Source organism: Homalodisca vitripennis, chromosome 8, assembly GCF_021130785.1.
Source record: "Homalodisca vitripennis isolate AUS2020 chromosome 8, UT_GWSS_2.1, whole genome shotgun sequence".
NCBI classification, from domain to species: Eukaryota; Metazoa; Arthropoda; class Insecta; order Hemiptera; family Cicadellidae; genus Homalodisca; species Homalodisca vitripennis.
Window position 1 is genome coordinate 2211682 of NC_060214.1, and position 72089 is coordinate 2283770.

The following is a 72089-nucleotide window of genomic DNA, read 5'->3' on the forward strand; positions in this document are numbered from 1 at the left end:
GTAGTCTCAAATGAGAAAAGTGTAAAGATAATACACTCCTAGTTAATGGTTAACCAGGTGGTTAAAGCAAAACAATGTAAAATGTTTTACACAATTGCAGCACATTACATGTTTATTGACAACTAAAACTGTGTTTTTTCACAAGAAAATATAGACACACATATCCCAGTCGTTCTGCAAACTGACTTCTCATATGAAAGCTATTGGTGAAGTTTGAAGATTAACATTCATGTTAAACATTTTTGTAATATACTACTACTACTATACACTTTAAATAAATGGTTAAACTTAATTTGTATTCTGATGATTATAGCTAGAAATAATAAATAACTCAGTATAATAAAAATGTGAACTTTAATGATGATAAATTAATTGACATACAGGTTTGAAGATGGAGGATACAATAATGGTAAATTTTTAAATACAGTTCTTAAATTTTAGGGCAGGGTGGTCGTGCTGGCTTAATGAAATAGAAATATTAGGTATTGTTTTTAATAAAAGATATTGTAGTTTTGAAAAATTTTGTTAAATTTTAATTATATTAATTTTGAATTGTTAACCAAATTGAATGTTCCGGGGTTTTATGTTCTTCCAATGGATCACTGTTAAATTTAAAAAGGAATTTTCTCACCCAATGTCTGTCTTCTGCTTCTCTGTACTTCAGTGATAATATGAATTTAATAAATTAACCTTTCTTTTGAACCAAATACTGCTGAATAAAATGTAACCAGTTTCTTTATTTAAAATAATAATCTTGCTTCACTTCTTCTATATCCCTCTCTCCTCTAAACTTTTAAACCTCTGCTCTCTTCACTCAATAATCATCCCTGCACACTGTATCACTGACTTTAGTTTATAACTTTTGAGTTTTATATGTAATAAGGTGAATTTTGATTAATTTTGATATATTTAATTTTTTTATTTATTATTGTTTGTATTAAAATTTGAGACAATTTATAATTAATTATTCCTTAATTATTTAATTATTATTACTAATAAATTTCAAAATTAAATTAAATATTGAAATGAATATGAGACGGGTGTATGAAATGAGTCATTACAACATCAACGTTTTGCTTATAAAATGAAAGGATTAATCCAAACAACAAAAATATGATATTCAAAATAACACCTAGGATGAAAATCTAAAAGCTTTGATTAAATGACAAACAAATAAAATTTTCTGTGAAATTATTAATTCTTTGTTTGAAGTTTGTTTATTCCTAACTTATGCGGGTCAAATGCCCTGTTAGGTTAGTTATCCACTTGAGGAAGAGATCAGACTACAGATCTCAAAAGTGTTTCTGATTTTTTTGTATCACTGAACGATGGCAATGTTCGGAAAAATTCTGTTTCCTTGAACGTAATTTATGTTAACAACAAAAATTCACAGAACTCATTAAAGGTTTAATGTTATAAGGAGTAAAATGCAATAATGACACGGTTCACTTATAAAAGTAATTTGTGAAAACAGAAAAATCAGGAGGAGCCACGCAGCAAGGGCTTATGAAACACGTGCCAAAGCCTGTCTCGGAGAAATCACTTAAGCTGGTTTATTCATTGTATTTTGAAATAAAGTAATTTTCCTTCTCTTATATTAGTGTCTGTGTTATCCTAGTATGGTTTTATGGGAGTACAGTTCTATCAAAAGCAGAAATCATACAGCTCTCAAACTTTATAATATTTTACATATCTGTTGATTTTTGAAAAACCAATGTTCCCTCAAAGTTAAAACTCTGGCATCGAAAAAAAAGTCAGATAAGTCTCTGAATTATTTTTTTTTTCCATTCTTGTAGTTAAGTAGGATGGAAAAGCATACAAAACATTAACTTTGACACCATTTACATGTTGTTAGAAACAAAAAATTCATTTTTATTTAAAATCAATAAAGAAGAACAGTTTTTTCTCTTTTTTCTTGTTAAGAGAGATATTTTCTTTGAAGAAGTGATAAGGTGATCACCTTTTAGCTTAATTTGCTCGTCCTCATGAGTCATTGGTATAATATAACGTAATGTAAACAAAATAATTTTCTTTTTTGTCTGGTTCTAGGTGTAACATTTTTTTAATAAAACTGTATATTTTAAGAAACACTTAGTTGTCAGAATTACAAAAATTGTTGTAAAATAAATGATTTTTAATTTTCTAACTTTTTTTCTTGCAGATAAACAAGAAATAAGATTATTTTAAGCTGATGTGCTCTCCTTTATAAAATTATTTTTGTTTGAAGTTTGTTTTTTGACGATGGAAGGATTGTGAATAAAACCGGATTTTTCAAAGACATTTACCATTGTTCAGTGATACAAAAAGTCAGTAACACTATGTTTCCAGATCTGCAATCTGATCTCTTCTTCTAGATTGTAACTATGTATTAGATTAGTTATTTATCTAAAGAAGAGATCAGATTGCATATCTCAAAACGTAGTGTTACTGATTTCTTGTATCATTGAACGATGGCAAATGTCGAGAAAAATCCTGTTTCCTTCATCAAAATATTACCATTTCAAGCTTTAAAACATTATTGCTGTATTGCATCATTGTATTGAGAAGTTCCCAAAAGACTGCTTTAAATCATCCAAAGGCATTTTCTAGGGTAAGTGTGTAAAAATACAAATAATTTTTCGTATAAAACGTATAATAGATAACTAATAAATTAAACAGGTAACAATAAATAACAAATATATTGTGAAGAGTAGTGACAGATAATATCTTTGGTTAACCTGGAACTTCAGGTTTATAGCACTCATTACAATGACTTGGAGAGGCCAAACAGTCTACGTGGAATATGTGCCCACATCTGTAACAATAACAAATAGATTGTGTCAAGTAGTGACGAGATAATATCATTGGTTAACCTGGAACTTCAGGTTTATAGCACTCATTACAATGACTCGGAGAGGCCAAACAGTCTACGTGGAATATGTGCCCACATCTGTAACAATAACAAATAGATTGTGTCAAGTAGTGACGAGATAATATCATTGGTTAACCTGGAACTTCAGGTTTATAGCACTCATTATAATGACTCGGAGAGGCCAAACAGTCTACGTGGAATATGTGCCCACATCTGTAACAATAACAAATAGATTGTGTCAAGTAGTGACGAGATAATATCATTGGTTAACCTGGAAATTCAGTTTTATAGCACTCATTACAATGACTCGGAGAGACCAAACAGTCTACGTGGAATATGTGACCACATCTGTAACAATAACAAATAGATTGTGTCAAGTAGTGACGAGATAATATCATTGGTTAACCTGGAACTTCAGGTTTATAGCACAAACTACAATGACTCGGAGAGGCCAAACAGTCTACGTGGAATGTGTTCCCACATCTGTAACAATAAACAACAACTAGATGAGTAGAGTAGTGACGAGATAATATCTTTGGTTAACCTGGAACTTCATGTTTATAGCACAAACTACAATGACTCGGAGAGGCCAAACAGTCTACGTGTAATATGTGCCCACATCTGTAACAATAAACAACAACTAGATGTGTGGAGTAGTGACGTGATATTATCTTTGTTTAATTCTGTTTAATCATATCAAATAAAAATTTGATTAAATAATGCAATACAGAGAGCAAATAATGTTTGTACAATTGAAATACATTTTATAAATATTAAAAATATTTCTTATAAAATTTAATTATGATAATTTTATATCTACTATGTCAATGCTATACAACTTTGATGTCTTGTACCATTAATTTTGCCTCTCATCACTAAATTTAAAAAAATATTAATATATAATTTTAACTATAGAGAGTAGCATTAAAAGTACTACCATTCACCATGATAAAGCTGAATTGGTGAAAAATCTGTTCTAAATAATTTATTGAATCTACTATAGTGGAGGTACTGTAAAATCCACGAGAAATCTAACCTGTTTCATTAATACATGATAGATATTTTAATAATAATAATACAGTGATTATAAAGTAACAAGTGGACAAGTTGTATAAAATTATACTTAATTTAAAATTACTGCAAATCTAATAAATTTCTTGTGTAAATTAATATAAGGTCTTTATTTAGCAAGCGTCCATCAGTACAAAAACTGTTTTTCATGAAAACTCTTGTCAGTCATATAGAATACATGGAGAACAATAACGTAAACCATAAAATAAACGTAAAACACTAAACTATAAAAACTAAACTAACCTGATGCATATGCATGGGTCAGGCAAACACCACCTTCACACTCCCCTTAAATTTCTTACAGCTATAACTTTTTAAAGTGGGTGGCAAAGCATTGTATTTCTTTGGTCCAAAGTAACTAAAACCCTTTTTCCCCGTTTCCAGCTTTGTCTTTGGTAGGTGCAATAGGCTGTTCTGACGGGTACTACGCACATTAATTTCTTGCCTGAATACCAGCTTGTGTAGTGACATGTATGGTACTTGTTATTAAGGATCCGGCAAGTTCTTTTTAAAATTGTGCCACTATTTGTCTGTCTGTCTATACGATAACTCTTGATAAAATGTCCTAGACTATTGGAACCTTGTACGTAGGTTACTCATGATCAAAGAAAGAACCATATTGATTTTGGAGGAAAATGTCAAAGAGTGGCAAAGTTAGTCTAGAAAATGTCACTAATGCGGAAGAAAGTTAGTCAATTCAGTAAAGAATTTCTTTATATTCTGTCGGGTCGTTTGGTACTATAATGCATCGGTTTATTACAAAATTCTGATATTGGGCGGTTTTTCAAATCAGAAAAATACAAAAGTCACTCATGGCCTTCAAACTGCACACAAAATGTCCGACTGTGGTGTAGAGGTTACCTGAAGAGATGCAGGGTGGAATGCAGCGTGTACTGGCATGTCGAACAGCTAGATGGTACCAGCTGACCCCTCCGCGAGTCTTGCAGGACTTTCTGCAGCTGACTGTGCAAGTCCTGGTACTGCAGCTGGACCGTCGTCCGCAACATCGCCTTCTCGTGTACGCACTTTTCGAACAGTCCTGCACAACAATAGCACTCTTCAGCGGATGCTAATTTTAAGAGTACATAGACACACCCCTTTGAAGTAATTGATGGCATTCAGTGAAGTTACACATATACAACTTTTTATTGATGGAAGAGCTCTTTTTATTGGAAAAAACTACTGCAGTAAAAAAATCCACAATTGCGCTATCATTTTTAAATGACTTCTAAAGCCGATAAGAGCCCATTGATCAAATTAAGTTAGAAAGTGATATAATAGACTTGTTTAGAAATAAGAATAACACACAAATATTAAAATCAATTTATGATCATATTTTCTAACCAATGATGAAAAGCCATAGTATAACACTAGCTATACATAAAATGCTGACCAGTTTTACTGAAAAGTGTAAGTATATAGGAAAAGAGATTTGAATTTCAAATCACTCAATTACCCGATTGAGTCAAACTTTCGAGTCGAACAGCAGCTTTCAAACAGAAACATTTTGTTATATCAAAGGCATTTTATTCGACTGATGAGTTCTTGATGGGCCGCTGGTATGAAAATATTTGAAATTAACAACAACCACGAAACCCCTGGTTCTGATACATACAAGAATTGTATTGTATTGTATGTATTTACCTTGACAAACATCATTTATCTGATGTAGTTATGTATTTTATATAGTTATGTTGGCGCATGCCATGCAATATTGTAATTGTTTAACGCAATAAAGAATATTATTATTATTAAAAATATTGTTAGCCTGTAGAAAGGGTATGAAGTCAAATTGTTAAATTAGTTATCTTGAAGATATCAGTCTGATACTGCTTGAACAGCACAAATTTAGTTCTTTTATCACTGATTCTGTAAATAGTTTAAATCGTTGAGTATCATACATTTAAACAGCGAAACACGTCTTCTTTTATAATGTCTGTGATCATCTTACATAGTAATAATCACTAACAGTATGAAAAAATGCACAATCTTTAACTGAGTACACTGAAACACAGAGGGACAGCTGAATCTGCTGTCTATCTAGACGAACCAGCTTCATTATGCAGAGTATCTACTCCTTTGCTCAAACTTGGTTTCCCAAAAAAGCCATGGTCATAGCACAGGGATGGTATCTTTATACCTTAGCTGCTAATACAAATGGTTTTAACTTCACCTGATGAAATAAAATAATTATCTATTCACTGAAAACCTACCATTAAAAAAGTGATACATCCATTTTTAGGGATTTTTTTAGGAATTTTATCAATGCCAATGACATTTTTAAATGTTTATTCTAACAATTTTCAAGGGAAACAGTTCACAGCATTTATAAATTTTGGGTCACCTCCTTGGGAATTGAGCCCGAGGTTGGAGACCAGCAACGTTACTTCTAGGTTTTGTTGGTCTACTTTAAGTTCCCACCGGTTTTTTTTTTTTTTACTAGTCTGTAGCCAGTATCAAGAGACCTTGTGAGTACTTGTTTAAAATGAAAGAAAGAATAACTGGATTTCGGACATTAGCAATAGTTATATTTTTCTAACATACGATGGTAGCAGGTAACTGGTGAGTATTTACCCATGATGAGAGGCCGCAACTGGCCCAGAGTGCCGTTGGTGTGCTCCAGCAGCAGGTGTAACTCTGAGGCCAGGTTCAGATCCGTGTTACTCAGCACCTGCCTCAGCATCTCTATCAGCAACATCAAAATACAAGGAATGCATAGATAAGTAACGCACTGACAAAACACTTTTTCAATTCACTTAACTCTTACAAACAAATGAGATGAGACTAACTAAAACAAGCCACTAAGTCAAGTTAACAAACTAAATAAAGTTAAACTGGTCAAAAATACATGGAATGACATCATTCTACTATTGAGAATATAAAAAAAGCTAACAACTCATGAGTAGGGGTGTATGACCAATTTTGTAACTCTTTTGTACCGTACCCTATTTATTAATGTATAGGCAATTCAAAATTGAGATTAATACATTGAAAACTGTACTGTGTTAACTCATGGTGAGAGTTAAGTTTGAGTAAGCACTGAAGATGGGAGAGCCATGATTTACGAGGGTGTAGTTTTCTTGGCTTGCTTAATTGTTGCTCACGTGTGAAACGGACTTTACGACATTGTCACGACAACGATGCTTATTGATTCATTTAACCGCAATTTGTAGAAATTTTCACGGTTTTCACATTAAATTCACGGTGAACGAGATTCACGGCTAAATTTTGCGGAGCCAGAATTTATGAGGGTCCATGACATTGTTCCAACCCGACCAACTTTTGCATCTGAGATTCTAGCGGTTCTCCCTAGACCCTATGATATAATTTCACTGTACTGCATAACTCACCGTGAGAGTTGAGCTTGAGCAAACACTGCAGAAGAGGGAGCCAGGATTTACGAGGGTCCATGACGTTGTTCCCTCGGTGTGCCAACCCAACCAACTCTTGCATCTGAGATTCTAGCGGTTCTCCCTGAAAAGTGAAGGCAAGTTTCTCACTATTACAACTAATTACGCAACTATCCATTATCATCGTATATCCTTAAAGTTTATATTTAACTGTAGTTACAATTACAATTTTAATAATTAATTATCCATTTCAAACAATTGACACTATTCAATTTACAAAATGTGCAAACATAAATAAAAATTACTGTCTAGTATAAAAGTGGATGCATTTAACATTTTCACTGTCAAAAACCTCATTTGACGTTGCGCATGGAATTCTATAGACTGCCGCCGACTTTTACAGTAATAAAAATGCATTTAAACGTATTAGGACTTCATCATTGATAGTCATTCGCTATTTTCCTGTTTATATTCTTACTCTATGGATTTATGATCTATGAAATGTTGTTGGCAGTCATCTGGAATATTGGGAAAAAGTGGTTTGTTTACAAACTCATCGTTGTGTCGGTTGTTTGTTGTCATTCTGCTATTGTTCTGCTAATTCCTTGTCTGCATTGCTATTGTTTTGCTTGCTATTTACTTTAGTTTAGATTGTTTTGTAACTAAATAGTCATGATAGTATTAAAGACAATAAAGTGCTAGAAGAATACTCAAAATTTCACGTAACAGTGAAAGTGATGTTTTTTTCCAAGATAACACAGATAATGATCCTAATTTTACTACTGATGGACTTTTTGACATTGTTTTTTTTTTTTTTTTTACTCAAATAACAAATATAAGCAAAAGAGTAATAAAAATGTTATTCTTGTGTTTTATAAGTAATTGATTTATTACAGAATTTTACAGTTTATTGTTTATTTTCAGCTTCAGATGAAGATTTTGATGATGGCCCTGAAAAAAGTGGGTTAGGCCTCCACACAATAAAAATTTTTAATATAAGTGGATTTCAATTATAAGTATGTGTCGCTGTAGGGACAGTAATGACAATGCTGACTACAGCAAATAATAATGAGAAACATGTTATAGACTAGTGACATGGTGATGTTTTATTTTGTACAAAAAAACATTATGTTTCAAAATTTTAAAAAAAGACATTAAGTTTGAAAATATTTATGCATGCGCATTTGTGTAGAAAGAGAAAGAACTCAGCTTTAAAAAAATGTAAGTCCCATGAGTTTCTTATAATTGGTTAAAAAATTATATATATTTTAAAATCATTAAAAAATGGGTGGCAGTGTAGAAAGTTGTCAAAATTAGGAGGTGGCAGTGAAAGTGTTAAAATTTATTTAGTCTAATGATATCTTGTGAAAAATTAATAAATTTACAGCTTTAACTTTCTTCTATTTCTTCCGCATAAGACATGATACCCTTAAGAGTAATTCCATACTTCAACAAAGCATTCAAGGCCTCTTCAGTAAGAGTATTTCTGTTGAAAGCTAAATCCTTTTAGTTTTTATTTTTAACATGAAAAAATATGTAAAAAATTTGTATTTTCATATATGAAAACAAATTAAATTTAAAGTATATGAAATTGGAAAATTCATGTTTGAAAAAATGTATGTGTATTAACCCTTTGAGTGCCACAGCTCTAAACATTTTTCACATTGTAAGAGTGCCAGGTGAAATTATGGGGTATATGCAAGAAGTGCCGGGAATTTTTCAGCAAAAACGTGAGACTTTGGTAAAAACACTGTAAAAAATTGGTTTATCAACATATTTTCATGATTTTTTATTCAATTTGTTGGTAAAAGACTGTTTCTAATTTACCTATTATAAAAGAGTACACAAAGAACAGTACAAATTTTAAATTTTATAAAAAATCGATAGGCTTTAAAAAATTTTTAAACACTTTTTTAAGTTTGAGATAAAAAAAACATAAACTAATTTTTGTTTTATCTAGCTAGAAATATTTTTATGTTATACAGCATTAAAAAACAATCAAAATTCATATGTATAACATAATTCTGAATTAAAACCTTCTTGAAATAAAATACAATGACAAATTGTTGGTTTTGCCATATTTGGTTACAATGCTGTAAAAAAATGGTTTACCAACATATTTTGATGATTTTTTTGTGAAAGAACAGAACTTATATAATATATAACATTATATTTGAACTAAAACTACCTGGAAATAATATCTAACAATTACAAATTTTTTGTAAGGATTAATTAGATTTTCTTCTCTAAGCAATAATGTTTCTAACAATATATTACATTTTTTACATCAAATGATAATATATCCTGTAAGAAGTGTAAAACAAGTAGCTTCCAAAAATGTTCTAATATCACTATCTTTCCATTTTTCGGGTTGAAACTACAAATGCAGCACTAAAAACTCGAAAACTCTCAAGCAAGATAAATAACAACGAAACACAACACACAACGGCCACTGCGATCGTCGTTGCATCAAAACAACTGAACATAAACAAAAACGGTACTTTGGGATTATACCGACCACACCAGTACGAAGAACACAAAAATATAAATTTTATAGAAACAAACATGATACGAAAAAAACAACTTTAATTACAAAATTACAAACTTACAAGCATTTCCAGGTATTGTGATCGGTATTGTTGTTGCTGTCATCTTATCTTTCTCGAGAATCCCGATTACGGCAGGCCGCGCGGCATCACATGACTATTTAAGTTTTTTGCACGGTACATAATTGCCTTTCAATTACAATTCAATTTATATTTCTGATCAGCCCCTCTAGAATTTGATATTTTACTGATAGGTACTATCTCGAGGGATGTTTTTCTTTCGTTGACATCAGCGCGAGCTTCGGCAGCACCTTCGGAGGCACTCGCATTTTGAATGGCGGAGTGTGATCAAGAATGAAAACAACTTTTGAGTGTTTTTTCAATAAAGAGTTTAGTTTTTGTTTGGTAATGTTTGTTTTTGTTGAATTTTTGTGTTTGGAGAAATGTAGGGGTAAAACAAGGAAGTACAACAAAGCGACGCACCAGCTGAACGGGCGACGAGACTCTGCAATCACCTTATCTACTAGACCGCTCGACTTTGACCTCTGTCTGAGGATGGGGAGGGGTTTGCGATAAGAGAATTCCTGTTTTATATTGACGAAATATTGTTCTACGCTAATCTAGTAATCAGTAGAAGCAAAATGTCAAATAACGATTCATGTCTGGGTGTGGTCGGTATAATATAATCCCAAAGTACCACAAAAAACAAGCACGTCGTCTGCCCGCAGTACAAAGGAAAATATTTCTTTTGTATGCTTTGGATATACATGAAGCTTTTGGGTGTAGTGTAAACCAGTAAATATATGACACTATTGTATAATAAATAAAATACGAAGTCTCCCGTTACGGGAGACCCTGGCACTATAAGGGTTAATTAAAATACCAAAATACTTAAAATTATCTACAAAAACGTACAACTGTGAACTGCACACTACATATTTTTAACCAACTTACATCCCAAGTTTACATAGGGGGTTTAGCTTTATAATGTAGGTCAATTAAAAATATTTTTTCTGCTTACAATGATAAAACAAATAAAGAACAAAACCCTCCAGTCTATTGTACTTTTAACGATCTTCTACTAGAAGTGTCCCTCAGATATGTTTGTTTGCCATTTGAACTACAAAGGGTTAAAAATATTTATTAAGAGAAAATTTGAAAAACCTTATTAAAACTAAAATATTTTTGAATGGAACATTGGATTTTTAAAATTGATCGGAAAATTTTTCTTAAGAAAGAAATCAAATGCCAACCGCGCTAGTTTTGATGGAAGTCAAAATGAGGGGGTATCAATGGGGATACAAAATTAAATAACGATGTTTTTCTCAGATTATATTTTTGCTAGATTGAAACACTTAAATCCGACCACCAGACACATTACTGTTATAATAAAAGGAGCTGTTTGTAATAAAATGACCTTGAGTTTTTTCTCTATAAGAACAATGTTAAACTCATGCAGTTTTACACCCTTATTTTTTATGAAAGCGTTATGGGAGATGTCTCATTCTGAAGATATTATTACACATATAAAAGCTTTTTAGTTATTTTGTAAATTTTACGCTTTTTTAATAATTGAATGACTAAATACAAAAAAAGTTTGAGATATTTTTTTCTGAAAACCAATAAAAATATTGAAAAGAACTAAAAGAGTATTTGGATGCATATTAAAGAGTATTTGGAAGATATCTTTAAAACGAGACACCACCCAAAATCTCTAACTAAAAATGTGTGTGTGATTAACTGATGCTGATTTAACATTTATTTGCATTCCGTTATAATTTTTTTTTAAAATATAATCCGAAAAAGTCATAATTTTATATTTGTAGGTCTTTAGATAACAGCCTTCACCAAAACAACAATGTCTGACAGTCAATTTCTAGTTTAGGGGGTCAATTTATCAATCAATTTCAAGAAACGTCAGTTTGTGTGCTTATACAACACACATTGGCTCTTGGGCACTAGACTCCATCGCTAATTTCCTACCTTGTCCATGGAAGAGTGAAGCCTGTTGAGCAGGAGGTCGAAGGCCCCCTGGAGGTCTCCGGAACGCTCCAATAATACTGCTGTTACTTCGTCCAGCCCTTGCTCGGTTGAGGCCTGTAATCATAGTCATCGTTTGGATCTTTCTACCTGCTTTATTTTCAGTTATCTAAGAACGTAACCTGTTTTTCATTGTTGAAAGTAACTTAACCAGAGAAACAGTAAAACTACTTGCTGTTAAGAGGCCAGCAGATATGAATTAGTAAAACTCAAATATTACTCTAGTTTTTAATTATATTTTCCTTGGTTTTTACTGTGGTGGTTAATACTATATATAAAACAATAAATATATCATATATTGTTAAAAATGTTTTTGATTGAATCGAAAGTTGTACTGTAGTTCGCTGTAGCCTAGTATTTGGTAGTATACTGATAGCAGGGTACTAGTGAAATATTCTTTTCATTTTTATTTTATTTAAATAATTCAAACACGTTTTCAAAAGTCCAATATATAGAATTATATGGATGCCCAATACGAATTATTGATATTAACCCCTTCAAGGTTTTTGACGTAATACTAGGTTCATAGCGATTGCATAAAATAGTGCAATTTACATAATATTACGCATCATTATATTGTTTCTGTTTTATTTTTTAGTGGTAAAGCTGTACCAAATGCCGCTTGACCTCCCTCTCAAAAAAGGACTTGTTTTTGTTTTCAAAGAGTCTGAGAGAGCATTATATAGTTTAATTCCGCTGACTAATAAATGTCTTTCAAAAAACTTGTTCTATGGTCGGGAATGGTAATTACATTGAAGTGACGTAGACTGTGGCGATGTTGGGTATTACGTGACTTGAAAAGGTGGAGATTTTTGTGATCAAATGTCACGCAGTTCAAGATATAAATCGATGGGAATGTTGAAACTTTCACCTCCCTAAAAAGTGACCTACATGAAGTTCTACACGTTCCCAAAAACCGCTCTCAACAACCTTTTCTGGAGTTTGAAAACAAATTTTGTGCGTACACTTTCACATCCCCAAACAACTACCGCAAGTGACAAAGGGGTAGGTCAGCCAAGGTCACTCTGGTATCAGCAAACTTTGATAGGTTTCTTATAACGGAAATCACAGAGCTTAGTTTCTTACAGACGAGCTCAATATGATCGTGGAATCTTAATATATTGTTAATCTGACCGCCAAGAAACTTTTAACGAGTTACTAGTCGAAATCTCTCTTCATGTCCCAAACGAAATGTAATATGCTCCAAATCCTGAGAACTCCTGATAGTAAAGTTAATTATTTGAGTTTACTTATTATTTACTACAACCTAGTTATGCTGAAACAACTGAGATATTTGGTGTGTTTCTTCAGAAGCCAAACAAATACGGCCTAAACTCTATATAGGTACCCGAAAATATTTGTAGAGCATTTTTTAGTCCACATTGAATTACCTGGATAGCCTGGTCAAGTTGGATGTTCTTGTTAGCCTGCACCAGAGGTAAGGCCAGCTCTGGATCTAGATGGCAAGTCAGCACAAAGTACCTGGTCATCAGAGGTGGTTCCAGCTCCCCCTCCAACCTTGGACAGAGAACTGACTATGAGCGTTACAGCCGACACACTGCCACATTGTAACTACTGAGAACTCAATAGTTCAAGTAATCAGTTTTTAACCCTCCGACTGATAACAAGAAACTCACAGAATGATACACTGGTTTTTGTCTTTGCGCAGCATATTTTTCAGATATTTTTTTAAATATGTGCTAAATGCTAAGTAATAAGTGTTTTCTATCAATTTTTTAGAAACCAGAGACAATTTTAAAATTATAAAAATATGCACTTACTAGAGTATAGTTTTTTTTATTTCTACATAAATTCAAAAACGTGTATTGTAAACTTTTTGTTTTCCAAGTTTCACTCCATGTCACTTTCACATGACTTGAGATAGTAAAATACAATAAATGTAAAAAATATACACAGTTTTCTAGTGAACAAAAGGATTATAACATACTAGCTGTTCCCTGCAGCTTCGCACGCTTTTTTTAGCTTTGCCCGTGTATGAGCACTTTTGGTTCAAGTGAATTATATTGTCAACGTCGATGTAGAGTTTACCTTGTTGACACTATCAAGAAAATCTGCCAAAAGTGTATGTTTATAGCCATTGTACACGTACATGTACTTAATAATAAAGTGGTCTAACATTCAAGCTATAAGGCCCAACAGAAATTCATTTCAAAGACAAATAATATCCATAAAAACTTAGCGCCTTCACATAGTGTGTGGTTATTATACACAACTATCTCGTAATAATTGTAGTTTACAATGTGCAGGCGCTTTGATAACTTATATATTTTGCAGTGCCTCCTGGTGGTGAGTTACATCAATGAGCATAGCATAGACAATAGACAATAGACAATAGACAAATCTCTTTATTTCATGAACTTTGAGTACAGAAATGTCGTCAAAAGTTTGCAAGAGTTGGAAATTGATGAATCCATGTACGAAAATTAGTTTTGATTTTGAAAAGTCGGGTCTTCCCTCCACCGAATGTACTCGTCGATTGAGTAAAGGGGTCGAACTAGGAGCCAGTTGATAAGCCGCTGTCTCATATTCTTGATTGGCCCTGGAGTTTTCAGCTCATCAGGCAGGTAGTTGGCAAGTTTGGCACCGATGTATGAGGGCTTCTTCTCATAGAGTGCCAGTCTGTGATTGGGAAGAACATAGTCGCTACCGTTTCTTGTGAAGTGGTTATGTAAGTTGTTTCTTCTGGGGAGATCTTGACGTGCAGCATGGAGGATTACCTCAAGAATGTAGAGAGCTACCACTGTGAGGATTTTTAAATTTATAAAAGCTCCTCGGCAGGACTCCTGAGGACCTAGACCCAGCATGGCTCTGATGATTTTCTTCTGGTGTATCAGTACTCTTTGGAGGTTTGTTTTGGAAGAGTTTCCCCATAGTACAAGGCCATATCGAAGATGTGACTCAGCAAGAGCAAAGTATGCTGTTCGGAGTATGCTCTGATCTTCTGTGATCGATTTGAGTCTTTTTATAACGAATACACCAGAACTGAGTTTAGAGCATACCGTATCCACATGGAGACTCCATGACAGGTCTGAGTCAATGGTGAGGCCTAGGTGTTTAGCATATTCGGTTTGGTTTAGTCCAGGTATTTCAGTTACTTGGTGTTTTTTTGATCCAAAGAAGAGCTGTGTGCTTTTACTCTCATTAACAGCCAAATCATTGCTATGGCAGTACTCAAGTGCCATGTTAAATGCTATGTATGCTTTAATTTCAAGTTCTTCAGGGGTTTTTGTACTATTTATAAGAACTGTGTCGTCTGCATACATAAGCAATGAGCAGTGCCGCTCAAGGAAATTTGGCATGTCGCTGGTGAAAATGATGTACAGGACAGGGCCCAGGACTGATCCTTGCGGGACACCTCTATCTAGCTTTTGGCTTTCCGACCGAATTGTTTGCATTGTCCCTTTGTGATCTGTATGACTTATTTCAACCACTTGGGTTCTGCCTTCCAAGTAACTCTTAAACCAACTTGCAGCAACACCGGTCACTCCGATTCCCTCTAATTTCTTTAAAAGCATTTCATGGTTAAGGCAATCAAATGCCTTGCTGTAATCTAGGAGTATGGTTGTCACAGTGTTTCCTGCCTCTATATTGTCTATAAGTCCTTCTATTAGGCTGATTAATGCTGTTACTGTTGACCTACCCGCAGTGAAGCCATGTTGATGAACTGTAAGCATATTAAAGGTTTTGATATGTTGTAGGAGTCTGTTCAGTACTATTTTTTCTATAATTTTAGAGAAAGCTGACAGAAGTGAAATCGGCCGATAGTTTGATGGTTGCTTTTTATCACCTTTCTTATGTTTTGGTAGCACTTTAGCGATTTTTAGCTGAGAAGGAAATGTGCCCTGTAAGAGAGACTTGTTGACAATATTTACTAGTGGTTGTGCAAGTTCGTCTTTACATCGCTTCAATGTTTTTGGTGACAGTTCATCTATTCCTGAGGAGGTTTTTGATTTCATTGACTGGATGACTTGTTTTACCTCTATTGAAGTGGTTGGGTGAAGTACCAAGCAGGGACAGTTAGTAATCCTGCTCGTCATTGTGTTCTGTCTGGGCTTAGGTTGTTGTGCTAAGGTTGTTTTAGCAACACTAGTTAGGTAGATATTCAGTTGGTTTGCTATATCCATAGGGTTTATAGATTATTTTTCCGTTCACTTCCAGCTCGGACAGTGTGTTATGGTCTTGCTTACTTTTCCTTTCACTATTAATAATTTTCCAGATAGCCTGACTTTTGTTTTCAGCTTCATCGATGATCTTTGCAGTTGCTTCTTTCCTTCTCCTTTTAAGTAGTTGATCATATTCTTTCTTTTTTCTCGCGCCGCTTGTTGTTTGTCCTCTAGCTTTCCATACAGAATGTATTGCTCTTGTGCTAGGAGGAATTCATTTCTTAATTTTTTAGTGTCAGAGTCCTGAGGTGTGGGTTTCTTCATTTTCTTAGTTCGAGTAATTTTGACAGGACAAGTTTTGTTGATTGTGCTTATAATTATCTTGTGCAGGGTCATGTATGCTTCTTCAGCATTTTCCTTTGAGTATACTTCTTCCCAGGATTGTTGGCTCAAGAGTTCTTTTAGTTCCTGTATGTTTCTCCTGGTAAAGCTCCTTTTTTGTATTGTCATGTTGTCCTTTCCAGGTTTTTGGACATTTATTGTGCACATTTGTCCGGTATGATCAGAGATGAAGGTATTTATTACTTCGGATTCAATTTCAGATGAGGCTAAATTAGTACATATAAAATCTATGGAGGTCTGGCTATGTGGTGTGATCCTGGTTGGAGGGAGATACAGTCTTATGATGTTGTAGGTGTTCAGGAAAGCTTCAAGTATTTTGTTACTCGTTGAACTCTCGTCCAAGCAGTTTACATTTATGTCCCCCATTAGGATTACTGTACTCTTCCATGTTGGAATTGTGTCCAGGAAGGTTCCTAGGATTTCTAAGGCATTTTCAAGATTATGACTTGGCCTGTACACTCCAATAATATAAGTGTCTCTGGGTTTGGTTTGTAGCTTTACTGCCGCTATCTCACAGAGCAGTTCTTCGCTGTATTGGGACGCATTCAAGCTTGTTGAATGATTTCTGAAGTTCTCTCTAACATATACTGCAACCCCCCCTTTAATATGTTGTGTTCTGCTAAAAGAATCTATTAGATTGTATCCATTGAGTCTAACATGACTGATAGAATTTTCTTGGTAGCCATGTTCCGTGATGATAATGATGTCAGGGGTCTCTTGGGCTAGCTGGTCGTTTAGGATATCTATTTTATTGGAGAGGCGGTCTACATTTTGATGGAAAAGCTTTATTTTTTCTTTTGTTTGTGTACTTTGCTGGGGATACTGTTTTAAGGTGTACCCTCTCTTTTGCTGGAGTGATTTTTGGCCACAGTTGTATGGAGTTGAGCCAATTTCAAGTATTTTGTGTTGAGTATATGTTTGTTCGCAGGGTGGAGAGAATTCACAAATGTTCTGGTATTGTAATTTTGTTTGAATTTGATTTTTATGAATGGACTTTCGGCTAAAAAATGTCTTTGATTAGGTATTTTGATATTGGTTGTAGGTTTTGGCTGTGGGCAATTATCCTGTCTATGTACTTGTGCTTCCACAACCATTGTGTGTCCGGCCTGGATTGGCGAATCCAGGACCTTGTTTGTCGTCAGCCCTGTTAGCCTTGATCCTGGTGTATCCATAGGGTATTGTGTCAGAAATTCCCTGCATTTTGCCATTTGTAATGAGACACTGAAACAGTTCTTCTTTTTTCCCTTAGATGGTGTATTACTCAGTTTAGCTGGTGTATGTTTTCTTACTGTTTTTTGTTTTGGTACTTTGGTTATGCTTTGAATTTCTGAGTTAGGAGGTTCCTTAGATTGGTTATTTTGGATCTGTACCGCCAAGTCTCTAACTGTACATTCCAAACTATCTTGCCTTACTTTCAGCTGTACAAGTTCCATCTGCATGTTTGAGGAGCAATTTATAGGTTGAGAGATGCAGTGAGAGCCTGTTTCAGTTTGAGTTTCATTATTTGTAAACGTAGGCAACTCTAATATTTTAATATCTTGAGAACTTACTTTCTTTTCAAGCTTATTAATTGTATTCTGTAGATGATTTATCATTTTAGCATAATCGTCTACCAGTTGTCCTTGTTTGTAGTCATGCTCTTCAAAAATAATTTGAGTATCTAAACGAAGTTTCTTTTCTTTTCCCAGTTGGACTTGTGTTTCAGATAAATTCTGTAGAAGGTCTTCAATTTTGCTGAGATACTTGTTTTCTTCAATTTTCATTCTATCCAACTGTTCTTCCAAAATTTCTAATTTAGCTTCTAATTCAATATTTTTTCCTTTCAAGAGGTTATTTTCCTCGAGGAGTGCTGCCCCTACTTTTCCAGCTATTTTTAATTTTTCGTCATTATTTTCTAAGTTATCTAGAAAATTATTTTCACTCAGACTATTTTCCAACTCTTTTATTGAGGTGTACAGACAATCTGGACTCTTGGAGAAGCTAACTTCAATGTTTTCTGGGTTAGGTTCTATTATACTTAGTTCAGGTTCTTGAAAAGACGAGTTGGGGGTATTTATTTCTAACTGTGCCAGAGTTCTAGGTCCACATAGCTGTGTATTAGTGCATCTTCTACATATCCAGTTTGTAGAGTCCTTTTTAGATAGATCTTTTAGTTCCTTACTCGCTATGTTTACACAGTCTGCATGGTACCATTTTTTGCAAGTCCCATTGCAAAATATTCCCTTATATCTAACACCCACTGTACAAACTCCGCATGGATAACTAGGCATGTTTAATTCTTAATTTTATTTCTTAATTTCGGCAAGTTTAATTTTTGTTTTTGTTTGTTTTTTTTTTTTGTCAGGCTCTTCTGAGTTAACAGGCTCCTCTTGTATATTGAAAATTTTAATTACAGCTTTGTATGTGTACTTTAAAATATAATTAATTCATTAGAGTTGTCCTCTATTAGTGTTCAAAATGCCAGTGCAAATGGACAGACAGTTTGAAAAATGTATGTCCAAGTTCAATAATTTATGTGACAATGGAGATAAAAATATTTACAGATATCCAGGTAGTCCCATTTATAAAAATATGTACAGAAATCCAGTTTGTCCTACAAATAAAAATGTTAAAATTGTATTGTCAAATAGATAGTATTTATTTTGTCAGTTCAATAAAATAAAATAAAAATCACTAAGTAATATTAGCTCAATTAGATTTATCAAGCAAAAAGATTAGCTTGAGGTCAGATTTGAACCCAGTACCTCTAGGTTGCCAAGCGGAGACTCTTTCCACTAAGCTATTATACTTGATGGTTAAGATAGCTTATCAGTGCTAGATAAGGTATTCAATTAACAGGCAAACTTGGTTATACCATGTCACAGCAAACCGGCCATATGACTCAGCTTCACTTTCCAACCATAAATAATAAACCATTCAAAATTAAAAACTATTGGTCTGGAAGGTTGTTTCTTATTATCTGATTTAGAGCATATAAACCTTCTACGTGGAAAAATACAAATACATACAAATTTTCATAATGATCGGTCAAATAGTTTCTGAGTCTATAAAGGACAAACACACAAACATTCATTTTTATATATATATATTGTATATATATATATACAATATAGTATAAGTAAATTAAAGTAAATTTAAGTAAATTACGCTTAGTTTTGAAAGCGCCTGCAAGTTATAATATATATATATATATATATAATATATATATATATATATATATATATATATATTATGCTTATTTACAACACAAAAAGGTTTTTTGATAAAAATTTAAAGTATGTACTACTTTATTGGCAGTACGCATCTATTGGTGTTTGATGAATTCTTTGGGCAAGAGGAATATCAGATAATGATGAATTGTTGTCACTGCCATTATATCAATTTAATTTGTTCACAACCCAACTCACATTCCACCGGTTTATAATCATCCAGACTACCTGACAACAAATCTGATAAAGAAATACCATCATGCACTTCATTTGCCGATATGTCACTTCCATCATCAGAACTAATATTTTCACTATCCAATAGTTCACGTATATTATTTGAACGAGGATCGCCTATTTCACAACACAACAATAAATTATAAACAAGTAGCCTACATAATAACCTAACAACAGTAGCAACAAAGAGAATAATGAACTGTACAATCATAAAGAAATAAAAATCATGTCGTTTTCTACAGCTATAGGTGTTATACATAATGAAAAACTTTCATATTTTTATCTCATACTGTTTATAAAAGGACCTGATCACAAAATTGACTAAATTTCTTTAAACGCCTGCAATTTCTCAATTGCAAAATTTAACAATAGTGGAGTTTACAAATTAAATTGCAATGATTGTCAAAACCACTATATTGGACAAACCAGCCGATCCTTCAAAATTAGATTTAATGAAACATATAAAATCGTTGAAGACATCATCAAATTCAAAATATGCTGACCATTTAAATGAAACCGTCCATACATACACAAAGATTAAAAACAATCTTGAAATTTTATATACATGCAAAAATATCACCTATTGTCAACTTTAGAACATTTTGAAATTTACAAAAGTGCCAAAATCAATCCTAATGTACTATTAAATGACAAAGATTTTCTAACAAAAAATGTATTATTGAGTAGACTTTGAACAATATAAATTAATCACACATAAAATTAAGTACAAATATTTAGCCACCAAGGTAATTAAACACATATTAAAGTTTGGTTTCAATTATTTATTTACTCCATTTACCTTAACCTACATGTACCTGATGACAAATTTGTTGAATTTGAAATGTACATTGTACAAATAAAATATATAAAAAGTGTTAAAATGTTTATTATTATATATTCATTCTTATTACACTATTTTCCTTCTGTGTGACAATCAAGTTGAACAATAAACCAAGAACGAAATAAAATAGTTTTTTGAAGTAACTGTTGCTCTGCTTCATCCTATTTTGCTCATTTTGACAAGTCTTATAGAGAGGGTTTGATGGGAAACAAATGTACTGAAATTCAAAAGGAAACCAGAAGAAGGAGCTATACACTGTCAGATCAAGCCTTATAAAAACAATCTACACTATTCCTGATGATTAATTGTTTAGACCCTTGCTACATGTAACGAGATATTACTGCTCATACTTACAGAACACCCTTGAGGAACAGGTAGAGCTGCTTGTCCGACAGAAGAGGGACAATGTCAGGAATGATCTGGGAGAAATGTCTCTGCACCATGTGGCCTGTCTCTGTCGCGTCTATGTCCAACAGACCCTGCGGGAGAGTATACAACACGGATAGTTGGACAATTTGGAAACACAATGCTACATTATACAAAACCTCTGAAACAATGGCTTTTGTTCACTATTTACTAACTGCTATAGTTACACACAAAGAGATTTATCCAATTGTGAAATTGTTTATACGATATTTTTTTTTTTATTTATTTATTCTTTGAAATGACAGCAATTACAAATCATTTTATTCTTAAATGCAAAAACCCTATTGGGTTTGTCTCCATTTCACTAGATATACTAATTACTTATTTTATGCTTTAAATTAATTTGTGGTCAAGTCCATGCAGTTTTATTACAAGAGTAAACACCTCACCAATAATGCAGTTACAATATAAAAAATAATAAATACAAATTTCAAATTAACATACCAAAATTTCTCAAGAAAAACAATAGCAATAATTAATTAACATTTATAAAAAATAACTTAATCCTAACAACAATAAATAAATATTCAAGGATAACAATAACAACAACAAAAACAACTATTCAAACAGAAGAAACAAATATAAAATATTACTGAGTAAGGATATGGATACATTCATCCACTGCATACGATGTCTCTATATCCATAAACTTTGTTTGGTTGCAAATACTTAGAAATTATGTTTTAAACATATTCACTTGTAATGATTAGATGTTAATGTGCAATCTTGTATTTCAGCCATATTACTGAATTTTTCTCAACATTTTTATACCCACTATCTTAATGAAACCGTATTTTTATCCCGAGGGAAAGAGACGATTGTCTCCGCAGTTAGTCCTAAAACGACCTTTGCGCCTCCCTAACTTGTATTTATATCCTCAGAATCTGAGACTTTTCAAGAAGCTGATCTGATTTGAGGGCTCCTGTTCTCTGATGTCCATAGGGCTGAGGAGATATGCCCCTAGGAATTTTTTCTGAATTTTTGATAAGGCACGATAGTTTAGCCAAATATGCTCTGCTGATTCCTCCTCTTCTCAGCAGAGTCTGCATTCATCAGTCTGGCTAAGGCTCACCTTCGTAAGATGTTTTCTTAGGGGGTCATGCCCTGTCAACATCCCTAATATCATTCTTATATCCTCCTTACTCTGAACTAGAAAAGATTCCCACCCTTTAGCATTAGGAGAGATAAACTTTTTAGATTGTCTTAATCCTGAGGCCCTACTCCAATTATAGTTTCTTACCCTCTTTTCCCAATAATTTAAAAGAGCTATGCTGTTGGAGAAAGCTATCCCTGGCTCAGGCCCCACCATAATGGGCTCCGCTCCCTTTTTGGAGAGGATATTTGCTTTTTCATTTCCATGAATGCCTTATGAAACCTTACAAGATGTATAAAAACGTTTAAAAACAAACATTGCTGTAAACCGCTTTTCCGTTTTACTCCATGATATCTATTCATTTTCTTTTCTAAACTTTAAACAGCTACCATCGCAAGACCTTAAAACATATCAACAAATGTGTAAGTGTAAAAGTTGGTTAAATTTGCTTAATATTTTCAAAAACCTTGCTTTTTTTGATACGTAGGGAAAAATAGTCTGGATAAAACTGTTGCATAAATGCAAACAGCCACAATCATTAAACTTCTTATTGGTTGATAATAGTCAATGAAATCTACTTAAATTATTTAACTGTAATAGCACATTTAACTAATATTTGGAAATTAAGCATACCATTTTTTTGATACTTTGTAGTAAGTAAATAAAGTAAGTAAACACATATATTTGTTAATAATTATTTTTGTCAAAAATTATTATTTTTATCAAAAATTATTTTATTACTTTGTTTTGATTCCAAAGTTTGTATCAAAAATTTGATTTATAATCTGAATTCAAATATATTTTCTGCGAACCCTCCCATTCAAAAAATTAATTTATAAATATTAATATGCTGTTCAAGAGTCTAAGTTATACAGTATCGACTCCTAGTTGGGTTATAATTAATAAGGCTGAAAGCTATGGATGTTACTAGTTGATTTGCAGACATGTTGAAAACTATCTTCTAGGGTCCACTGATTAAAAGTACACATAATTAGAAATTTTCAATTGCACTGCAGTCTTTTACAACTAGTATAATAGCATTCTTGTTCACCAAAATTAACTAGAATGCTCTCTACTGGTTGAGAAAGATTTCAGTACGATCAAAACTATCTAATTATGTGTACTTTAACGTGTTCTTCCAATCAGTGGACCCTAAAAGTTAGTTTTCAAGGTTTTCGTTTTCTCTCGTAGTTATTTGTAACAAACTAACGTAAGATAGCGTATTTATGTATATTAAAACATACTGTCTATTTTAAAAGTACAGGAGGTGTTCAAAAGTACACAGGTCCCTTGACAGTTTGTTTTTTTTAGGTTCGTTTTGATTAACCCTTGCTCGGCCACACGCCTCGAGACACCGCGACGAGAAGCCTGGTCTTAAAGTACAACGGCTGTGTCTCTACGCTCTATGTTGAAATGCTTTGTGCTGCTATAATCTATCGGCAGTAGTATTGTCTTTTTAACAATTATATACATGTTTTTATCAATATTCCTTCCAACCTTTGCCCTTTTTATCCCATAACTATTGTAATCAGCTAGAGAAGTATTATAAACAAAAATAGATTTCAACTATAAGTTTCGTAGTTACCAATAGGTTTTTATCAAACACATTTTCTTATAAATTTTATAAGGCCTATTATTTAAATAAATGCAAATTAGTAAATCACCTGCATAAACCTCGTAAGCCTAACGAGTTTTATAATACCACAGTATTGTAGAACAATAAATAAACTTTACAAAAATGGAAAATATCACAGTTTTATTCAAATTTTAGAACCAAACAAATGTTAATAGGTGTGTTCTTGTGGCAGAGTAACAGAATTGATTCACCAGGACCACTGGGTTTGATTATGGAACTTATGTACATTTCAAAGTCATGACCACCTTAATTTTTGTCCATAGTCAACGTGTTAATCTCAAACCAATTTATTCCATTATATCGTGTCACAGAATTTTAGTCATCCACTTATTTTTTTATGGTTTAATTATATGCATCCAAATTTATTTTTGGAATAAAAATTTTTGTTTAAAATAATTAATCATAATCCATAAGTGGATGAGAATGAATACTGACGTCAATGTTGTCGAGAAACCGCGGACTGCAGGTCGGACTTGTGCGAAGACTGCTCTATGTAGTTGAACACCCTGTGTTTCCTGCCGTTGTCCAGCAGATAGCACTTGAGTACCTGCCGGTGTTCGCCCCTACGCTCGTGTAGAGTGGCGCACACCTGATAGCTGTAACACCACACTAGAAGGTAGTACCGAGTACAGGATGTTGACTACATGGAGTACATGGAGATTGACTCTCATGAAGGGATCGAAAACTGGAGGGATGGGGGAATAAATAAACAGACAGAAGAAAAAGATAATCATTAAAATGTATCATATGTTTACTTGGATTAACCTCTTCAATTCAATTTAAGGTCGGGACACACATACCCGCACCGCGCCCAACACGTGAAACGGCCGAGTGTCGGTGTGGGCTCGGCTCAGTTACTGTGAGGCTACACATGTCCGTATGATGTACAAGTGCAAAAATCTTGCTGCTTGTACTAGAGCATATTTCTTTTGGATTTTAAAGTGACAGATACTTAAAAAATGTTCAGCAGGTAAAAAAGTAGTTACTTAGTCATTTTGTAAGTTTTTTTTTTATTATAACTAGTAAAACATACTAAATATTTGTAAAATATATACTAGAGTATAATGTTTTTATTCTATTTTTCTATTTCGGCCTTTATTCTATTCCAGCAAGCACTGCCAGATCGTACCAGAACATATTTTGCATGTGAGTAAAATTGTCAATCATGAGGCAATCTTAATTTAACCCTTTCGATCCCAACGTCCGCATGCGCGGACGTCACAAATTAATCGTGTTAAAATAAAACTGACACTTGCACTACGGCAACATGTTCACAAAGATTTTATCTTTGTAACAAAGTTGTAAAGTAAAATTTATACAGTATTTTACAAATGCTATAGAACATTATAACCAGTGATGTTGCAACTTGCTATATTTTTATTTGTAAATCAGCTGTAAATGACAACTAACTACGCAGTTTTATTGTTGAGTGAGCATTGCATTGTCATTTGGCTTTATTACTTAGTTATTTCAGTATTTTACTTTATATGTTTATATTTCTTTAATTTCAGTGTTTTATTCAATGTCAAACCAATGTAGTTTGACTTTTACTAATAATCTTAAATAATTTTTCAATTCTTCAAATACGTATAAATTTTAAAACGTTCTATATTTTATTTATTCACTGAGACAAATTAATCATATACAGAGGGGTTGCTCATTTTTAACTGTACAATTGTATAAAATAAACATGTACTTACTATTTTTTAATATGTAAAAAAAACTAATAAAATGTAAAAATGTTAGAAAAAAATGTATAAAAAGTTATTTTAGCACAAAAAATTGCATGAGTGAGTATATTTAACACAGTAATTATTGCCTAATTTAATATATTTCGTACTGAATAAATTAAATGTTTAATTATAATTTTTTACGAAAAACTAATCTTTTACAGAAATGAGCAAAATAATAGTAGTAATTTAAGCAAATACATTTCAGTAATTTAAATTAAAAGGAGTTTTTGAGGATATTTTGCAAAAAATGGCCGGGATTGATAGAGTTAAATATATTGGTACCATAAACAGTTGCACCAACTATGAATGGCGATAGGTTAATGAAACGCAATCACCGTCTGAAACCGCCGATAGCTACTTACAACTCTGCCGAGCGTGCGAGCGCGAGCAGGTCCTGGTGAGTGTAATGTGCCAGCCCTCCGGCCGCCATCAGCTGACTGAACGCAGCTTGGCGCTCGCTGTGAGTGCTGTCCTGGCCTGGCGCAGTGAGATGTGCCACCACGCGCTCAAACAGCTTGGTGTCCACGCGGAGCACACAGTGCGAGCGCGACAGCTGACTGGCAAGAAACGTGAAGAGCCACCCCACCTGCGTTGACTGACGACAGAGGAAATAAACCATGTTATTAAATATATAATAGTTGGCAACACTGATGTGTATCAATTACTCTCAAACATTATCACTGGTGCAGAATTAGATGTGTCAGAATGTAAGTTCTAGATACTTCAGGACTCTCATTCTGCCTGCTTAGGAAAATAAAAACTTGAGTTCTTCGAGGCATACATGTGAACTTTAACCCTTTTGCTCCCAGTAAATATGTGACAACACGGTATTTCCCAGAATCCTAAGACCAAATTAATAAATTTGTAGTGTTTCAGTTAAAAATTTATATAGATTATATAGATATTTTAGTTATGCTTTTAATAAAATGTTCTATTCATTAATTTGCTTAATATTATATTTACTTATTCTTAAAATACTTTTAAAAAAACAACTTATTTTATTTTGAAATTATAATGAAATAACAATAGCAAAAATAATTGTAGAGCATTTATACTGATTTGTCTTAAAACGTTTAATAATGAACACATAGACAGAAGTTAATACACAAAAATACTTGTGATATAAAATTTGTTTAAACATTGCGTTTTTATACTTTAAATACTGTTAAAAGGTTTTGTATGCTACTAAAAATTATATACTCTACTATTGACTGCATAAAATTTATTTAACTAGCCCATTAGATAAAATGAACATCGCAATATAAATAAAATTACAATTTAAGTACACAGAGATGAGGTTTTTTTTAGTGTTTTAAAGAAGGAAAAAAGGAAAAATTTCACCGAAAATGTTTTGAATCAACAATGTAACCGTTTGTTGGGTTCCTGGTCATGAGGGGATTTCTGGGAACGAAAGAGCTGATGCCCTGGCCAACCAGGGCTCAGCAACAATTATGACGGGCCCTCAACCATTCTGCGGTGTTCCAAGGTGTGAATCCTCTAGGGTTGTCTCGAAATGGATTCGTGCGGAGCATGGGAGAAGGTGGAGGTTGCATCCGGGTTTGAGAGTGAGTAGAATGGTATTACAGTCACCTTCCTCCAAGGTGGCCTCGGACCTTCTCTCATTAAACAGATCAATGTCTTCCAAGGTCATTGGTCTCATTACGGGGCATGGTCACCTGAAGAAGCATCTACACAGAGTTGGTATCCTTCAGGAGGATCCGCTCTGTGGAAGGTGTAATGAGCAGGAGGAGACTGCTGAGCACCTGCTCTTTGATTGCCCAGCAATAGCAAGAGAGCGGTATGCCATCTTTGGTAGCTTGAACAGGGGTGGCGAGTTTGCCCAGGAGGACTTGATAGGTTGTTTTCGGCGGTTTGTTGAACTGCTGAAGTTGTAGACTGGTAGTCCTCATGGTGTTTTCGGGGTGCGCAAAAGGCCCTTGAGGCTTAAGTGCATGGCAGTAGGCCGCCCCAAGGAAAAAAAAAAAAAAAAAACAATTTTGTTAGAAAATCATTCTTGACAATAACAAACGAAAAACAGACCCTGTATTTCAGCAAAATGTATTTAGCAAATTGGTACTAGATCGGAAATACCAAATTAATAAAAAGTCAAATGTTCACCAATCCTTGTATATGCCTTGGCCATTCAACACTCTTAACTCAGTTTCTTATCACATCTGTTGATTTTTACAGATTTGTAATAAGAACATATTTTCAATTGTAATCACTTGGGTATTTACTCACAGCAAAACCCTCCCCCTCCACCATAACTTGAATCAGGATGTTGACCAATCTCTGACGCAGTTGTGATGAAAATTGAGGATCTTCGAACGCAATCGCCAAAGCATTCAGGAACTCGCGAGTATCAAACTGCAGCAGAATTCTAGAATCAGACAGACAAGTGTTACACTATATAAAATCGATTTCCGCAATCTTAACCCTTCCCACGCGGAATTTATCTTTCAATTTTGACTCATAACGCGTAATTAACTTTTTAAAAAATATATTTCTACATTTTACCAACTCTGATTTTTTTTTAGTTAGTGGTGGCTATTAGGAATAAAAAATAATACAGTATCACAAAATAATCAGACCCCTATATTTTTTAACAAATTTTACAAAAAATTGAAAAAACAACTTCTTTACTTGAATTTCTAACAATATTTTCAATAAGGTAAAATTAATATTTTTTACAAAAAACTAATGCTAAATAAATAATGCTAAATACAACAGTAACACGGACAGTAAATAAGGAAATATGGCAAAACAGCGTTAAACACTAAAATATGCCGTGCCGGGATATATCCGTTTACCGCGTAATGGTTCGCCACAGACTGAGGCTAAATCATGCCACGAGGGACAAAGCCACGCCCTCCACACCACTGCGACGCGCCAATGAGGTCCAAACTGTAACATCTGCTTTTCGGAACAAGTATTCAAACTCCCTTGAACTCTAGCAGATTCCACGGCAACTACAATTTATTAAATAACACAAAATAGACTTTGAAGGATATATCCGTTTACTGCGTTTCAGTCAAAATCACGCATAACGGACATATCCGTTTGCCGCGAGGGAAGGGTAAAATATGTCATAAAAGTCACATGGAAGATATAATTTTTAATCGAATATTTTCAATTTAGCCAATGATTTACTTACCTCACTTTCTGTATTAAAATTGATAAATAAAACATTATAACCTTATTTTGAATATGTTCAAAACCCGCAATAAAGTTTGGACAGTAACTTATAACTGAGGGAAACTGACTTGATTATTCCAAATGAGTTTGAACCCTCAAATTGTTAAACAATTAAGTCCATTTCAAACCACTCATATTGATATAATTTACATTTATACACCCTCTTTCTGTAGATTCACTTCTATTAATTAAGATTATATTTTTGTCTTCATATTTCTTTTTAAAGTAACTAATATTTAAAAATGTATATAGATTATATAGATATTTTAATTATGCTTTTAATAAAACGTTCTATTCATTCATTTGCTAAAAATTATATGATTATAATATAATTATAATTCTAATAATTATAATTATTAGTTATAATTAGTTAGTTATATTAGTTATATATTATATTATATTAGTAGTTAGTTATATTAGTTATAAATATTATAATTATAATTATAATATATATTATAATCAGTATCAGAATATATTATTATTCAGTTGTTACACATGGTGTACATGAAGGTGTCACATGACTGGGAAAGTAAACGGTTAAGTTTACTAAATAGGCTTTACATTAGTATCTAAATAAATCTAATACAACATAATTTTAACTGTAGTAAAAGCTATTATGGACTGTATAAAATGCAGAAAAGGAGTACAACGGCAGGTCAGTCAGGTAGCTTTTAAGTGAATTTTTAAATAATTTATTATTTTCTATTAATTTTATTTGCTTGGCAGTAAATTAAAAAATTTAACTCCAAGGTATATTGGTTTTTTTGCACAAAAAAATGTAAGTTATATTGAACTACTGCCTTATTATTTCTAGTATTATAACTATGGTTCTCAACACTTTTGCCTAAGCTATGAGCACGATTCATCACTGACATTATAGTTTCATATATATATATATGCACTGCCTTAAGTAAAATTGGGATTGCCATGTACAAAATGTTTGTAAAAAGTTAGCTAGAGTTGTATTTTTACTTCGTAAGCTTAAGTTCTGTGTTAGTAACGAAATGCTCATTATACCTTACTACGCTTTTTTTCACACACATTTGATATACGGTGTCAATTTATGGGGTAACAGCAGAGTATCTAATAAAGCTTTTATATGGCAGAAGAAAACTCTTAGAATAATTAAAGGGGTACCAGACAGAGAGACGTGTTTGCCTATTTTTAAAGAATTTCACATTATGACATTGCCTTGTATATATATTTTTTATTGTCTCATGAAAGTTAAAGAAAATTTAAATGAATATCAAATTAGAGGAAATATTCACAATTATAATACAAGAAACTTATATAAGCTTGACTTACCACCAATTAGACTAGAAAAAAACTAAGAAAAGTCACATTTATATGGAAATAAAACTTTTTAATAAATTGCCAGAAGGAGCTTGGTTAGTAAGTATTGATAGGTTTAAGTCTGTAATTAATGGCTAGTTAAAAGAAAAAGCATTTTATTGTGTCAATGAATACTTTTCCTGTGATACTAGTGATATGTATTATATACTATATTTTTATTAACTGTGCTAGACATCAGTTAGAGTTTTGTAACTTTTTTGATTTTCCATACTCGGATCATGTTGGTTTGTTACTTTGTATTAATTGTATAGATTTAAGTTTTAATAATTTAACTTGTATGCAAACAGATTATCTTAAGTTTGTATTACCTAACTCTGCTGTGTTAGATTTAATAGACAGCCTTGTCTCATTTGACTGGAATAGTCTTTATCTCAAGTTTACATATAAAGATGCAAACCAGATTTTTGAAATGATATTAGAAGTAATTTTGAGGTTCTTACAATTTTTTATAGTCCTAAAATGAGCTGGAACCAGTTCTTCCAGACAAGTAAATAACAAGTGGTATACCACTGACCTTGAAAAAATGAAGGAAAAGTTATTGTTTTTAGGTAAACTGAGAACACATAACTCTGTAGCACAGTTGACAGTGTTGAAAAAAGCAATATAAATATGCAATTAGTGAAGCCAAGCTTAAGTACAATGCAAATACAATTGAAAAAAGTAATAATAAATGCAAGGCCGCATAGAAAATAATAAATAATAATAGTAATAGCTCCAGACATCACAAAATTAAATTACCACCAGATACTTTTAATGATTATTTTATCAATTGTGTTAAGGAAGTTAAACAAAGCATAAGTAAACCAAGCATAAGTATTAATGAATTAGTAAATAAGGTTAATATTGATCATAGACATTTTGAATGGAAATTAATTTCAGCGGATGATGTTATACATGCAACAAAAAGGCTTAACAATACAGATAGTAAAGATATATACAACATCTCTAATAATTTGTTAAAAAATATAATACACACTATTGCTGAACCTCTGTCGTTTAGTTTCAACCAGTGTTTAATGGAAGGTGTCTTTCCAAACAAATTAAAAAAATCAAAAATATGTCCGATTTTTAAAAAAGGGGAGCGGGATGAACCCGAGAGTTATCGTCCAGTATCATTAATCCCTATATTAGCCAAGCTGTTTGAACTGATAGTATATGATCAGGTTAGCTTCTTCTTTGAAAATAATAACTACCTACAATTTTCTCAGTTTGGATTTAGAAAGGGAAGATCGATACTCAATGATACTCATTTATTACCGGTAAAGATTACATACATTGTCACATTGAAAAACACAATATTGTACATTTCAGTTTTAAAAGCAATGTAATCCTCCAGTTCGTCCAGATCTTTAAAAGAAGTGATATATTAAATAACTATATCAATTAAAACAAATCAATTAATTAAAACTAATTACAATACAGATAAAAGAATTTTCCCAAAATCAACAACAATTATCTAATTTATAACTAATCCCAAAAAACTCATCCACTTCATAAAGTGGGTGTTCCAAAAGGAAAAATCCAATTTGTCTTTTGAAAATACCAAATGGCAGTGATCTTAACCCATTTGGCAGTGTGTTCCATAATTTTGGTCCAAGAGATAATGTTGCTAATGAATATTATTTGGAAATTAGTTTTTTGGTTACAATATTGTTTGCACCCCTTGTGTTATATTGGTGGATGTTTTTATATGTTAGGTTGTTTGACGTAGCCATATAAAGCAAAAGTTTATACACAACTAAACAAGGGACTGTCATAATATGAAGTTCTTGAAATTTTTGTTTACATGAATCCTTATAGCCAATACCAGAAATATAACGTACTGCTTTTTTTTGTATTAATAAAATTTTATTAATGTTCTTCTTAAATGTATTTCCCCATATTTGAATACCATAAACCAACTGAGAGTAAAAAAATGCATAATATACCATTTTAAGAGCTTTTTCGTTGCAAAATCCAGACAGTTTTCTCATCATAAATATTGCTTTAGATAACTTTAAACAAAGAGTAGTTATATGGTCATTCCAATTTAAATTTTTGTCGATAATCAATCCGAGAAATTTTGTAGAATCATACTCTGGTATTACTAAATTGTCAACTGCTATTTGAATTTCAAAGGAAGATTTTTTATTTGAAGTAAAATTGAGAGCTGTTGATTTATTTGCATTTACTGTTAAAAAGTTTTCATTAAAGTATTGCACTATATTATTAATTTGTATATTTGCTATGATTTCTAAATCCTCCAAATTTTTGTGTTTATATAGTATAGATGTGTCATCTGCATATAAAATTGTCTGGTTAGGATTACTTACATTTCCAATGTCATTAATATATATTAAAAATAGTAATGGACCAAGAACGGAACCCTGAGGCACACCCCACTTAATGTCTGATCTTTTAGATGTGACTTCACCCTGATCATTTTTTATGGTGACAAACTGTTTCCGACAGACCAAGTAAGATTTCAGTAAATCATGAGGTGTCCCTCTTATTCCGTAGTTTTCTAATTTTATCAAGCAAAATATTTATATTTACACAGTCAAAAGCTTTTTGCAAATCCAGAAACACACCACAAATAAAATCACCATTTATCATTCCTTCCATTATTTCATTAAGAAAATTTGATTATGGCTGACAAAGTGGATTTCCCCCTCATGAATCCATGCTGATTTACAAAAAGTATGCTCTTAGCTTCTAAAAAATTAATTAACCTATTACAAATAGCTTTCTCAAAAACTTTAGAAATAACAGGCAGAAGTGCAACTGGTCTATAGTTAATAATTTCTGAGCAGTTTCCCTTGTTTTTAAAAATAGGCACAGTTTTAGAAATTTTTAAACTGTCTGGGAAAATTCCTGTTTCAAAACTTGTATTAATTATAGATGATAAAGGTCCTGCTATAACATCTGAAATATTCTTTAATAAATTAGTACTTATGCAGTCCCAACCAACTGCAAAACTATTCTTCAAGTTCTTTATTATTTTAAGAATCTCTTTTTCAGAGGTTGAGTGAAGAAACATGCTGCTTTCAATTCTTTTACCCTTAAAAGAGTAATTCAGATTATTAAAATTAATGGCCAATTGTTCAGGGATGCCCTTAAAATATTCATTAAACTGACTGGCAATAACATTGGGATCAGTTATCAAATTAGCATTGCTTCTTAGTGAAATGTTAGCTCTATTTTTTGTATTTCTTCCTAAATCTATGTTTATGATTTTCCATGTATCAGCATTTATGTTTTTTGAATTCAAAATTTTATTTGTCATATATTCTTGTTTTGTTTTTCTTAGCAGACTTTCATATTTTTGCTTTTGCATTTTTAAAAGATTCTTAATTCCAAATTTATTACGATTTTGAACCCAGAATGATTCAAGGAAAATTAAAACATTTTTTGTCTCCGTAATTTCTTTAGTTATCCATTGAGTTTTATCTTTAATCTGTTTCTTAATATTTTTATTTTTTATTGGGCAACAAATATCAAGATTATAATTTAATATTTCAACAAAATTAGAATATTGCTTATTGACATCACAACTTGATGTCAATATATCCCAGTTTTCTTTTTGAAGAAAATAATTTAGTATGCGTACATTTTCTGCATTGAAAGACCTTGCTTTTGTTGGTATTCGCTTTAAGAAATATTCTGTTACATCGTTAATAGGAATATTAAGTGTGATACCAAAGTGATCTGATAATCCTGTAATTATGACTTTTGAAGTTACTTTTTTTAAGCCCAACTTTTTATTGATTACTATATTATCCAAAGCTGACTGTGTATTCTGAGTTACTCTGGTTGGTTGGTTTATCAGATATCTAAAATTGAATTCATTAAGAAAAGTCATTAGTTTAAATTTATTGTTAGAGTGCACTAAAATATCAATATTAAAATCTCCCATCAGAATACAGTTAGAACTAGAATCAAGTGAGTCAACTATTTTGGATAATTTACATATAAAACTATCAATATCAGAATTGGGCGGCCTTTAGATACAAATAATTATGTAATTCTCATTGTTTATTTTAGTTTTAATTCCTGTAGCTTCCAGTAATCCTTCACATGAAGTTATATCAAGTTTTTTCAAATGAAACAGAACGTTTTGTGAAAATTGCAGCTCCACCACCTTTAATTGAGGTTCTAGAAAAAGAATTAGCCAATGTATACATCCCATTATTAAATTTGATGCATTCAAGAATGTTATCGCTCGTCCAATGTTCAGTTATCAGTAAAATATCAGGATTTAGCTGGTCAATTAAAATTTCAAAATGGTTCAATTTTGGTTGTAAGCTCCTTGCATTCTGATGGAAAATCTTAAAGTCTGTTATACATTTGTCTCTGCCTGTAATACTTGCAAGTTTTTTGTCTGATCTAATTCAAAATTTATTCTATTATTATAGGTTACATAACTATTTAAATTGTCACTTGAACAAGATACTGAATGCTCCCTAGTAGAAAGAAAATCACTGAAAAGATTTTTCTTCTTAATTGCACTGTGAGGAGTAGACCATCCTGAAAAGTTAGTGGCCACCGATTCATTGTTGAGGCACTTGGTGTCCGTAGACTTTGTTGTGTTCAACACTTCACAGGAGTCACCATTGACAAATGATGTAGATGTCTCTAATACTATATTTGGGTTTGACACATCAGGATTTTCTTGATTCTGCAGCAGCGCAGAGATGGTATGTCGCAGATGTTGAACAAACTCGGCATGTGTTAAAACCATTCCTTAACACTCTTCTGGCCTTTTCGTCATACGTTACAATAGTTACAGAGGTTCCGGTGACACGCTGAAAATCAACTATTTGAGCACAAAAATGTTCTGGATTGATACCATCTCGCACACATCCCATGGGCGAACAAATCAGCTGACTGAAATTTCTTTTCTTGACGTCCTCTTTGAGTTGTTGAAATGCATAATCATATATTTCACAAGAGGAAATTCTGGAACAAGAGGAAGAATCTCAAATAAGGAAGTCTACATTCCCAATGGAAATGAAAATACCAGACTCCCGGTAGAACTCAATCAACCTGCAGGCTCACTCCATGCAATAAGGAACTCTTTTTTAGGAATGATTCAGAGGAAGAGGGTCAAAGAGAGGCCAGCACAAGGAAGCAGAATCTTCATAAACTCAGCTCTGAAAAAAATTATAATTTTCCACCAAAATGTCGACCGCCTCGGAAATAAGATCGATCGGCTTAGTCACTGTCTGAATCAGTTACTTCCTAACATAGTAGTCATAAACCGAGCATGGCCTCGATCAGTCTAAGATTATCACCACACATCTGGTAAACTACAACCTCGTCGCATTCTATTGTAGGGAACATCACCAAAAAGGGGGGGTCGCTATTTACATACACAAATCCTTTGGCAATAAAGTTGAGGAGATTGAAAATGAAGAGGCATTGCTTGGAACTCGTTTGTGAGATGGCCAGTATAAAAATAGCTCTTAATGGAGGGAAACATCTTTACCTGCTTGGCATCTATAGACCTCCTGGAAGTGTTCTGGAAGAAGCCTTGACTCGAATCTCAACTGCCTTGGATATGTTCCCGAGCAACAACACCCCTACATGCATGGTTGGCGATCTGAATGTTGACAGTCTCAACACGTCTAAAGAAAAGGAAAATCGAGCCCTTAATAACATTCTTGCCTCCTTCGACATGCATAGAGCCAACCTGCCACCCACAAGAGTCACCAGTACCTCTGAATCATCCATTGATGTCGTCTGCAGCAATTTAAATCCAAGAAACTTCAGTATCAAGGTTATTCATGAGCACATATCCGACCACAGTGACCAGCTATGCACTCTCGACATACCTGCTAAAACTAAAACTGAACCAATCCTCACTCGCAGACAAGTAAGTGACCAAAACCTGTCACAATTAAAGGCACTTCTAGCTGAGGAATCCTGGGTTAATGTCTACCAGACAGCTGATGTCAGTGAATCTCTTTCAAACCTTGTCCGAACTCTCACATTGGCACTAGACGCATCATGTCCCTACAAAAAATCACGATCCAAACGCCCAAGACTAAGGTCATTTCAGTATGATCCAGATGTGGATGTACTAAAGGCCAGTTTCCTCCAAGCCCAGAACAGATTTCTGCTTACTGGAAGAGAGTGTGACAAGCTGGAAGCTAATCGGAGGAAGAAATCCTACGATTTAAAACTTAAATCCTCTAGGAGAGCTGCAAGTGAAAAGGTGATCTCAGAATCTTCCAATAAAACCAAGGCTATCTGGAGCATTGTAAATTCTGAAAGAAGAGCATGTGCTGAACCGAGAGAAATCACCTGGAAGCTGAATGTTTCGAATAGAGTCGTTGAAGACCCCAAAATGGTTGCGGACTGTTTCAATGAATATTTCACGTCAATAGCTGGAGAAACGCTTAAAGCAAACACTTCACAGAGAACTACCCTACCTATTCAGCTCCTCCAACCAGCTATGGATTATGGATTGGTCTCGTTTCATCCAACAACTACTGATGAGGTTCGATGCATTATAAGAAGTTTAAAGCCAACTCCATCAACTGGCGTGGATGACATATCCTCCAGGCTCCTGAAGTTTTGTGAAGGGGAACTCTGTCCCACCATTAGCTGATATTATTAACAAATCCTTGGCTCAGGCAATCTTCCCTGGCAGCATGAAGATCGCTAAGGTTTATCCTCTTCATAAAAAAGGAAAAACTGATGTGATGGGGAATTATAGACCAATATCATTGGTCCCCACTTTTTCCAAGGTACTAGAAAAAGTGATTTTGGCTCGCCTCCTGAAGTATCTACACCAGAACAACCTTCTGCCAAGGGGACAACACGGCTTTATACCTGGTAGATCCACCATCACCGCAGTTGCAGATATAGTAGAGCACATCCTTGACAGCTTAGAAGCAGGAAACACGGTCTGCGCAGCCTTCCTGGATCTCAGCAAGGCATTTGATTGCCTTGACCATCAGCTTATCTTAGAAAAACTTCGAACTTTTGGTATAGTTGAATCAGCACTCGCCTGGTTTGGATCCTACCTCTCTGACAGGCAGCAGCTAGTTGAGATCAAACATACTGTTAAGGGAACCACTAGTGTAGTGAGATCGGAGTTGTTGGGTGTATCTAGAGGAGTGCCCCAGGGGTCTGTGTTGGGCCCTGTCCTATTTGCACTTTTTTCAGCAGACCTCCCCAAATACATGGACACCTACAGCCACACCGTCATGTTTGCAGATGACTCGGTGCTCTTGACCAGCAACAGAGAACTGGAGCCTCTGGAGATCAGCAACTTTATCTCTATTAGTAAAGCCATGGAATACTGCGCCAACAATGACCTGGTTTTCAATGAAAACAAAACTCAACAGGTATTCTTTGGCAAATTTAAAAATGACATCACCTGTCCTCCAGACATTCAGGTTACTGAGTCAACCAAACACCTCGGAATAATCCTGGATCAAGAACTATGTTGGGACGCCCACATCGACTACCTCTGCCAAAGGCTCAGCTCTTCCATCTTTGCCCTGAGAAGAATCAACAGTGTTGGAACAGTTGATGCAACACGGGCAGCATATCATGCACTTGTTGAATCCCAACTGAGGTACGGGATAATTTTCTGGGGAAATTGTTCAAAGGAAAACACCCAGCGAGTTTTTGTTCTTCAAAAGCGTGCTGTTAGAGTTCTTGGGGGCCTTCAGAGGGAAGATAGTTGCAGGGATGTCTTCAGAACTCTCCAAATCCTTCCATTAGCTGCCATTTACATCTGCGAGGTTGTTGCCTTTTCGACTACCCTCAACTTACCAAGAAATTCAAATGTGCATCAACACAACACCCGAAAACCGTGAGAATTTCAATCTCCCTGTACACCGAACCTCCAGATTTTCTTAGAAGCCGTCATATGCTGGATCCAGACTTTTTAACCTCCTTCCAGTGGACTTAAAATGCGGGAACCCGAAGACACTCAAGAGAAGACTTCAGAAGTGGATGCTTGAGGACCCTGTGTATAGCATTGAGGAGTTTGTAGCCCGCTGTGATAGAAGGCTAACAAGCTGAAGACATCAAACTCAAAAACTGTTTAAAGATGTGACTTGAGAATTTTAAAATAATGTATCTTGTGACACCATTTCTAAGCTCAAAGCTTATGTAATAAAGTTTCTCTCTCTCTCTCTCTCTCTCTCTCTCTCTCTCTCTTCACCATTAGGTTTTTGAAAATAATTATCTTTAGTGATTAGACTATATACAGCCACTCCGGTTTCAGTTACCTGGCAAGCCAAATGATCACTGAAATAATCCTTACTAATATCTGGTTTACCAAAGTGCCTCTTGAAAACTTTAGCTACACCAGCGCTCATATTTCTGTCATTTTTGAAGTCTCCCGAAACACAATGCGCAAAGGCAACACTTTTGTCTGTACAGTTTATCCTTTATTAGTCTGTTCATGTCTGCCTCAATGATGTTGATCTGTTTTAGTTCTTCATGTGGTTTTTCTGGTAAGCCAAACTCTCGAACCAACCTCTCTGGTGATCTATCCTCTGATTGCCACATTCTAATAGCCTTTATTATTAAAGCAGCCAGTTTATATTTCCCACTTTTATTCATACTTCTTATTTTCATACTTTTATTCATCGACAATTGATGCTGTGGACAGGCTGGTAAGAGAAATTCTTTTGACATTTGAAAATAAAGCCTTTGCTCAGGTTACTTTTTGTGACTTGAGTAAGGCTTTTGATTGTGTAAATCATGATGACCTTTTATTGAAGTTGAAATATTATGGTATTTCTGGTACACCTCTAAAATTTTTTTAATCTTATCTTAAGAAACCGTTTGCAGTCAGTTTCAGTTAATGGTGAAACATCCAAGGATGTTTTTGTTGAATGGGGAGTACCTCAAGGATCTGTGTTGGGACCACTCTTATTTTTAATTAGCATTAATGATTTGCCAAACTCATTAAACACAAAATCATTTTTATATGCTGATGATACTACATTCCTAAATACTGCCAATAATGTGAATGAACTTAATTTACTATCTCAAGCCACTATAACAGATGCTGCTTCTTGGTTCAGAACAAATGGATTTTTGCTCAATGAAAATAAAACTCAAAAGATGTTATTTACGTTAAGAACTATGGACAGCAATAATATTGACAAGGATAGGGTTTCCAGGACTAAATTTTTAGGAATCTACATTGATAATAAGGTAAGTTGGCAGGCTCATATAGATTATATATCCTCAAAATTATCAAGAGTTATATATCTTTTAAAACAATTAACAAGTTGTGTACCAAGTCACTATCTGAAAACAGCTTATTATGCTTATTTTCAATCAGTTTTTTCGATATGGTTTAATTTTATTTGGCAACTGTTCTAGGATCGATGAAATTTTAATTCTTCAAAAAAAAGCAATTAGAGTAATAACAAAATCAGAAACAAAAGCTCACTGTAGACCTTTGTTCACTAAATTAGAAGTGCAAACAATCATAAATTAATATATATTTGATTTGATTACTTTCATTTTGAAGAATCATGATTTGTTAAAATTTACAAATGAAATTCATGACCACAATACTCGTAACAAGAATAAGGCAGTAATTGAGTATCACAGACTAAGCAAATCTTTATCTAGTCATATTGTATTGTCTATTAAAGTGTACAATAAGGTTATTCACCTTATAAATGAAAATTCAGTGAAGATATTTAAACACAAATTTTATAAGTGGTTACAATCCCTTTTATTCTTTAAAATGAATTTTTTTTACTGTCTGTGATCAATTTTTAAACTAAGAATTTATTTTATACTGTGCAACTGTACTTAATTATTTATTAACGTTTTATAATAAGTGTATGTCTAATTTTATTAATAAATAAATTTATGTTTTGTTTATGTATGTATAACTTATATTGTTTCTATTGTTATTTTGATCTCTAGTTTTCATAGAGACTAAGTTGTTAAGATTTTATTAAGTAATACATTTTTAACTGTTTTTTATTTATTGACTTATTTGTTGTAACTTTAAATATCCTTATATTATTTATTTAAGTAGGTTAGTGACGTGGCAATACTGCTCAATATAAATAACTTTGTCAATGCTTTTGTAAGCCTGAACGACAATAAAACATATTCTTATTCTTCTTATTATGGGTTTTTAGACACGTTTCATTCTTTCGTTGTTTTTATTCTCTTGTTATGGTTATTTGTAATGTTCTTGTTGTTAATTATTTATTAATTTATTATCCTTGTTAAATACTCTATTTTATTAATATTTTAAACTTTAGAGTGGTTGTAAAAAATAACCGTAATTATTACTGATAAGTATTTTGACGAAGTCAATTGCAGATGTGTACTGTGTTTAAAGACTAATAAAGATCTTGATTCTTGATTCCATATCAGCGAACTGTCTAATGTTAAACCCAAAAACTTTATTTCTTCTTCCTTAACTATAGCCACTTCATCTTTTTTATAGAGGATTAATTTTATTTCTGCATTGGTTAATAACATCAAACCCAAGTGTAAACACTGTAAATACTTGGAATTTACCACAACTTACCTAAGGAAGGGGTAGCAAACTTCGGAGTCCGTGGCATTGACAGTATGCTGGCTGCAGAGGGCCTTGAATACTTGTTGCCTCACTGTCTCCACGGAGCTGGGAGGGAGATCCCCATGGGGATATCCCCGTCCTGACAGGCAGCAGCTGAGGTATACCAGCAGTCGGTTTCCAAGGCAACGTCCCCGTTCCACCTCACCTGGTGCACACACAGACAACATCAATCACATGACATGCTTAGTTTTAAATAAGCTCTCTCGTTAACCATTAAAGATCTCTAAACACAGCCTACAAACACTACTTTGCTCAATCAACACATTTTTTTGTCTATGTTTTATGATATTCTCTGTTTGAAATCATGAGTACAATCAGCTACATAAGTTTGTGACAACTTTTTCTGAACATGAATCAGATATTTTGTCAACTCATTCACAAATAGACAAGCTGAATTATAAGGAAAAACACTGGTGCCAGCACCGTTCCTCCACAGATTCCTCACCTGTTTCCATAAATGTACTAATTACTTTGTCTGTCAACCCTCCTAGTGATAACCGCCTAAGCGGAAACCTACGAATGTCTATTATGAATGATAAGCATCGACATGCCAGCATTCAAATCACCCATTCGTATAATATGTTTGATCGGGATATTGCATGTCTATTCGGGTATTCATCGATAGAGTATACTCTAAGCATTCTTCCGAGTTCTGTTTTGTCTACCGTGTATATAGTTTATTGACCTAACTTTTCTTCCTTCTGAAAAATATTTCTAATACAAATATATATTTTCTTGTCCGGTGCAACATTTTCTACATATTGGCTATTTTTAAAAGTGTATATAGTGTTCTCTAATAAATTTTAGTGTGCAAAAGTGTTATAACATTTTCTCAAAAATTTAATTTTCTGTTTATCAAAAGATCTTTACTTTTAATACATAGCAAACTTTAATTTTCATAATAATTTTCTAATTTTATGAACTATTTTGAAATAAAATAAGCATGACTTATTGCTAGTCACAAATACTTTTCTTATATGCTTAAATATTAGAAACAACGGCCTTATCATTTACCGGTAATACAGTCAACAGGAAGATTGACGTTTACCAGTTTCCTTTTCCACTGCAAAGAGTAAGAACCGAATATTGAGGTTGCTACTTTACCTTGATCGAGCAACGTCTGCAGAAGCGGCACCAACTCGTGTATGGGACTGGTGTAATCCAGCATCGCTCTGTTCCATACGGATATGAGAGCATCGTGGAGATCGTGTTGTCGACACAACACTAGCACCTGTTCTATGTCTATACAGACAATGTCCACAGCCAACACGCACCTCTCCAGCACCTGCATCGTACACAGTACAGGTATTTGTGGCCAAGTACAACACTAGCACCTGTTCTATGTCTATACAGACAATGTCCACAGCCAACACGCACCTCTCCAGCACCTGCATCGTACACAGTACAGGTATTTGTGGCCAAGTACAACACTAGCACCTGTTCTATGTCTATACAGACAATGTCCACAGCCAACACGCACCTCTCCAGCACCTGCATCGTACACAGTACAGGTATTTGTGGCCAAGTACAACACTAGCACCTGTTCTATGTCTATACCAACAATGTACACAGCCAACACGCACCTCTCCAGCACCTGCATCGTACACAGTACAGGTATTTGTGGCCAAGTACAACACTAGCACCTGTTCTATGTCTATACCAACAATGTTCACAGCCAACATGCACCTCTCCAGCACCTGCATCGTACACAGTACAGGTATTTGTGGCCAAGTACAACACTAGCACCTGTTCTATGTCTATACCAACAATGTACACAGCCAACAACCGGGGCCAGGCCCTCACGCCGCGGCAACCTCTCCAGCACCTGCATCGTACACAGTACAGGTATTTGTGGCCAAGTACAACACTAGCACCTGTTCTATGTCTATACCAACAATGTTCACAGCCAACATGCACCTCTCCAGCACCTGCATCGTACACAGTACAGGTATTTGTGGCCAAGTACAACACTAGCACCTGTTCTATGTCTATACCAACAATGTTCACAGCCAACATGCACCTCTCCAGCACCTGCATCGTACACAGTACAGGTATTTGTGGCCAAGTACAACACTAGCACCTGTTCTATGTCTATACCAACAATGTACACAGCCAACACGCACCTCTCCAGCACCTGCATCGTACACAGTACAGGTATTTGTGGCCAAGTACAACACTAGCACCTGTTCTATGTCTATACCAACGATGTTCACAGCCAACATGCACCTCTCCAGCACCTGCATCGTACACAGTACAGGTATTTGTGGCCAAGTACAACACTAGCACATGTTCTATGTCTATACAGACAATGTCCACAGCCAACACGCACCTCTCCAGCACCTGCATCGTACACAGTACAGGTATTTGTGGCCAAGTACAACACTAGCACCTGTTCTATGTCTATACAGACAATATCCACAGCCAACACGCACCTCTCCAGCACCTGCATCGTACACAGTACACGTATTTGTGGCCAAGTACAACACTAGCACCTGTTCTATGTCTATACAGACAATGTCCACAGCCAACACGCACCTCTCCAGCACCTGCATCGTACACAGTACAGGTATTTGTGGCCAAGTACAACACTAGCACCTGTTCTATGTCTATACCAACAATGTACACAGCCAACACGCACCTCTCCAGCACCTGCATCGTACACAGTACAGGTATTTGTGGCCAAGTACAACACTAGCACCTGTTCTATGTCTATACCAACAATGTACACAGCCAACATGCACCTCTCCAGCACCTGCATCGTACACAGTACAGGTATTTGTGGCCAAGTACAACACTAGCACCTGTTCTATGTCTATACCAACAATGTACACAGCCAACACGCACCTCTCCAGCACCTGCATCGTACACAGTACAGGTATTTGTGGCCAAGTACAACACTAGCACCTGTTCTATGTCTATACCAACAATGTACACAGCCAACATGCACCTCTCCAGCACCTGCATCGTACACAGTACAGGTATTTGTGGCCAAGTACAACACTAGCACCTGTTCTATGTCTATACCAACAATGTACACAGCCAACATGCACCTCTCCAGCACCTGCATCGTACACAGTACAGGTATTTGTGGCCAAGTACAACACTAGCACCTGTTCTATGTCTATACCAACAATGTCCACAGCCAACACGCACCTCTCCAGCACCTGCATCGTACACAGTACAGGTATTTGTGGCCAAGTACAACACTAGCACCTGTTCTATGTCTATACCAACAATGTTCACAGCCAACATGCACCTCTCCAGCACCTGCATCGTACACAGTACAGGTATTTGTGGCCAAGTACAACACTAGCACCTGTTCTATGTCTATACCAACAATGTACACAGCCAACATGCACCTCTCCAGCACCTGCATCGTACACAGTACAGGTATTTGTGGCCAAGTACAACACTAGCACCTGTTCTATGTCTATACCAACAATGTACACAGCCAACATGCACCTCTCCAGCACCTGCATCGTACACAGTACAGGTATTTGTGGCCAAGTACAAACACTAGCACCTGTTCTATGTCTATACCAACAATGTCCACAACCAACACGCACCTCTCCAGCACCTGCATCATACACAGTACAGGTATTTGTGGCCAAGTACAACACTAGCACCTGTTCTATGTCTATACCAACAATGTTCACAGCCAACACGCACCTCTCCAGCACCTGCATCGTACACAGTACAGGTATCTGTGGCCAAGTACAACACACTATGTGACTAGGATGCAAGTCAAATTCAACTGAATCAACAGAGCAAGTTCTCTCTTACACTAAGTCCATGACTACAAATTAGTGGCTAGACTTCTGATTGTCACTTATTTGACCTTTTAGTTCAGGTGAACTTTTGTCAGGTTTTACTGAGGCCCGCAAAGGAATAAAGCTTATCAACTGTTTAGTTAAGTAATATTAAGTTTAATGCTATTCTTACTCTTGCTAAACTTTAAATGCATACCATAATACATTATTCAATAATTTTTGTTTGTATTTATAACTACAAAAAACTAAACTTCAACAAATTGTACCGTGTCATTGGAAATAACAATAATACAAAATGTTCAGTTGGCACTGGCAGCAAAGCTTGATAGTATTTTTTTAAACAAAAAAGCAACACCACTACCCATAATATACTGCTAGTGTTTAAAAACTTTAGATTGTACAATATTCTTTAAAAATACAAATTTCTTGGTGCATTTTGACATTAATAGCACTAATACCGGTATTTCTCACTAATATGAAATACTCAGTTTAGCGAGCTCAAAAAACTAGATAGCATTTTTTAGAGATAAGTGTTTCAACATTGAAACTAATAAAAAGTTATTATTTTAATGTCTTATGTTATCTAAGGAAAATGGACCAAAGTTATGTAAGAAATAAGTCATTGTTTAAGAAATACTGGAAAAACCTTACGAGTACCGATAAATGTAAACAGCGGTTATCAAACTAAAATAGACATAATATATAAAATATTTTGTCTGTAGACTAAACCTTTTCTGGTAGAGACTCTGGACATATTTACTCCCAAAAATATTTGGGCCAAAACCAGGAAAAAAGGTTCTAAAGTAATTCTGTCAGTATGTAAATATTTAATATCGTAGTCAACTTAAACGATCTTATTCAAGATTCCAACATATTCATATTTGATAACTTCTGCATTTGAATATCCAGATACTTAATTAATTGTACATCTGATTCAAATCTAGACTTATTTTTTTCAGGATCAGCTCAATCCTACCCCCATTTCTCTTTTACTCCTATTCTTTTCTCCTCATATCTGTTTCCATTATGTCACAGGCAATTTCAAACAAAAACTCCCAAAAGGGCTTTGTCTGTGACTGGTGAATTTGGAGGTCTCCGGTGATCTGAATCTCCAGATCTTACCTGCCACTTCTCCATCTGCTCCAACTGCTTGACCAGCTGCTGCATGATCTCCGGAGGTACAGAGCTCAGCTTACCCTCCAACACCACAGCCTCCAGACTCTGCAGGTAGATGGCTCTGGCGCCAGGGTCACAGTACAGGCCGTCCCAGACCTTGGTGAACAGCAGCTCTCTGTAAAGTGCGGAACACTCGGGTAGACATTACTTATTTGTATGAAAACACCCTTAGTAACCAACAGTATGCGGGCACAGTTCAGGTATTGTCTGATTGAAGAATGTCTGATATTGCACTTCTGGTATAGCATCAGCTTGGTTTAAGGACATCCAACAGCTGATGGAGTTTATATACATTTTAAATATGCAATAAGAGTAAAATACATTTCCTGGTTTACCAAAGTGGAAAAAAATCATACATAATACAATTTTTTATTGTCCAACCTACTAATTGCTTTATTTGAATTTCTTTACAAACTACATGATGTAAATATTACAAAAACATATTTTTAAAAAGGTACGATGCAGATTTAATTTCAATTGCAAAAACATTCAACCCAATATAATTATTAATTAAATAAACCTTACAGTAACTAATTTCAAAACAAATTTTATGGAGAATTTAAAGTTTCTATAGTTAATTGTTACAGTAAAATGTATGAATTAAAACTGTTTGTAAACTATTTATAGTTAACAATTCTTGTATAACACCCAACAGAAATGAAAAGATAAATTTCTAGTAGAAATATATTTAAATTCATAATTTATAGTGATAGATTTATAATTTATAGTGATACATTTATAATTTATAGTGATACATTTATAATTTATAGCGATACATTTATAATTTATAGTGATACATTTATAATTTATAGCGATACATTTATAATTTATAGCGATAAATTTATTATTTATAGTGATACATTTATAATTTATAGTGATAAATTTATAATATTAAATTTATAATTGAGAGTATCGTAAATTTATAATATACGAATGTTCCAAGACATCAGACTTTAGCTCTGAGTTAGAGATAGTGAGGATTCAAATCCTGTCTGTGACTGTACCAATATTAGGATTGTTGGCCTTGTACTGTATCGACTCTCCCCATTCTCCCGATTAACAAAACCCTCGCACAGACCAGTGGGCCATGTGGCCAGGCGGAATATAACGTACAAGGAATCACCCTCTTTTTTTATAAAAAAATTCCATAAACAATATTATTTAGTGGAAAAACACAGTGGCATGCCAAACCTATAAATATATCGTTATATCGCTTGAGCTTACAAAAACTGTTTCACTTTCCACAACCATGGTACCAAAACACTGTTCAATACACTTAAAGTCTAAAATAAATAATGATATTGAAACCATTATCCATTAATTGAAACCAGTGACCATTCATTTTTTGAGTATCTGTACACCCATCTCTTTAACCCTCCATCAGGCGCTTAAAATTAGAAACACCATCACGCGCTCACGGAGGTTTCCTCCAGGTTAGCGAATAATGGATATCATAGTCGTTTAAACTGTTTTTATTTGTTTAAATATTCATACTGATTTAATAACAATGTAATATATTCATTTTTAGAAATTAAATCAAAATTACTCTCTTACGTAATGAATTTTCCAAATAAGAAATTCAAAATCTTAAAAAATGTTATTGTATAATAACAAGATGATTTATTTTAAGGAATTAATGCAATTAATTGTAAAAATGTTTAACCTACTGTAATAATATATGGAAATTAACTTAGTTTTTAACTTCTTACAAAAACAACTTACTTCAATTCTTGAGATATTATACAATTGTAATGTCAATTATTACTCTAAAATAAAAATTTATTCTTTACTAAACATTTTTTAAACACTACACAAAGTTTCAAAACATTTTCCTTCTGGTTCTTATAACGACAATGTTCACTCCATAAACGGTAGGCCTACTGAAATGTTCCCTATCACACTGGTACTGTACTGACAAGTCTCTCGTCTTCATTCTCCATTTCACAAAATTCAAATAAAATATATTGTAAAATTTAAAAAGAAACCATCACAGGTCACACATTTAGGCACAAGCGGATTATTACTCCATAAAAACTAAACACAATAAGGCGCTCACGGAGATTTCGTCCAAGCACTACAGACACAACATCGGGCGCTCACGGAGGAATCGTCCAGTCTCGCACGGAAGTAGACCTTATACTGACAGATTTTGACAAAGATAAGCGGGAGGCTATTGTTTCGCTTCCCCGAAAGATGCTTGTGAAGTACACTGCGGGAAACGACTGCCAACATCAGAAAAGTAGTACTATTTTTAATAATAAAAAATACACGGAGGAAAACTTCGTTTAGCGCCCGATGTAGGGTTAAGCAATATTACCATAAATCATAAAAATGACCTTTTCTAAACGTATAGTAGTAGGTATGATTGCTACAGCTTACTTCTGGTCCAGCTGCACACAATGGTTGATTATGGACGGAAGGGCCTCATGGTAACTAATACTGTCTCCAGACTCCAGAGTCTTGTCCACGTAAGTGTTCAGGGTGTCCAGTACCTGGGATTAAGAATAAGAATACGTTTATTGTCATAAAGCTTACATTAGCATCGACACAAGCATATATAAAATATAAAAACTAGCATAAGTCCAGACAAGGAAAATTTGGATACCCAAAACATGAAGTTGCCAAAACAGTCATGCCACAATTTAAATGATTTTAAAATACAAATAAATAACAAATTAAAACAGGTATATAACAAATAAATAAATAACAAATAACAAGTAAAAACACAGCCTCAGAAATTACAATAACAGAATTATATAACATTGATACATTCTCTAATATAGTTTGTATAAATAAAAAAACAATGTCTAGAAACTAACAGTTTCCAGTCAAAAAATTCTTTTAATGAATAAAATGGATTGACTAAAAAGCCAGGAATAAAATTTTAGTTTAAATTCATTAAAACATGATTTATGCGGATTTTCGTTAATCACTTCCAGTCCCAATTAATCCAGATAAACGAGGTATTGTAATTTACAACTAAAAATGAAAGTGATTTATGAGCAACTATGAATGTTAACAGCTGTTACTGACAGGTGTATAACATATTAACCCTTACCACACGTATTACGGGAAATCTCGTGCAATGAAAATGACTCTTCACACGTATTACGGTAAATCTCGGTAAATTTACGGCAATCAAAGTTTTTTATTTTTTGTTGTGAACTATAGTTTGTAAAACTGCCAATAGAATGGGTTAGAATGTTGACCGAACCTCAGACAACGACTGCGCTCCATTCATTGTTCTCGGCCACCCGTTACCGATCCGAAACTGGTTGTCATAGCAACTAAATGCCATTCTAACCTGCAGACTGGCGCGTCTTACGGGATTTCCCGCGTGGTGAGGGCGACGGTGCTATTCACGAGACCTGTGCGTAAGCTTGTTCCTGTGTTGAGTTGCGTGTTTTACGTTATTTCTGAACATGTTTTACAGTTATATTAATTCAACAATCGTGACTTCAATTTGAAACACTTCATGCTTCGAAGTGTTTCATTTACAAAAATATTGGTGAAATTGGCCACTTCCATGTTTTGTTTTGTCATACATTTTAATCTGCAAACAATACAAAAGTCTTAAAAGAATTCCGTTTTTATGTTTTTTCTTCCTATAATAACTTCAGAAGTATTAAATCAAATAAAACTTTATTTTTAATGCTAATAGCACGCTAGGGGAAAATATAGGAATTTGTATTCAGCGCTCTAAGGGTTAACATGGACAACTCTTTGTCTTTATATCATTACTTTTATATTAATTTAAAACAAACACTCCAATAATATAGGTTTTTTTATTTTTGTGAGGCCTTTCGTACTCAATGAGAACATCTTTAGACCCACATCTATATATATAAAAGAAAGTCGTGTTAGTTACACTATTTATAACTCAAGAACGGCTGAACCGATTTGGCTGAAAATTGGTAGGGAGGTAGCTAAGAACTGGGAGAAGGACATAGGATACTTTTTATCCAGTTCCCGATTCAGGATTCCGCCCCACTGGTCTCTAAAAGTTACAGAAATACCCGTAAGAAATGCATTGCAGCAAACATATGTTATTAAGTGAAAGAGCCTTTTCAAATTTAATCAGCTGTTCTTTGTAAACATATATAATGCGACAAAAAAAATATATGTTTTATATAATTTAATTACTATTTTAAATTTCTTTACACTTATAGTTTGAAAGCATAGAGTAAGCTTAAGAGAAACAGCAAATTTTGTTTCAACTGTTTCTGCAATCACTGTTAAACATAGACTTTACTATCCAGATAATACAATTCAAATTTGACGTAAAAATTCACCTTTAACTGCAATATTTATTAATAATTAATATAAACCATGCTCATGCTTGATCAGAAGAGCAATGCAGATATCAAAATTACTATCTTACTTTGGCTACAAATATAAAGCATGTTATAAAACCAACCTTAGTTGTTTTTTTTTTGACAGAAGTATGGTTCTCAAAACTCCGTGTGTACATATTCTCTCGACAACAAAGCAAGCTCAATCATGGCATCGGAGATATAACTAATTTGATCCAGAAGTGATACACGCGCAAAGCCTAAAATAAAAACCATACGCAATTTCGCCTAACATCTGAAGCTCATAATCATTAGACTGTAATAATATGTACCTAAAATATGCCTATTTTCGTTTCAAAATTACATTGAGCGCCATCATTTATTACATTGTATGTGCGCTAATGAATTCCAACTTTTTGACTCCCGTCCACGATGGTCTAATATAGTTCAATTGTATACAAAAATCATAGAATATTGGAGAAAAATTCCAGTTATTTCACAGGTGCATATTGAGACTGTTTTAAAATTTAAATCTTGAATAGATCATGAGCTTGGAATATCTTTCAGTGACTATCATTTATCTCAGAAGAGTAATAACGACGTTCAAAAGAAATATGCCTCCTATGTCCCAATTTTTCTGTAGGAAATCGTGTGCGAAGCCCTGGATATCTGGGTATTTGGTTGTAATTGGTATTTTATTGAAAATCAAGAGTTTTCGTTATAAAATACTATGAATTTATTGACAAACTAGCTGTTACCTGCAGCCAATCGCGCACAATTGCTTTTACTAAGTAATATAAGGACTTCGGTTCTTAAGATTTGCGTGCGAAGCCGTGGGTAACAGCTAGTAACTGAATAAAAGTAATAATAACATAAACAATTTTGTACTAAATAAAAACATATGTCATTAAAAATACAAAGAGATAATATTCTATAACAGGCCAGTATGTTATATGTATATATAAAAAATAAAGTTGATATTTAGTTAGATCAAATAAAGTAACGGTGAATTTTGAAAAGGGCCAGGTATGTTGTTTACTGGATTATTTCGGTTCTTCTTTATAAAAATTGTTTCATATGCATCGGGGAATTTTTTATTTTGTACTTCTTTTAAAATTTTTGCATTTGAAAAAGAGTGTCCCAGTTTGAAGTGCATGTTTTGCCATGGCCGATCTTTCTTCTTGTTGGTATTTTAAACATGCCCTATGTTCCTTAGCTCTCTGTATTAACTTTCCTTTTGTTTGGCTAATGTATTTTAAAATCAAAATTGTTACAATTAATTTGATAAAATTCTAGATTTTTCTTCTTCATTAAGTTTATTCGTAGGATTTCCTAATATATTCTTTAATTTAATTTTGGGAATTTGTAGATACATTAAATTTTTAAATTAATATATTTTTTCCAATAAGAAAAGAGCTTTCAAGAATAACACATCACTTTGTCAATATATAACTGATATTGTAAAACACAGTAGACAATACTACAAACATATAAATCATTTTACCGCTACTTATGACTTTTTGGGTGGTCTGTTATCCAGAGTTAAGGGGATTCAAATTTGAATATATTAACAATATCGACACTCAAAAGAGTTAAGAACCTAATTATTGCTAATACTCACTTTTTTCCCTTTTCTTAACAGAATTTTTTATATCAAGAAAACTTATTATTGATAATCTAACAAAAACGTTTTGGCCATAAACCAAATTAGTGGCAAGATAAGGTATTTCTTACATTAAATTATTTTGAATGAAAAATGTAACTGTTTACTTGTACCACATGGATAGATAAAGAGGTATTAATAAGCAATGAAAACTGTTGGTCCATTACACTAATAAGTACCTTCTCTCGTACTATCCGGTGCCGATGTTTCCTCGGCCCTCGAAGACCCCAGCACCGCTTTTCCCTTCTCCTCGAGAAACTCCATCCCCAATTTCAAAGCTTCCCCGTACCTGTTCTGAAAGAGCAAGGAAAAGTGGAACATTTTATTTACATTGATCAAAGCCAGATAGGTTAAATTTATGACAAAAATACATTTTATACACATATATAAAAGGATGGGTTGAATTCGATACTCAACGTCAGTCAGCTACAAATAGCGTAGCTATGGTGAGCAGAGTTCATTCAATGCCAATGTTGAGCAACCCCTAGACTGGCATTGAATGTAATTTGAGGAGTTCATCCTTCGCCCTGGCCAGCTACTCGTCCTAGTGTCCTACGAAAATTAAACCATTTAGTGCGTTCTGTTCTTAGTTATAAATAACATAGGAATTGAATAAGTCGAGACGGCAATTATTATGGTTTTGGTTTTCATTTCAGCCTTGGAATAGACTATTTTTTGGTATCGACCGGTTCAAGATATTGAATCTTGAATCGACCCATCCCTCTGTGTACATTTGTGTCTGGTGCAGACCAATTACACATCCCTAGAAATCAAACTTAGAAAGAACACAATTCAAGATAACTTATGTAGTGCTGCCAGCTGTTGCTCAATCATAAAGTTAAGGTTGAGCAGTGATGCCAACTGTTACACACTCAAAAACCATACACCAATGGGGATTACTGAGTCTGCTGGTAAGAAAGATTGGCTAGCACGATAGGTTGTTTAATCTGTATTTATATTGGAATTGTTACTGGAATTATTTATTCAAAGTCAGCAAATTAAATTAAATTGGATAGTAATTGGATGCAATAACAAAAATACGAGTAAAGATTTTAATTTGGTTAGTTCTTGAGATTATTATTCAATTTCGGATTCAATATAAAATTTCATAAGCACAAAACATTACTAGTCGGTAGAGTGGGAAGAGAATGCCAACTAACCTGATCCACAAAGTTGATTGACCCGCTCTATCCACGTGCGGATGCTGATGACGTGGAAGGAAGGAACGGGTCCCCAGCAGCAGTATCTGGTTACCGAAGCTCTGCACCGTGTTGTAACATGCTCTCTCCCCAGCCAATGCCTACACACATAACACATCCGGTCTAACATCAGTTGTTCCTACTTCAGCTTCACTCTCTCTGAGCTAACATGTCAGAGTGTTGTCACCAATGAGGGAGTGGGGGGGAATTGAATGAGTCATCCACAACCAAGCATAATGACTCATAATCTTACTAATGTCAATTATTACAGTACTCTAATGTTATGTACACTTAAACAATAGTGATTCGTTTAAAAAATAATAAAAATACATTTCCAGTATTTTGCATGTGTTATGCAACCAACTAAAAATCTATTATTTTTAAGGTCATTTGATGTATTTTTAATTTGTTCTGTAAGTGATAACAAAATTTGTAAATATACATTTTTGTCATTAACACAAAAATTTATCACTGTAATATTATTTCTCCTCCAAAACATTTATGTTATTTCTATTTCATTTAAACAATTAATTTAAGTTGCAAATTTTATTTTCAATTTCATTGACTAATTAAAATAAAAAACATTCACTAAAGAATACTTAATTGGCTAGTTCGATAACAATTTAATAGATGTACAATTCTGTGTAGGTTGCGTTGAGACATGGTCGGGTTTTATTCGTGTCTTCTCCAACAACTAACTAAAATAGCCTGACCAAACAAATAAAAACTTTCTCACTTAAGGACTTTATGTTTTGGAGTTAAGAAAAGAAATTTTACTAATATTAATAATGTTTTGTAATGAAAAGTAAACTAGGCTTTCTAAAATGCTCATCATCTTGCATGAGTTAAAACTTTCAGAATTTCATCACAACTGTAACTAAGCTTAAGTCCTGGCTAACTTGGGCTCAACGTATAACATGAAGGGACCCCAGCCGTTCTGTGGTATTTCTAGGTGTGAGGCTAAGATCCTTTGGGGCTGTCTCGAAGTGGGTTCATGCTTAACATGAAGAGAAGGTGAAGGCATCCAGGTCTGAGGATGAGTAGAACGGTCCTACAGTCACCTTCCCCCAGGGTGCCGTCTGACCTTCTCTCCTTAAGTAGATTAGTGTCTTCTCGGATTATGGGTCTCATTACAGGACATGGTCACCTGGAGAAGCCTTCAAATAATCTTAAAGGGTTAATGTAACCTCTTAATTCAAATATTTAATTGTTTCTGAGTTACAAACACCCATCTTGTGACCATAACTTAAATACCCTTCACTTTGCAAAATATTAAACCATTGAAAACTATTTTCTATTATTTTATAAAAGAAAACTGACAATTATCCAATAATTTTTATATTTTCACATGAGGCCTATCGACATCAAAGATGCCATCGTCAGCTGTGAATCAACGATGGCATCTTTGATGTCAAAAGCCCTCGTGTGAAAATATAAAAATTATTGGATAATTGTGAATTTTCTTTTATAAAATAATAGAAGGTTGTTTATATTCCAATAAGAAGAGTTCCTCCTTCATTGAAAAACTGTCCCCCCCACCCCCCCCCCCCCCCACCCCCCCCCCCCCCCACCCCCCCCCCCCCCCACCCCCCCCCCCCCCCACCCCCCCCCCCCCCCACCCCCCCCCCCAAGTTTAAAAAATGACACAGAGCAGAGAGAGATGATGAATATAACATAATGCAATGTTTGTGTTCCCCATCACATTTTACAGCCATCCTATGCGTATTATAACCAGCGATCATCAGAGAGAGGACAAATGACACAGAGCAGAGAGAGATGATGAATATAACATAATAGTATGTTTGTGTTCTGCGGACTGGATGATTGATGGCTTTGTGCTTTTCCACTTCTATGGAGTGGTTATAATATTGAGTTCTTTACTCGTATTCGATGCTGAAAGTGATACTCTAATATCGCTTTTAAATTAATTATTTCGTTTCTGTAGATAAATGGAAATAAATAACCCTTATGTGTGTTTATATTGAAAAGCTAATGATGGAGAACAATATCGTATATCTATTGTAGAATAATTGTAATATTCAGTACTTAAAAAGTTAACTCTTTTATAATTTTAAAATATTTTTATATATGTATGATGTCTTTTTTGAGGCTATGGATGTTATTAAATTAAATGTTTTTACCTAACTTAAAAACTCGAGCTGAAATGCCTAATCGAGACATGACGTACGATACTAAATTAGCATGTACACTACTTTTAATTACTACTTTACACTAATAATCTAATCAGCTGAATCTGCCCTTGCTTCGTGTAATGTAAACCATGAACGATAAATATTATATCAGTCCACGGCCGGTACAAGTCCTAGTATATATCCGTACGTATGTCTGTTCGCACATTATCTATAGGTCAGTTCTCCGTACACCAAAGAGACTACACACTATATTGGAACACAATTAGTAATTTTCACGCATCTCATAAGACAGGAAATCGGCTAGTGCACCTCCTGACATCTTATACTGTCACAGACTTGACTCCAGGAGTTGGACTGAACAAATCCGAAATAGTCGGCCACGCACAATATCAAGGAGCAGGGAGTAAATAGAAGAATAACTCAACATTCAAGTTGATTCATCCATTCCTACAATAGCTGTGTTATATGTAGAGAACTCGGCTGCTTCACCGTGATTCGGCAAAGTGTCAGACACATCGCAGTGCACTCAATTGTGCACCTGATGACACATTGAGAATACCTCTCCTTCTATATTACGCTATATTTTGTAGTATAAGTGCGCCTGACATTGACAAAATTACAACAAATTGGTTTTGACCTTTTTCGCCACGAACATTTGTGGATATCTTCAGATGGACGTTAACTCCAGATTCCAGGAATAAAGCTTGTGACAGCGTCAGATGTCATACGCTCACATTAGTATTGAATGAATCCGTCTCACCATAGGTAGATTTGTATTGCATTTTTAATTATTAAGGACAATAAAGTTATTATAGAATATTGTAGCGTACTTTGTTTAGATAGTAATTACACGTAAAATTCCCTATTTGAAGGGAGTGGGTGACACTGAGTGAAATATTTACGACAGTTAACCCTTATGTAACAGCGTGGGAAGAGGACGAGCGATAAAAACGTGTGATGTCGCGAGATGTAGACACGGTACCTCGTGAATAAATAATTGAGTCTAAAGGAGATGGAACATCCATTGTAACAACGTTAGTTTTTCATATCTGCTGTATCCCACGTATGTTGTTACATTAATACAGGTTATACTTTTATGTTTAAACATTTTTTTCTGGAGATAAGGAACACACATATCAATAGTTACATAACGGATAAGTTTTAATATCAAATTATTATTAAATGTCGATGATTAAAACATTTATTGGCAAAGAGTTTTGAACTCGCTTCCACACAGTCACTGTTTATAAGCTATTTCAGAATAAAACCATGAAGTGTTAAGCGCACACGATGATGCAATTCCGAACAAATCGAAATTAAAAAAGACCAGTTTAAAAAAGCCAAAAACTTCGAAACAAAGAACCTAGTATTCAATTTTGTCACGAACCGTCTTAAAATATTAAAGGCACTTACATAAAGTGCCTTAATTCTTTCAACACCAACTTCTCTACTGATCCTAGAGTACCGTAATTCTAAATTCGCCAACATAAAACAGAAAAAATTAATTTAACACAGTTATATGAATAAAATAAACTTGTGGAGAACACAACGTTAATTAATAAAATATTAAGTGTCAAACTTTCGGTAGTAAACATATTTTGGATATGGCTTAACACGGTCTCTCATGGAGTTATTTTAGCATGGGCAATTTTGGAGTTATTTTAACATTGTCTTTAATGGAAGATACATTTGGTACTTCGTAATCACAGACTTCCTGCTTTCCTACACCGTATCTCAGGCTTCATCTTTATCTCGACACTTGCCTTCTGTACCAACCCATCCATGGCCAGACAAGGTTATGCCTATTGACGTCAAAATTTATGAGTATCCAAGCGTCCTAACGTCCACACTGTCAGAGCCCGACACTTTCCTTATGTCTCCCGCCTGTATCGCTCATACCCGGATCGGAATGGCCAACCTTTACGTGCGCCTACACCTACAGCCTCCCACCTTTACGAGTACCCAGTCGTCTTACCACCATACTCGGTTTTATAACGGTCCCCTCCACACTTTCCAATTGTCCCACGATGTTAACCAGACGTATTATCTTTTCTAACACCCCACCTTTGCGTGTGCCTACACCGTTAGCCTCCCACATTTTGATTACTCCGAGTATCTGACGGCCCTCAACCACCTACTGCCGGACCTTACCACCTACAAATTACCGATCGTTGTCCACGAATAGCCGTAGATAAATCTTTGCCGGAACTCTACCGGGACCCCACACAGTTTTCCTACTGTCTCCCGCTCTTAGCCGAGCGTATCTCGCCCGTAACCAAATTTTTCTGCGTAACCTTTAGGTGTATATAGGGATTCCGATACCTTCCTTTCGAGTATCCCAAGTATCTTTAAGGCCCTCAACCGCACACTGCCAGGGCACCAGCCTATATATTCAGATTTTCCTTAATCTTAATATATAGCATCTTCGGGTAATAAGTTCATGCTTTTAGTAAGTCAGGCTTACAAAATTAACCCAGACCTGGCTGCAGATAAGCTTAAGTTGCTTCACGAGTGTTTCTGACAGTCTGTTACGGGCAATCATAAGCGATAGTGACCGCATATAATGTAACACTTTTTGTAACACAGGTTCTATCACCATAACAGATCAGGGGATTAGATCTTGTGTTAAGATGTACAACTGAAACTAAAATGAATTATAAGTTAACCAAATTAATTTTGTATACATTCATTAAAGTTTTTATATTATACGAGTAGTTGAATAATATTGAGAAACATGTCGAGGTTGTAACTCCGTGTGCAGGCACAGTTGTACTTAGTATCGGATGTAACCAGAAAGAATTAATCTCGTTGAGTTAGTACAGCTCTAGTAAAAAAATAATACTTTACATTTGTCTCTCTAAGCGTCCAGATGGTAACGGAGATCTGCCGTTTACTTAGTTTTGTATTGTTGGCTATTCGCTGAGAACCTCAATGTGGGGCCATGTCTAGTCAGAGAAAGTTTGCTCTTAATCAGTTATTTATCATTTTATTTATAATATACTGTTAGTTTCATTAGATTTGTGTAAATATCCTCTAAAAACCGTTCAGAATTCATATAATTCTTGGAAAAATCTGCCGGTTTTGAAAGATATTGAAAGTTTAAATGTTTTGTAGCCGCCATTTAGAAAATACTTAAGATTAGTTCATGATAACCTTTTCAGTAATTTGCCTTGTTATAGTAAAAATTTAAAACCGAATTTGATATAATTTAACTTATTACTTTTCAAGATATCATGTTTTTGTAAAAAAACACAAACAGACAGGCAGATAGGAAACTAAACATCAGAGACCCATGTTCATACGGAGAAATATCTTTTGTCTTGACCTGAGCAATAACGTAGTATACCATTGTTCAGAGAGATACAAGAGACCCTATATATCGAGTACAGTCTCCATACTGTTTTGTATGGATTGCAGTACTTAGAAAAATAGCTATGGTCTTTCGCTTTAAAATAGTTGTAAAATATATAAGTAACAGTTACAAAGTTTATCTAATTAATATTTTGATTAGTATAGAATTACATATATGAATGACAAATTCTCTAAATATGTCTTTAACGCAAGGCAATGACATTTAGAACTCAATTTTTTGAAACCTGCATATCTAAAAGTGCATTTATTAGGGTGGGGGATGACTTTACAATGATGCATTCACACTAAACTGCAATGCTTGTACAGGAAGTGACATTTCCATGGCGTTAAAAATTATACTTCTAATTATCGATCTAGATATATTGCTTGTATCTCTGTACATTTAAACATACATATATACTTAAATTGTTATCTGTTTATCTAACGTTACACTTATATGTTAATGTATTAATTGAGTTTATGTCAATTTAGATGTGTGTAATGCTCTTTCTTTTATAAATTCAATTAGTCTTGATTGATATTGACCCTATTTATATGATCAGTTTGGCTATGGTGTTCAATTCCAAATGTACATGTTGAGCACCATATTCACACAATAACACTTCTAACTAAGATATTCTGTATTACTATTTAAGCTATATCTAGTGGGCGTTACAGATGATGTAGTCTTAGAATGAGTCTGTAATTGGAAATTTATTTAATTTTAGACACAGTTAATGAATTACTCTGTAATGTATTTAACTTTGTTGTATTGTATAATATAAAAAGCGTCTTCTCTTTTATCCCAATAACAGACGAGAGCCAAAGTCAAAGTTGATTAAACTTCATTATTTAAACAAAATTTTAACTTTTAATAAAATTTGTATTTTAACAATTTACTGTAATTTTTAGAAGTTAAATATTTTATATTAAAGAATAAATCAAATGAAACAACTTGATAACAAATGATAACACAATAATATTAAATAGTCTACATTAAATAACTTAATGCTTAATATATAACCAAAGTCTAATATGAAAAAGGAAATAAATCCATATATCAAGAGACACAATTAGGTTAAAGAACATAGTTAAAACAGCATTTAAGTACAGCAACAATTTACAGTACTATATGCACGATTAGGAAAACAGGAAAAGATCCTTCATAGGCCATAAAGGTCTTTGCGTAGGTTAAAAATTGCTAATTTTGGATTTAGGATATCTTTGAGTGGTGAGTGGATTAATTGAAAGAAGTAATCTAAAATAATATAAACTACGGATATATTTAAGACCTTTTATAGTCAGCAATATTGTAGGGAAGTAAGCAAAGCATATAAAATTAATGATTGAAAAAAAATTATAAAAAAGGAGTAATTACTAAGTGAAAATTGATTGATCTATTTTAGTTTGGAGAGGAGAAGGGCCCAGTCCAGTCACTCAATGCCCGTCTGTAAAGTCTATGGAGAAAAGTGATTCGGCCTCCTCACTGCTGATTAGAATCTACAACTTCTTGTTCTTTTCTTGAAAACCTCAAGGGTGGGAGAATCCAACAACTTGAAAATTTTTGAAACTATTAGAATAACTACTATATAAAAAATGTGCTAAATTAAATCTGTTTTTTTTTTATAATTTGTATTGGTTAAAATGTTAATTCCACTCATATTTGCTTGCATATCCTTTGCTATACAAATGTCGGATCATTGAAAGTATTTAGTGATAATGTTAGTAAATATGAATAAATAAGACTTTAATAAAAGTGTTTTAATGGACAGATTTTCAGTTTTATGAAACAGCATATAAAGAAATATCCTTAATCAAATATCCTCTGTACTCACTTGGAAAACGTTTTAGCTTTGTCAAGGTAACTTCTTTGATGTAGAAGCTGTCTTTGAATTACATTTAGTGTTTGTTTTATGAGTAATAAACCATCCACAATTTTCACTAAAATAGTTGCAGTTAAGAAAACGTTTCACTTGACTGAAGTCTTCATCATTTCAATACCTTTGTAATATTTTAGTTGAAATTTTCTAAGATAATTCTTATGTAATTAGTAATATATTAGAATACATAAGTTGTTGACGACTTCAGTCATTCCTTCATCTACAAAACTTAAAACTGAAAAGTAAAATTTCATTTGCACCTATTATATTTGTAAGAACATATATGTTATTTGTAAATATTTCCAATTTTTTTCCCTTAAATTAATAACAAATTTGAAAACAACCGAGTTATCAAAATTGTATTTAGTAACCTATATTATTTCAAACTACTGGCATTAATTCTCCTTGCGGTTATATTTTTATGACATTAAACTTTCGTTCTATCAAAAACGTAGGAAAAGAAATATAATGTATTCACAAATCTGGCTGTAAGTATAAATAATTATGTATAATCGGCAATAAATTCTAATCCAAAAGCTTTATGGCTATCGAAAGTATTGAAATAGACATGACACATCTCAATCTTGCCTTTAAAAGTATTATCATTTTATATAACTACAATGAGTTATACTACGAGTTAGAGTGCCCAACAACAATTATGAAACTGTTTAGTAATATAACCTGCTCGCACACAAGTTTCTAACAACTTTCTGGCGCTGTGGTGAGTGCAGCTCCATCACGTAGACGTGTGAATCCTGCATGAGATGGTGTTACGAGCCGAAAGCTTTTAGTCTTATCAATAAGCTACGTTCTACATACTGATATAGTGTCCACGGTCTAAGGAAGCTAGTTGTAAATGCTCTATGGCGGCTTCAGACGTGAAATGGTCATATTGTTATGGGTCCTTCTGTGGGGACGAAAAAATTATAGGAACTTGAAAATAGGTACATATGAGGTACACAGTGTCTTCATGGTCCAATAAAGAAATTCTGTAGATTTTCAGGTAAAAATTTCAAATGAAAGTCTATCTTTATGTCTATCAGGAACTTTGGCGATAGTTCGTTCAATCAGCTTATATTTTCTTATCGGTAGTTTATTACTTTGATTTGTTTCTGAATATAATCCAACATAAATTACAATTAACACTGAATTCTTAGAATATGCGTGTTTCCCTCGTATATATATATATATATGTGTGTGTGTGTGTGTGTGTGGTGTGTGTGTGTGCGCGCACGTGTTTGTTTGCTTGTATTGTATTTCTAAGGTATTTTGATTTTTTTACCACCCTCAGTCCACCCAGCAAACAAAAGTATTGAAGGTAGTGGCGTAGAGAGGAAGTCAATCCTCGTTTCTATCACAAGACAAAAGATGGAAAGCTCGACATATAAATCACTGCCGTTGGTTCCGACTCAGTCAGAGGACCGTCACTCACGATTCCCTGCTTTATTGGACACTGCTTTGTACTTTCAATCGTCTCTTCTTTTATACTCTGATTCATAACTGGATTGTTTGTGAAACAGCAACACCTCATGTTACCTGCAATTTTTAAACTTGTAATGATTTAGTAACAACAAAATGCCGTGTTATTTATATCCAAATTCACTATATTTGGTTTGTTTATACATTTCACCGAGTGTTGAGTGCATAGAAACCGGCAGTGCTCGTATTTTAGACCACGTTCAGATCGCGGGGTTAGTGTGATTCTTAACAGAATATTCCAATCAGAATATAGCTTTCTGTGCCATCTTAACCTTGGTTACCATAAAGTGTTAGGTCATTAACATTTATTCTTCTTTAAATTTAGCACATCTAAACTTTCGGATGACCTACAACTTGTAGCAAACGAATGATGGGGAACATTATTTAAAACAAGGGAAAGCACTACTTACAAATTAAACATGCGTGAAAGAACGTAACATTTTTTTCAATTTCGAGTTCGTACATTATTACAAATGATTCTTTATGAAGTACATTTAAGTGTTAAGTTAATTATATTATTAAACTATTAGAAACCTTAACGATATAGTTTTATAAAGACTTTGTAATTTCCCATAAGTATTAATAGTAGTTGGAAATAATGGAATCTGTTAGGCGAGAGGTTTAATAATTTGTCCAGTTACAGTGCAAGATCTCCCAAAGTTCACAACAGGTGTTCCACACCGCCTCAGAGTTGGTAACGATAATTTTCAAAACTGATGTCTGCAATTGTCTAAGTTAGAATTATAACCATTATATACTGTATCGCTTTGCACAACGCATTACACCAGTAAATATGGCTTTAATATACAAGAGGCCATAGCAAGGCTTATAGTTAATGGCGTTTATATTTATTCATAAATTACAACTCTTGTTTTATCCACGTATCTGCCAATGACTACTATAAAATAGTTCACACTTATTATATAAGGAGTTAAAGAACCTGTAAATATTATTAATATGAAATCACCACTTTTCGACTGTAATTGAGACCCAACTGAACCCTCTCAATAATAATACCAAGTTCATAAAGTCAATACTGCTTTAATAAAACTTATTTGCGAAATACACAGGCCAGAATTAGTATTTCATGGATGTCCAGAATATATGAAAACACAGTCAGGAATGACTCTTCAGCTGCCGCCTAAAAACATTCTAAACAAGACATCCGGCCATCCAAATACTACAGCGGCGGAACTTCAGTCCACGACGCTGCCACTGAGCTACGCTCAACTTGATCGTAGGTCGTAGGTACTAATACTTGTGTCGCTCGAGACTAGCGAGTGAGTAGGCACGTGTATGTAACCTTCTGACTTGTGCTTGTCGGTTAGTCAGAATTAGGTTAGGAAAATAAAGTTCTGTGCCTTACTCACATGTACGTCCGACGCATTTAAAATTGAATAAATTGATAACTGTCACATTAAATAATTACAAAGTCACTAGCTTTACATTAACACTTCAACTTATCACCACTTATTGAGATATAGTTAGGAGACGATATAGTCTCACTGTTGTGCATTAGCGCATGCTCATGCGGCATCCATAATTGAAAGGGGAAACATCCATAAAGGGAGAAACACCCTCTCATGGAAACACTACGTAAATATTCCCTACAGGAAAGCAATGCCATCACGTTCCACAAGAATTCTGTTTGTTTAAGTATTGTCTATAAAGGGAGAAACCCCGTCTCATGGAAACACTACGTAAATATTCCCTACAGGAAAACAATGCCATCACGTTTCACAAGAATTCTGTTTGTTTAAGTATTGTCTACAAAGGGAGAAACACCGTCTCATGGAAACACTACGTAAATATTCCCTACAGGAAAGCAATGCCATCACGTTTTACAAGAATTCTGTTTGTTTAAGTATTGTCTATTAAGGGAGAAACACCGTCTCATGGAAACACTACGTAAGTATTCCCTACAGGAAAGCAATGCAATCACGTTTCACAAGAATTATGTTTGCTTAAGTATTGTCTATTAAGGAAGAAACACCGTCTCATGGAGACACTACGTAAATATTACCTACAGGAAAGCAATGCAATCACGTTTCACAAGAATTCTGTTTGCTTAAGTATTGTCTATTAAGGAAGAAACACCGTCTCATGGAGACACTCTGTTCCCAATAGGGATGAGAGACATGCCCTTGTAGTGTGACAAGGATTTATAAAGATCAGTTAAACGTGTCAAAAAACGAACGATAAAATGTATTTGAAATTTGTTCATATGTAAACTCTGATCTACCCTGTGTATATGTTTTCTAAAGTGCAAAATGATTATAAATAAGTAAAACATGTTACAAATGGTCCCATTGGATCGTGATTATCAGAGTGAATAAGTCGAATATGTGGCAAGTTTCTTGTATTTTAATTGTTAAAATTTGTAGTGATAAAATTAAAACATAATTTTTCAAACTTATTGTGCGCAGGACATCAGAAATATTTTATTTGAGTCTCGCCTTTTCAATAATGTTGTTGATAAGAATTGTTACAGAGTGAGTTCGTCTTTCCTATTGAAGTATAGCTTAGTTGGAACAATAACAGAAAGATTTCTACCAAAACTTATATTATTTACAGAATATATTTACTATATCAAGAATACCATTTGAATGACAAAAAAATTAAGAGAAACTTAGATTTATATAGAGAAATTAGTACATAGTGATTATACCTAATAGAAAATATAATTTATTTAATACAGATGTCAAAGTAAAATATATATTCTAATTTTTAAACTAATTTATTTCTTCTTTAAACACGTCTATACCACTAAAATTAAATTAACTTTGAGTGTTATGCTTCACTTATTATAACATAATTACAGTCCAGAGCATCCTACATGTAAATAATGACCGAATAACACACACACACACACACACACACACACACACACACACACACACACACACACACACACACACACACACACACACACACACATGTAAATGTATGTGTATTATACTCGTGCAATAAAGCAGGGAATAGTGAGTGACGGTCCTCTGACTGAGTCGGAACCAACGGCAGTGATTTATATGTCGAACTTTTCATCTTTTGTCTTGTGATAGAAACGAGGATTGACTTCCTCTCTCCGCCGCTACCTTCAATACTTTTGTTTTCTGAAGGGACAAAAATAGGTCCATAAATACAAATAAGTCAATTTCGTTCAGAAGAACAACACAATATGACGCAGAAATATTTCTTACACTTGTAAACTAATGATTAATATCGTATTAACAACGACATAGGTTCTGTTAGATGCCCGTTTGCAAAATTTTTCGACAGCCACTTTGTCTAAAAGTGAAAATTTCAAAAATAATTATAGTTTTGTTCACAACATATGTGTCAAAAATGTTTTACTTTTGAAAGTTTTAGAAACATATTACCATAAAGTAAGATTTTTGTACTCGTATTGTGTTTAGTTTCATATATTCATGCGAATTTTATGCTAAATGTTAATGAAAGGTGTTATTTAAAAATGCTTACATAAGAATATTTGCAAAATATTGAAATATACTACAAAAACTATGTTTTGGCATGCACACTAAATAATGAGTGCAATTTAAATGTTTAATACCTCCATTTTACATGAAATACCAATAATTATAATATTGATTTCCTGGTAGACGAATAATTTCCCGTTTGATATATGATGTTATTAGCATTTGCATTCTTTAGGCCATAATGCAAATGATTACTTACATAATGTTCATAAAGATTAAAAATTCACGTACTAGTGGCCTATAAAATAACATAGTTGGTGATCTAGAAACCTTATCAATGTTTTGTACGTGCATTTTACTTAGTTTTCTGACTTTAGCTAACAAACATTTTAACCTAAATTATAGTTATGTTTAGGTATCCATCTGGAAGATTTCAGATTTTAGATCACGAGACTTAATGTTATGCTTGTATTGCCGTAAGACATTGTTTATTTATATAGTAATAGAGCTTTAAATTTATTTTTGGAATACAAATGTTTGAAATGATTATGTAGTAGTGATGTTATATTGTTGTAGGTCTGCCTTAGACTGTGTAATAAGGTTATCTGTAGCATTGGAAGTGGAGTTTGGAGATAAAGCAGAGACGAGTAATATCTATATTGAAGTTTTAGTATTAGTTATAATATGTATTTTCAATCACTATAAAAGTTTACATCACAGATTAAATTTGTAATTAGTGTTAATTTATAGTTAAAGATTACATGGTTTAGTCTAGAACTGTACAAAACAAACGATCGCTTACTTTATGTCAAATGTAACCTAAATATCTCAGTTTAATATATATCAGTAACGTTCCAATCATTACTTATGTCTCGTAATAAAATCACGTTAAAATTAACTTACGTCGCTGTAGTATAAATTTATAACCGTAATGTCTGTTTAATTTATTGTACAATATATCTTACAGTTGTAATATTCTTCGGTTTTATAATTTTCATTTTTAAATGGGAAGTAACGATTATGCTATTGAATATTGTGTCTTTATTCGTTCTTTTTCCTTTACCTTTCTTTTGATCGCTTATATATGGTTAAAATATATATTATAACCTTTTGGACAAGACAAATGGGTTTTAAAACCCGCACATTTAGTAATATCTCAGCAGAATGGAATGCTTAACCGCGCAATAAATATTAATATTGAAAGGATAATCAAGTACGTATCAGTGGCTTATTGTTTGGTTCTAATAATGTAAAAGTGTGTTATCATTTTCTATTTACTTCGGCATATATCTGTTTAAAAAGTGATGACCCTTCTTAGTGAAAGCTCTGGATTGACAATGAGCTACATGTGTAAGACGTATTTTAATCTGAATAAATATAAAATTAATAATAAAGGTAAAACAGAACTACATTTAAACGTATTATAAAATTACACTGTTATACAAAATGTAAAATACACAAATAAGACTTAGAGAGAAGACAAGGTAATAATAAGAAACTAATTAGTTCAGTACTACCTCTCGTGTAAACTCAAACAGAAAGTTCCCCAAGGCTCAGAAGGGTAGAGTTAGAGAATTGAATCAACATCTCATTATTTATGCTAATCAATGATGTCTTTTCAATATTAAGATTCTTTATTTTATAAGCTCTCTTTCCGTGAAAAGTTCTTTGTTCCCATTGTTGAATGATCTGATCTTTAAACGAGCGCTTACCTGCGCCTAATCAAAAGTTCCTGACTCCTGCAATAAAATCTTTCAGTTTACAATTATTATCACTTTCACTATAAATAACACATATTACTGTTGAACGAAAAAATCTCTGTAAATGAAGCATTATTTCTACCAGTCATATAGAATAATCATAACAGCGTACTCGTATGTTTGCAGACGTCCACAATCAATTAACCGGCGCGCAATAGCTTATATTCTCAGGTTAGTGCAGCCACACCTCATAAACTCTCCATTACACCTATTGCTTGCACCCAGTTTTGGCCACGCATAGTACCTAATACGGCTATATATACAGCCGAGAGATTTAATCACAAGAGCTGAATATAAGATAAATCCCTTCCCCTTACTTATCTTACGGCTTGGAAACACCTACCAGTGAGTGTGCCAGCTGATTGTTTCAGGCGAGAGTGCCAGCCTAGAGTGCTAGGCGAGTGTGCCAGCTGACTGTTTCAGGCGAATGTGCCAGGCCAGTGGGCCAGCCGAGAGTGCCAGGCAAGTGTGCTATGCGATTGTGCCAGCTGTTTCAGGCGAGTGGACCAGCTGACTGTTTCAGGCGAGTGGACCAGCCGTGAGTGCGAGGCGAGTGTTCTAGGCGAGTTTACTAGGCGTACATTCAGTGTGCCAGCTGACTGTTTCAGGCGACAGTGCCAACCGACAGTGCCAGGCTAGTGTGCTAGGCAAGTGTGCCACCTGACTGTTTAAGGCGAGGGAGTCATCCGAGAGTGCCAGCCGATAGTGCCAGGCGAGTGTCCTAGGCGAGTGTGCCACCTGACTGTTTCAGGCGGGAGAGACATCCGAGAGTGCCAGTCTAGTGTTCTAGGCGAGTGTGTCACCTGACTTTCGGGCGAGAGAGCCATCCGAGAGTGCCAGCCGATAGTGCTAGGCGAGTGTCCTAGGCGAGTGTGCCATCTGACTGTTTTAGGCGGGAGAGCCATCCGAGAGTGCCAGGCTAGTGTGCTAAACTGACTGTTTCAGACGAGAGTGCAAGGCGAGTGGGCCAGCCGAGAGTGCCAAACAAATGTAATAGGCGAGAGTGCCATCTGAGAGTGCCAGGCTAGTGTCCTAGGGGAGAGTGCCATCTGAGAATGCCAGGCTAGTGTACTGAGCGAGTGTGCCAGGCAAGTGGGGCCAGTCTAGAGTGCAAGGCGAGTGTGCCAGGTAAGTGCGCCAGTCTAGTGTTCCAAGAGAGTGTGCCAGATTCCTCATTGGCGCATTCAGCGTGGTTACAGTATTATTGTCAGCACGATAGTTATGCTTTTGAGACACTTCTTTGTACATAAGAACTAGTGCTACTACGCCACCCACTATTTGCTCCACTACAATACTCACTTAAGAGATCCCTTAATTTTTACAGCAAATTTGGCAATAGAGAGGTTCAAGTACAGCCGGGATATAATACGTAAAGAGGGCTCCTCCTATTACACACTTCCTACTGTACGATCTTGGCGCCTCTCTCACTTCTTGGCTGGTTTAATCTGGCTTTGAAGTTAATCACATTACAGTTTGAAACCTCACACCATGGCTGAACATCAAAGAAAACTTTTTCATTTAGTTACAAAACTAGAATTAATTGATTTTTTACTATCAACTAAAATATTATGAATAATATTCTGTGGAACGGAGTATATTCTTCACTCCATAAGACACTGGAAACCGAGCCGTTCAGTGATTACGCCACCCAACCTTACCTAAACATTATTCTGTACGACGCAGAACTCCATACGTCAGTAAAAGTGACGTCCATCGCCATCTACAATAGTGAGGATATTATAAGGCACTTACCTGTGTTACGATAATGTCTGAATTCCTCTCTGACAAAACATTGAAGAATAAAATTTAATCGCATGAAAAGTGTTTAAAATTAGATCACATGTAATTATATGGTATAGCATTTACAAATATAATAACACATAGAAAAAACTCGGCTCTTTTTATTTATCCTATTATTTGTAATACATTCATAGCATTAGTTAAATATTAATATTCTACTAATATTTTACATTTAAACCTAACAAGAATTAGTTTTACTTAAACAATTTAATGGTTATGGAACAATAGAATATTGACGTTTATAAGTAATTCCAGTAAATGTGATGTTCTGAAAAATGTATTTGTTAATATAGTCCCTAAAAAATAACCTTATATCAACTATTTTGTTATTACAAAAATCATAAAACGCAAATTAATTAATATATTATACGACTCTAAAGCCAACAAGTAACAATACTGGCAATTCAATACTGCACAAATTAATTTCTTATAATGAGCACTGTCTCTTTGACTAATCTTTTTTCTATATTACAAGTTGTTCAGTTTATGTACAGAATATTTTTAAACCTTGATTTTATAAATGAACTAAAGTTACAGCGTGGTTATATTTACTATGGGAGAAGTTTTGTTAATGAACTAACAATACTTTTTTAGGTACCAATAATACCTTTGTATATAAACCATTCATTATGAAGCACAGCTGTTTGTCATTTTAGAAGGAAATAAAACCATGTGCTCAGTTTTACTTCCAGTACAATGTTATTGTAACCACAGTGAAAAGCAAGTACAAAGAATAGGAAATGATAAGTTTATAGGGGCTGTTTAGTATTGCTATATTGTTGTCGATACTTTCCCACTACAAAAAAAACAAATTATAAGTTACTAGGGGCTATGTTGACATGATAACTGCTATATTTTTGTTAATATTTGCCCAATACACTGAAATATTGGCATATCAATGAATGTAACTTGTTGGGGGTATTAAACACACAATTATTACGTATTAATGAGCTCCTAGAGAAGGCTATGATATTTTTGTTGATATTCTGGCAGTAGTAACCATAAGAGTTTCTGAGTTACTATGGTCCATGTTGGCATTTCCTTGATATCATCACTGCTTTATTGTTGTTGATATTCTGGCAGTACTAACCATAAGAGTTTCTGAGTTACTATGGTCCATGTTGGCATTTCCTTGATATCATCACTGCTTTATTGTTGTTGATATTCTGGCAGTACAAACCATAAGAGTTTCTGAGTTACTATGGTCCATGTTTGGCATTTCCTTGATATCATCACTGCTTTATTGTTGTTGATATTTTGGCAGTACTAACCATAAGAGTTTCTGAGTTACTATGGTCCATATTGGGATTTCCTTAATATCATCCCTGCTTTATTGTTGTTGATATTCTGGCAGTACAATCCATAAGAGTTACTGAGTTACTATGGTCCTTATTGGCATCTCCTTGATATCATCACTGCTTTATTGTTCTTGATATTCTGGCAGTACAAACCATAAGAGTTACTGAGTTACTATGGTCCTTATTGGCATGTCCTTGACATCATCACTCCTTTATTGTTGTTGATATTCTGGCAGTACAACCAATACTAATGAATGAGCATTCGATGAATGTAACTTGTTGGGGTATTAAACAAACAATTATTATGTATTAATGAGATCCTAGAGAAGGCTATGTGATATCATCACCACTACATTTTTGTTGATATTCGGCCAGTATAATCAATAAGTATTAATGAGCTACTAGCGTCTATGTTGACATCTCCTTGATATCATCACTGCTATATTGTTGTTGATATTCGCCCAGTACAAACAGTAATATCTGGCTCGGGTTGCATTCAAATATTGGAGTTTCAATTAACCTACTTGTTGAACCGTGCCTACTACAAACAACTCGATATTAATATACATCTTTAACCTAAGTTAAGGTTAATTTCATTGTTTTATCTATAATATATCAACTAAAATACATCCAATTATTTTAAAACGTATTATATATCAGTATCTTACTTAATCCGACCTAGTTGATATAGCCTAATAAGTCGTAGTACATGTTAAATTTAGAAATATTTATATCGCAGTTTTTATATGTTACAAAGTTGAATGAAACTTTAGAATCGAGAAAAAGAGGGTTATTCATGTCTAATATTGAAAACTAAAACATTTTAGTGCATTGGAGTTGAGGTGAACGTTCTATTCTATTTAATTTAGAATTTTCAGTAATTTTGTAATTTACAAAAGTCTGAAATACGAACCATCCAATAAGCCTCAATCTGTTAAAACCCTTCCCGCGCTACGGCAATTTGGGACGCACCATACCCAAACGCTACATATAGGTACCTCAAAAATTGTTTTTCAATAAAGTCAACGCTAACGTTGTATTTGAGTTTGTTACCATATAAAAAGTCTCTTGGGAACGAAAAAAGTATAATTTTTAATACGTTTATTTACATTACAAAACAATATAAATACACAAAATTTAACGAAATGTTGAACGAAATTTTACTATCGTGTATAATATTATATTATAGTATATTATATGTATAGTGTATATAAAATACAATTAAAATAAAACATCAATGGGTATAAAAATATCTAAAATTAGCCATCACGGTGTTCAAGATAACGTCAAAGTGTGGTACGTCTTGAAACACGTATCCGGGTGCAGGTTCGGCCGTGCGGTGCAAGTCTCGCACACGTAAATGGTCTCCTTGCGCAAACCGTTGCGTGTTCACACAACACATCTCCCCAATATGTCAAAAACCAATTTGACAACGTAAACACAAACAGTTCCACTCGCAGTCCGCGAACGAACTAAACCGGCGAGTTAGTTTGTCAGTAGTGCTATTGTCTGGCAAAACAGGCAGTGGCATGGGTAGTGCGCCGCCACTTTGCAGCTTGGAGAAAAACCGGGAGGCGGGGACAACTATTACTGCGCTTTTCTATTGAGGGATATAAATATGCTCCAGCAGTTGCTGCACTCCACCGGCAAAACTGGGAACTAATTATTCCCAATAATAACCTCAATGTTTAAAAGCGAATATATTTGTCAACAGCGTTTTTAGCAAAGTTAATATTGGCGGTTATATTTGTCAACAGCGCGCGGAGGGTTAATATGTTCTACATTGCCTTGTTCTACAATTCCTTAAAGTGATGGCAGTTAAACCAAACCGTTCCAAAGTATGCCTATAAAATGTTTGTCCATCATGGTATTAAAGCGCCAATTATTAACATAACTATTATATAAGTATCATTTAAAATAAAAAAATCTCGTTATCTGACTAATACATATAGATGAGTTTCAGCTTTTTATCACATTTGAAAATTATATAGAATAAATCCTAACTTTGTTACTCTGCAACTAACAACTAAAAAAAAGTTATTGTGCTATATAAACGAAACATATGTTTCTATTCTACGATAATCTGAATATGACCATTTAGTTCGGCCACACTCAAACAGTAAAAGAATATTAGTTTTAACTTAATTAGCTTCCATGTTGTCC

The 72089-nt window shown here is 34.0% G+C and overlaps 1 protein-coding gene across 1 annotated transcript; it reads right to left on the reverse strand.

The window, feature by feature from the left end:
* Positions 1 to 2938: 2938 nt before the first annotated feature.
* On the reverse strand, positions 2939 to 51905 carry LOC124367183 (vacuolar protein sorting-associated protein 8 homolog). Its single transcript, XM_046823833.1, is given in 26 exon segments — positions 2939 to 3064; positions 4784 to 4961; positions 6497 to 6607; positions 7273 to 7396; positions 11802 to 11915; positions 13250 to 13376; positions 21023 to 21147; positions 24259 to 24270; positions 24272 to 24419; positions 25919 to 26151; positions 27798 to 27936; positions 40618 to 40813; positions 41773 to 41953; positions 42046 to 42159; positions 42252 to 42365; positions 42443 to 42493; positions 42580 to 42699; positions 42792 to 42905; positions 42998 to 43111; positions 43204 to 43317; positions 43404 to 43523; positions 43590 to 43832; positions 45561 to 45729; positions 47994 to 48106; positions 51749 to 51796; positions 51798 to 51905. Coding segments are annotated over 26 exon segments (3297 nt in total). The 5' UTR covers positions 51891 to 51905; the 3' UTR covers positions 2939 to 2982.
* Positions 51906 to 72089: the final 20184 nt, after the last annotated feature.